This window comes from Phyllobates terribilis, unplaced genomic scaffold, assembly GCF_046119375.1.
Source record: "Phyllobates terribilis strain yellow unplaced genomic scaffold, ASM4611937v1 Scaffold_1__5_contigs__length_1240528914, whole genome shotgun sequence".
In the NCBI taxonomy this organism is placed as follows: domain Eukaryota; kingdom Metazoa; phylum Chordata; class Amphibia; order Anura; family Dendrobatidae; genus Phyllobates; species Phyllobates terribilis.
Window position 1 is genome coordinate 6,615,697 of NW_027362761.1, and position 72,089 is coordinate 6,687,785.

Here is a 72,089-nt window from a genome sequence, read left to right on the forward strand (position 1 = left end):
CTATACTGTGTGATACTGTCTGCTGAGCTGTGTATCTAATCCTATCCTGTGTGATACTGTTTGCTGAGCTGTGTATCTAATCCTATCCTGTGTGATACTGTCTGCTGAGCCGTGTATCTAATCCTGTGTGATACTGACTACTGAGCCGTGTATCTAATCCTGTGTGATACTGACTGCTGAGCCGTGTATCTAATCCTGTGATACTGTTTGCTGAGCTGTGTATCTAATCCTATCCTGTGTGATACTGTCTGCTGAGCCGTATATCTAATCCTGTGTGATACTGACTGCTGAGTTGTGTATCTAATCCTGTGTGATACTGACTGCTGAGCCGTGTATCCAATCCTGTGTGATACTGTCTGCTGAGCCATATATATAATCCTGGGTGATACTGAGTGCTGAGCCGTGTATCTAATCCTGGGTGATACTGTCTGCTGAGCCGTGTATCTAATCATGTGTGACACTGTCTGCTGAGCCGTGTATCTAATCTTGTGTGATACCATCTGCTGAGCTGTGTATCTAATCCTGGGTGATACTGACTGCTGATCCGTGTATCTAATCCTGGGTGATACTGTCTGCTAAGCCGTGTATCTAATCCTGTGTGATACCATCTGCTGAGCCGTGTATCTAATCCTGGGTGATACTGACAGCTGAGCCGTGTATCTAATCCTGTGTGATACCGACTGCTGAGCCGTGTATCTAATCCTGTGTGATACCGTCTGCTGAGCCGTGTATCTAATCCTGGGTGATACCGTCTGCTGAGCCGTGTATCTAACCCTGGGTGATACCGTCTGCTGAGCCGTGTATCTAACCCTGGGTGATACCGTCTGCTGAGCCGTGTATCTAATCCTGGGTGATACCGTCTGCTGAGCCGTGTATCTAATCCTGGGTGATGCCGTCTGCTGAGCTGTGTATCTCATCCTGGGTGATGCCGTCTGCTGAGCTGTGTATCTAATCCTGGATGATACCGTCTGCTGAGCCCTGCATCTAATCCTGTGTGATACTGACTGCTGAGCTGTGTATCTAATCCTGTGTGATACCATCTGCTGAGCTGTGTATCTAATCCTGTGTGATACCGTCTGCTGAACTGTGTATCTAATCCTGTGTGATACTGACTGCTGAGCCGTGCATCTAATCCTGTGTGATACTGACTGCTGAGCCGTGTATCTAATCCTGTGTGATACTGACTACTGAGCCGTGTATCTAATCCTGTGTGATACTGACTACTGAGCCGTGTATCTAATCCTGTGATACTGTTTGCTGAGCTGTGTATCTAATCCTATCCTGTGTGATACTGTTTGCTGAGCTGTGTATCTAATCCTGTGTGATACTGACTGCTGAGCCATGTATCTAATCCTATCCTGTGTGATACTGACTGCTGAGCCGTGTATCTAATCCTGTCTGCTGAGCTGTGTATCTAATCCTGGGTGATACCGTCTGCTGAGTCGTGTATCTAATCCTGGGTGATACCGTCTGCTGCGCCGTGTATCTAATCCTGTGTGATACTGTCTGCTGAGCTGTATATCTAATCCTGTGTGATACCGTCTGCTGAGCTGTGTATCTAATCCTGTGTGATACTGTCTGCTGAGCTGTATATCTAATCCTGTGTGATACTGACTGCTGAGCAGTGTTTCTAATCCTGTGTGATACTGACTGCTGAGCCGTGTTTCTAATCCTGTGTGATACTGACTGCTGAGCCGTGTTTCTAATCCTGTGTGATACTGACTGCTGAACCGTGTATCTAATCCTGGGTGATACTGACTGCTGAGCCGCATATCTAATCCTGTGTGTTACTGTCTGCTGAGCCACGTATCTAATCCTGTGTGATACTGTATGCTGAGGCGTGTATCTAATCCTGGGTGATACTGACTGCTGAGCCGTGTATCTAATCCTGTGATACTGTTTGCTGAGCTGTGTATCTAATCCTATCCTGTGTGATACTGTCTGCTGAGCTGTGTATCTAATCTTATCATGTGTGATACTTTCTGCTGAGCTGTGTATCTAATCCTATCCTGTGTGATACTGACTGCTGAGCCGTGTATCTAATCCTGTGTGATACTGTCTGCTGAGCCTTGTATCTAATCCTGTCATACTGTCTGCTGAGCCGTGTATCTAATCCTGTGATACTGTCGGCTGAGGCGTGTATCTAATCCTATCCTGTGTGATACTGACTGCTGAGCCATGTATCTAATCCTATCCTGTGTGATACTGACTGCTGAGCCGTGTATCTAATCCTGTGTGATACTGTCTGCTGAGCCGTGTTTCTAATCCTGGGTGATAATGACTGCTGAGCCGCGTATCTAATCCTATGTGATACTGTCTGCTGAGGCATGTTTCTAATCCTGGGTGATACTGACTGCTGAGCCGTGTATCTAATCCTCTGTGATACCGTCTGCTGAGCTGTATCTAATCCTATACTGTGTGATACTGTCTGCTGAGCTGTGTATCTAATCCTATCCTGTGTGATACTGTTTGCTGAGCTGTGTATCTAATCCTATCCTGTGTGATACTGTCTGCTGAGCCGTGTATCTAATCCTGTGTGATACTGACTACTGAGCCGTGTATCTAATCCTGTGTGATACTGACTGCTGAGCCGTGTATCTAATCCTGTGATACTGTTTGCTGAGCTGTGTATCTAATCCTATCCTGTGTGATACTGTCTGCTGAGCCGTATATCTAATCCTGTGTGATACTGACTGCTGAGTTGTGTATCTAATCCTGGATGATACCGTCTGCTGAGCCCTGCATCTAATCCTGTGTGATACTGACTGCTGAGCTGTGTATCTAATCCTGTGTGATACCATCTGCTGAGCTGTGTATCTAATCCTGTGTGATACCGTCTGCTGAACTGTGTATCTAATCCTGTGTGATACTGACTGCTGAGCCGTGCATCTAATCCTGTGTGATACTGACTGCTGAGCCGTGTATCTAATCCTGTGTGATACTGACTACTGAGCCGTGTATCTAATCCTGTGTGATACTGACTACTGAGCCGTGTATCTAATCCTGTGATACTGTTTGCTGAGCTGTGTATCTAATCCTATCCTGTGTGATACTGTTTGCTGAGCTGTGTATCTAATCCTGTGTGATACTGACTGCTGAGCCATGTATCTAATCCTATCCTGTGTGATACTGACTGCTGAGCCGTGTATCTAATCCTGTCTGCTGAGCTGTGTATCTAATCCTGGGTGATACCGTCTGCTGAGTCGTGTATCTAATCCTGGGTGATACCGTCTGCTGCGCCGTGTATCTAATCCTGTGTGATACTGTCTGCTGAGCTGTATATCTAATCCTGTGTGATACCGTCTGCTGAGCTGTGTATCTAATCCTGTGTGATACTGTCTGCTGAGCTGTATATCTAATCCTGTGTGATACTGACTGCTGAGCAGTGTTTCTAATCCTGTGTGATACTGACTGCTGAGCCGTGTTTCTAATCCTGTGTGATACTGACTGCTGAGCCGTGTTTCTAATCCTGTGTGATACTGACTGCTGAACCGTGTATCTAATCCTGGGTGATACTGACTGCTGAGCCGCATATCTAATCCTGTGTGTTACTGTCTGCTGAGCCACGTATCTAATCCTGTGTGATACTGTATGCTGAGGCGTGTATCTAATCCTGGGTGATACTGACTGCTGAGCCGTGTATCTAATCCTGTGATACTGTTTGCTGAGCTGTGTATCTAATCCTATCCTGTGTGATACTGTCTGCTGAGCTGTGTATCTAATCTTATCATGTGTGATACTTTCTGCTGAGCTGTGTATCTAATCCTATCCTGTGTGATACTGACTGCTGAGCCGTGTATCTAATCCTGTGTGATACTGTCTGCTGAGCCTTGTATCTAATCCTGTCATACTGTCTGCTGAGCCGTGTATCTAATCCTGTGATACTGTCGGCTGAGGCGTGTATCTAATCCTATCCTGTGTGATACTGACTGCTGAGCCATGTATCTAATCCTATCCTGTGTGATACTGACTGCTGAGCCGTGTATCTAATCCTGTGTGATACTGTCTGCTGAGCCGTGTTTCTAATCCTGGGTGATAATGACTGCTGAGCCGCGTATCTAATCCTATGTGATACTGTCTGCTGAGGCATGTTTCTAATCCTGGGTGATACTGACTGCTGAGCCGTGTATCTAATCCTCTGTGATACCGTCTGCTGAGCTGTATCTAATCCTATACTGTGTGATACTGTCTGCTGAGCTGTGTATCTAATCCTATCCTGTGTGATACTGTTTGCTGAGCTGTGTATCTAATCCTATCCTGTGTGATACTGTCTGCTGAGCCGTGTATCTAATCCTGTGTGATACTGACTACTGAGCCGTGTATCTAATCCTGTGTGATACTGACTGCTGAGCCGTGTATCTAATCCTGTGATACTGTTTGCTGAGCTGTGTATCTAATCCTATCCTGTGTGATACTGTCTGCTGAGCCGTATATCTAATCCTGTGTGATACTGACTGCTGAGTTGTGTATCTAATCCTGTGTGATACTGACTGCTGAGCCGTGTATCTAATCCTGTGTGATACTGTCTGCTGAGCCATATATATAATCCTGGGTGATACTGAGTGCTGAGCCGTGTATCTAATCCTGGGTGATACTGTCTGCTGAGCCGTGTATCTAATCATGTGTGACACTGTCTGCTGAGCCGTGTATCTAGTCTTGTGTGATACCATCTGCTGAGCTGTGTATCTAATCCTGGGTGATACTGACTGCTGATCCATGTATCTAATCCTGGGTGATACTGTCTGCTAAGCCGTGTATCTAATCCTGTGTGATACCATCTGCTGAGCCGTGTATCTAATCCTGTGTGATACCATCTGCTGAGCTGTGTATCTAATCCTGGGTGATACTGACAGCTGAGCCGTGTATCTAATCCTGTGTGATACCGACTGCTGAGCCGTGTATCTAATCCTGTGTGATACCGTCTGCTGAGCCGTGTATCTAATCCTGGGTGATACCGTCTGCTGAGCCGTGTATCTAACCCTGGGTGATACCGTCTGCTGAGCCGTGTATCTAACCCTGGGTGATACCGTCTGCTGAGCCGTGTATCTAATCCTGGGTGATACCGTCTGCTGAGCCGTGTATCTAATCCTGGGTGATGCCGTCTGCTGAGCTGTGTATCTCATCCTGGGTGATGCCGTCTGCTGAGCTGTGTATCTAATCCTGGATGATACCGTCTGCTGAGCCCTGCATCTAATCCTGTGTGATACTGACTGCTGAGCTGTGTATCTAATCCTGTGTGATACCATCTGCTGAGCTGTGTATCTAATCCTGTGTGATATCGTCTGCTGAACTGTGTATCTAATCCTGTGTGATACTGACTGCTGAGCCGTGCATCTAATCCTGTGTGATACTGACTGCTGAGCCGTGTATCTAATCCTGTGTGATACTGACTACTGAGCCGTGTATCTAATCCTGTGTGATACTGACTACTGAGCCGTGTATCTAATCCTGTGATACTGTTTGCTGAGCTGTGTATCTAATCCTATCCTGTGTGATACTGTTTGCTGAGCTGTGTATCTAATCCTGTGTGATACTGACTGCTGAGCCATGTATCTAATCCTATCCTGTGTGATACTGACTGCTGAGCCGTGTATCTAATCCTGTCTGCTGAGCTGTGTATCTAATCCTGGGTGATACCGTCTGCTGAGTCGTGTATCTAATCCTGGGTGATACCGTCTGCTGCGCCGTGTATCTAATCCTGTGTGATACTGTCTGCTGAGCTGTATATCTAATCCTGTGTGATACCGTCTGCTGAGCTGTGTATCTAATCCTGTGTGATACTGTCTGCTGAGCTGTATATCTAATCCTGTGTGATACTGACTGCTGAGCAGTGTTTCTAATCCTGTGTGATACTGACTGCTGAGCCGTGTTTCTAATCCTGTGTGATACTGACTGCTGAGCCGTGTTTCTAATCCTGTGTGATACTGACTGCTGAACCGTGTATCTAATCCTGGGTGATACTGACTGCTGAGCCGCATATCTAATCCTGTGTGTTACTGTCTGCTGAGCCACGTATCTAATCCTGTGTGATACTGTATGCTGAGGCGTGTATCTAATCCTGGGTGATACTGACTGCTGAGCCGTGTATCTAATCCTGTGATACTGTTTGCTGAGCTGTGTATCTAATCCTATCCTGTGTGATACTGTCTGCTGAGCTGTGTATCTAATCTTATCATGTGTGATACTTTCTGCTGAGCTGTGTATCTAATCCTATCCTGTGTGATACTGACTGCTGAGTTGTGTATCTAATCTCATCCTGTGTGATACTGTCTGCTGAGCCGTGTATCTAATCATGTAATACTGTCTGCTGAGCCGTGTATCTAATCCTGTGATACTGTCGGCTGAGGCGTGTATCTAATCCTATCCTGTGTGATACTGACTGCTGAGCCGTGTATCTAATCCTGTGTGATACTGACTGCTGAGCCGTGTATCTAATCCTGGGTGATACTGACTGCTGAGCCGTGTATCTAATCCTGTGTGATACTGACTGCTGAGCCGTGTATCTAATCCTGTGTGATACTGACTGCTGAGCCGTGTATCTAATCCTGTGTGATACTGACTGCTGAGCCGTGTATCTAATCCTGGGTGATACTGACTGCTGAGCCGTGTATCTAATCCTGTGATACTGTTGGCTGAGGCGTGTATCTAATCCTATCCTGTGTGATACTGACTGCTGAGCCATGTATCTAATCCTATCCTGTGTGATACTGACTGCTGAGTCGTATATCTAATCCTGTGTGATACTGACTGCTGAGCCGTGCATCTAATCCTGTGTGATACTGACTGCTGAGCCGTGTATCTAATCCTGTGTGATACTGACTGCTGAGCCGTGTATCTAATCCTGTGTGATACCGTCTGCTGAGCCGTGCATCTAATCCTGTGTGATACCGTCTGCTGAGCCGTGCATCTAATCCTGTGTGATACTGACTGCTGAGCTGTGTATCTAATCCTGTGTGATACCATCTGCTGAGCTGTGTATCTAATCCTGTGTGATACCGTCTGCTGAACTGTGTATCTAATCCTGTGTGATACTGACTGCTGAGCCGTGCATCTAATCCTGTGTGATACTGACTGCTGAGCCGTGTATCTAATCCTGTGTGATACTGACTGCTGAGTCGTGTATCTAATCCTGTGATACTGACTGCTGAGCCGTGTACCTAATCCTGTGTGATACTGACTGCTGAGCCGTGTATCTAATCCTGGGTGATACTGACTGCTGAGCCGTGTATCTAATCCTGTGATACTGACTGCTGAGCCGTGTATCTAATCCTGAGTGATACTGACTGCTGAGCCGTGTATCTAATCCTGGGTGATACTACCTGCTGAGCCGTGTATCTAATCCTGGGTGTTACTGACTGCTGAGCCGTGTATCTAATCCTGGGTGATACTGTCTGCTGAGCCGTGTATCTAATCCTGTGTGACACTGTCTGCTGAGCTGTGTATCTAATCCTGTGTGATACTGTCTGCTGAGCTGTGTATCTAATCCTGTGTGATACTGACTGCTGAGCCGTGTATCTAATCCTGTGTGATACTGACTGCTGAGCCGTGTATCTAATCCTGTGTGATATTGACTGCTGAGCCGTGTATCTAATCCTGTGTGATACTGACTGCTGAGCCGTGTATCTAATCCTGGGTGATACTGACTGCTGAGCCGTGTATCTAATCCTGTGGTACTGTTTGCTGAGCTGTGTATCTAATCCTATCCTGTGTGATACTGACTGCTGAGTCGTATATCTAATCCTGTGTGATACTGACTGCTGAGCCGTGCATCTAATCCTGTGTGATACCGTCTGCTGAGCTGTGTATCTAATCCTGTGTGATACTGACTGAGCCGTGTATCTAATCCTGGGTGATACTGACTGCTGAGCCGTGTATCTAATCCTGTGATACTGTTTGCTGAGCTGTGTATCTAATCCTATTCTGTGTGATACTGTCTGCTGAGCCGTATATCTAATCCTGTGTGATACTGACTGATGAGCCGTGTATCTAATCCTGGGTGATTCTGACTGCTGAACAGTGTATCTAATCCTGGGTGATACTGTCTGCTGAGCCGTGTATCTAATCCTGTATGATACTGTCTGCTGAGGCATGTATCTAATCCTGGGTGATACTGACTGCTGAGCCGTGTATCTAATCCTGTGTGATACTGACTGCTGAGCCGTGTATCTAATCCTGGGTGATACTGACTGCTGAGCCGTGTATCTAATCCTGTGACACTGTTTGCTGAGCTGTGTATCTAATCCTATCCTGTGTGATACTGTCTGCTGAGCTGTGTATCTAATCTTATCATGTGTGATACTTTCTGCTGAGCTGTGTATCTAATCCTATCCTGTGTGATACTGACTGCTGAGTTGTGTATCTAATCTCATCCTGTGTGATACTGTCTGCTGAGCCGTGTATCTAATCATGTAATACTGTCTGCTGAGCCGTGTATCTAATCCTGTGATACGGTCGGCTGAGGCGTGTATCTAATCCTATCCTGTGTGATACTGACTGCTGAGCCATGTATCTAATCCTATCCTGTGTGATACTGACTGCTGAGCCGTGTATCTAATCCTGTGTGATACTGACTGCTGAGCCGTGTATCTAATCCTGGGTGACACAGACTGCTGAGCCGCGTATCTAATCCTGTGTGATACTGTCTGCTGAGGCGTGTTTCTAATCCTGGGTGACACAGACTGCTGAGCCGCGTATCTAATCCTGTGTGATACTGTCTGCTGAGGCGTGTTTCTAATCCTGGGTGATACTGACTGCTTAGCCGTGTATCTAATCCTGTGTGATACTGACTGCTGAGCCATGTATCTAATCCTCTGTGATACCGTCTGCTGAGCTGTATCTAATCCTATCCTGTGTGATACTGTCTGCTGAGCTGTATATCTAATCTTATCATGTGTGATACTTTCTGCTGAGCTGTGTATCTAATCCTATGCTGTGATACTGTCTGCTGAGTTGTGTATCTAATCTCATCCTGTGTGATACTGTCTGCTGAGTCGTGTATCTAATCCTGTGATACTGTCTGCTGAGTCGTGTATCTAATCCTGTGATACTGTCTGGTGAGCCATGTATCTAATCCTATCCTGTGTGATACTGACTGCCGAGCCGTGTATCTAATCCTGTCTGCTGAGCTGTGTATCTAATCCTGGGTGATACCGTCTGCTGAGCCGTGTATCTAATTCTGGGTGATACCGTCTGCTGAGCCGTGTATCTAATCCTGGGTGATACCGTCTGCTGAGCCGTGTATCTAATCCTGGGTGATACCGTCTGCTGAGCCGTGTATCTAATCCTGCGATACCGTCTGCTGAACCATGTATCTAATCCTGGGTGATACCGTCTGCTGAGCCTGTATCTAATCCTGCGATAGCGTCTGCTGAGCCTGTATCTAATCCTGCGATAGCGTCTGCTGAGCCTCGGATCTAATCCTGCGATAGCGTCTGCTGAGCCTGTATCTAATCCTGCGATACCGTCTGCTGATCCGTGTATGTAATCCTGGGTGATACCGTGTGCTGAGCCGTTTATCTAATCCTGTGTGATACTGACTGCTGAGTTGTGTATCTAATCCTGTGTGATACTGTCTGCTGAGCCGTGTATCTAATCATGTGTGACACTGTCTGCTGAGCCCTGTATCTAATCTTGTGTGATACCGTCTGCTGAGCCGTGTATCTAATCCTGGGTTATACCGTCTGCTGAGCCGTGTATCTAATCCTGGGTGATACCGTCTGCTGAGCCTTGTATCTAATCCTGGGTGATACCGTCTGCTGAGCTGTGTATCTAATCCTGGGTGATACCGTCTGCTGAGCCGTGTATCTAATCCTGTGTGATACTGTCTGCTGAGCTGTGTATCTAATCCTGTGTGATACCGTCAGCTGAGCTGTGTATCTAATCCTGTGTGATACTGACTGCTGAGCCTTGTATCTAATCCTGTGTGATACTGACTACTGAGCCGTGTATCTAATCCTGTAATACTGTTTGCTGAGCTGTGTATCTAATCCTATCCTGTGTGATACTGTCTGCTGAGCCGTGTATCTAATCCTGTGTGATACTGACTACTGAGCCGTGTATCTAATCCTGGGTGATACTCACTGCTGAGCCGTGTATCTAATCCTGTGATACTGTTTGCTGAGCTGTGTATCTAATCCTATCCTGTGTGATACTGTCTGCTGAGCCGTATATCTAATCCTGTGTGATACTGACTGCTGAGTTGTGTATCTAATCCTGTGTGATACTGACTGCTGAGCCGTGTATCTAATCCTGTGTGATACTGTCTGCTGAGCCATATATATAATCCTGGGTGATACTGAGTGCTGAGCCGTGTATCTAATCCTGGGTGATACTGTCTGCTGAGCAGTGTATCTAATCATGTGTGACACTGTCTGCTGAGCCGTGTATCTAGTCTTGTGTGATACCATCTGCTGAGCTGTGTATCTAATCCTGGGTGATACTGACTGCTGATCCGTGTATTTAATCCTGGGTGATACTGTCTGCTAAGCCGTGTATCTAATCCTGTGTGATACCATCTGCTGAGCCGTGTATCTAATCCTGTGTGATACCATCTGCTGAGCTGTGTATCTAATCCTGGGTGATACTGACAGCTGAGCCGTGTATCTAATCCTGGGTGATACTGTCTGCTGAGCCGTGTATCTAATCCTGTGTGACACCGTCTGCTGAGCCGTGTATCTAATCCTGGGTGATACCGTCTGCTAAGCCGTGTATCTAACCCTGGGTGATACCGTCTGCTGAGCCGTGTATCTAATCCAGGGTGATACCGTCTGCTGAGCCGTGTATCTAATCCTGGGTGATACCGTCTGCTGAACTGTGTATCTCATCCTGGGTGATGCCGTCTGCTGAGCTGTGTATCTAATCCTGGATGATACTGTCTGCTGAGCTGTGTATCTAATCCTGTGTGATACCGTCTGCTGAGCTGTGTATCTAATCCTGTGTGATACTGACTGCTGAGCCGTGTATCTCATCCTGTGTGATACTGACTGAGCCGTGTATCTAGTCCTGGGTGATACTGACTGATGAGCCGTGTATCTAATCCTGTGATACTGTTTGCTGAGCTGTGTATCTAATCCTATCCTGTGTGATACTGTCTGCTGAGCCGTGTATCTAATCCTGTGTGATACTGACTACTGAGCCGTGTATCTAATCCTGTGTGATACTGACTACTGAGCCGTGTATCTAATCCTGTGATACTGTTTGCTGAGCTGTGTATCTAATCCTATCCTGTGTGATACTGTTTGTTGAGCTGTGTATCTAATCATGTGTGATACTGACTGCTGAGCCATGTATCTAATCCTATCCTGTGTGATACTGACTGCTGAGCCGTGTATCTAATCCTGTCTGCTGAGCTGTGTATCTAATCCTGGGTGATACCGTCTGCTGCGCCGTGTATCTAATCCTGTGTGATACCGTCTGCTGAGCTGTGTATCTAATCCTGTGTGATACTGTCTGCTGAGCTGTATATCTAATCCTGTGTGATGCTGACTGCTGAGCAGTGTTTCTAATCCTGTGATACTGACTGCTGAGCCGTGTTTCTAATCCTGTGTGATACTGACTGCTGAACCGTGTATCTAATCCTGGGTAATACTGACTGCTGAGCCGCGTATCTAATCCTGTGTGTTACTGTCTGCTGAGCCGCGTACCTAATCCTGTGTGATACTGTATGCTGAGGCGTGTATCTAATCCTGGGTGATACTGACTGCTGAGCCGTGTATCTAATCCTGGGTGATAATGACTGCTGAGCCGTGTATCTAATCCTGGGTGATACTGACTGCTGAGCCGTGTATCTAATCCTATGTGATACTGACTGCTGAGCCGTGTATCTAATCCTGTCATACTGTTTGCATAGCTGTGTATCTAATCCTATCCCGTGTGATACTGTCTGCTGAGCCGTATATCTAATCCTGTGTGATACTGACTGCTGAGCCGTGTATCTAATCCTTTGTGATACTGACTGCTGAGCCGTGTATCGAATCCTGTGTGATACTAACTGCTGAGCCGTGTATCTAATCCTGTGTGATACTGACTGCTGAGCCGTGTATCTAATCCTCGGTGATACTGACTGCTGAGCCGTGTATCTAATCCTGGGTGATACTGACTGCTGAGCCGTGTATCTAATCCTGGGTGATATTGACTGCTGAGCCGTGTATCTAATCCTGGGTGATACTGACTGCTGAGCCGTTTATCTAATCCTGTGATACTGTTTGCTGAGCTGTGTATCTAATCCTATCCTGTGTGATACTGTCAGCTGAGCCGTATATCTAATCCTGTGTGATACTGACTGCTGAGCCGTGTATCTAATCCTGTGTGATACCGTCTGCTGAGCCGTGTATCTAATCCTGTGTGATACCGTGTGCTGAGCCGTGTATCTAATCCTGTGTGATACCGTCTGCTGAGCCGTGTATCTAATCCTGTGTGATACCGTCTTCTGAGCCGTGTATCTAATCCTAGGTGATACTGACTGCTGAGCTGTGTTTCTAATTCTGGGTGATACTGACTGCTGAGCCGTCTATCTAATCCTTGGTGATACTGAGTGCTGATCCGTGTATCTAATCCTGGGTGATACTGTCTGCTGAGCCGTGTATCTAATCCTGGGTGATACTGTCTGATGAGCTGTGTATCTAATCCTGCGATACCGTCTGCTGAGCTGTGTATCTAATTCTGTGTGATACCGTATGCTGAGCTGTGTATCTAATCCTGTGTGATACCATCTGCTGAGCTGAGTATCTAATCCTGTGTGATACCGTCTGCTGAGCTGTGTATCTAATCCTGTGTGATACCGTCTGCTGAGCTATGTATCTAATCCTGTGTGATACTGACTGCTGAGCCGTGTATCTAATCCTGTGATACTGACTGCTGAGCCGTGTATCTAATCCTGTGTGATACTGACTGCTGAGCTGTGTATCTAATCCTGTGTGATACTGACTGCTGAGCTGTGTATCTAATCCTGTGTCATACTGACTGCTGAGCGGTGTATCTAATCCTGGGTGATACTGTCTGCTGAGCCGTGTATCCAACCCTGTGTGATACTGTCTGCTGAGCTGTGTATCTAATTCTGTGTGATACTGTCTGCTGAGCTGTGTATCTAATCCTGTGTGATACTGTCTACTGAGCTGTGTATCTAATCCTGTGTGATACTGTCTGCTGAGCCGTGTATCTAATCCTGTGTGATACTGACTGCTGAGCCGTGTATCTAATCCTGTTATACTGTTTGCATAGCTGTGTATCTAATCCTATCCCGTGTGATACTGTCTGCTGAGCCGTATATCTAATCCTGTGTGATACTGACTGCTGAGCCATGTATCTAATCCTTTGTGATACTGACTGCTGAGCCGTGTATCTAATCCTGTGTGATACTGTCTGCTGAGCCGTGTATCTAATCCTGGAGAGGAGGGGGATCAAGAGAGTTGGGGATGAGGAGAGTGGATGAGGAGAAGAGGGGATGAGGAGAAGAGGGGGATGAGAAGAAGAGGGGACAATGAGAAGAGGGGGATGAGGAAAGCAGAAGATGAGGATGAAGAGAGTAAGGGTATGAGGAGAAAAGGGGATAAGGAAAAGAAGAGGGGGATGAGGAGAGGAAGGAGATTAAGAGAGGAGGGGCATGAGAAGATGAGGGGATGAGGCGAAGAAGGGACAATGAGAAGAGGGAGATGAGGAGAGCAGAAGATGAGGATGAAGAGAATAGGGGGAATGAGGAGAGTAGAGGGATGAAGAGAGTAGGGTGATGAGAAGAAGAGAGGGATAAGAAAAAGAAGGGGATGAGAATAAGAGGTGGATGAGGAAAGGAGGGGATTGAGGAGAGGAGGGAAATACACTGACTGCTGAGCCGTGTATCTAATCCTGGGTGATACTGACTGCTGAGCCGTGTATCTAATCCTGTGTGATACTGTCTGCTGCGCCGTGTATCTAATCCTGTGTGATACTGTCTGCTGAGCTGTATATCTAATCCTGTGTGATACCGTCTGCTGAGCTGTGTATCTAATCCTGTGTGATACTGTCTGCTGAGCTGTATATCTAATCCTGTGTGATACTGACTGCTGAGCAGTGTTTCTAATCCTGTGATACTGACTGCTGAGCCGTGTTTCTAATCCTGTGTGATACTGACTGCTGAACCGTGTATCTATTCCTGGGTGATACTGACTGCTGAGCCGCGTATCTAATCCTATGTGTTACTGTCTGCTGAGCTGCGTACCTAATCCTGTGCGATACTGTATGCTGAGGCGTGTATCTAATCCTGGGTGATACTGACTGCTGAGCCGTGTATCTAATCCTGGGTGATACTGACTGCTGAGCCGTGTATCTAATCCTGGGTGATACTGACTGCTGAGCCGTGTATCTAATCCTATGTGATACTGACTGCTGAGCCGTGTATCTAATCCTGTCATACTGTTTGCATAGCTGTGTATCTAATCCTATCCCGTGTGATACTGTCTGCTGAGCCGTATATCTAATCCTGTGTGATACTGACTGCTGAGCCGTGTATCTAATCCTTTGTGATACTGACTGCTGAGCCGTGTATCGAATCCTGTGTGATACTAACTGCTGAGCCGTGTATCTAATCCTGTGTGATACTGACAGCTGAGCCGTGTATCTAATTCTGGGTGATACTGACTGCTGAGCCGTCTATCTAATCCTTGGTGATACTGAGTGCTGAGCCGTGTATCTAATCCTGGGTGATACTGTCTGCTGAGCCGTGTATCTAATCCTGGGTGATACTGTCTGATGAGCTGTGTATCTAATCCTGCGATACCGTCTGCTGAGCTGTGTATCTAATTCTGTGTGATACCGTATGCTGGGCTGTGTATCTAATCCTGTGTGATACCATCTGCTGAGCTGAGTATCTAATCCTGTGTGATACCGTCTGCTGAGCTGTGTATCTAATCCTGTGTGATACCGTCTGCTGAGCTGTGTATCTAATCCTGTGTGATACTGACTGCTGAGCCGTGTATCTAATCCTGTGATACTGACTGCTGAGCCGTGTATCTAATCCTGTGTGATACTGACTGCTGAGCTGTGTTTCTAATCCTGTGTGATACTGACTGCTGAGCTGTGTATCTAATCCTGTGTCATACTGACTGCTGAGCCGTGTATCTAATCCTGGGTGATACTGTCTGCTGAGCCGTGTATCCAACCCTGTGTGATACTGTCTGCTGAGCTGTGTATCTAATTCTGTGTGATACTGTCTGCTGAGCTGTGTATCTAATCCTGTGTGATACTGTCTACTGAGCTGTGTATCTAATCCTGTGTGATACTGACTGCTGAGCCGTGTATCTAATCCTAGGTGATACTGACTGCTGAGCTGTGTATCTAATTCTGGGTGATACTGACTGCTGAGCCGTCTATCTAATCCTTGGTGATACTGAGTGCTGATCCGTGTATCTAATCCTGGGTGATACTGTCTGCTGAGCCGTGTATCTAATCCTGGGTGATACTGTCTGATGAGCTGTGTATCTAATCCTGCGATACCGTCTGCTGAGCTGTGTATCTAATTCTGTGTGATACCGTATGCTGAGCTGTGTATCTAATCCTGTGTGATACCATCTGCTGATCTGAGTATCTAATCCTGTGTGATACCGTCTGCTGAGCTGTGTATCTAATCCTGTGTGATACCGTCTGCTGAGCTGTGTATCTAATCCTGTGTGATACTGACTGCTGAGCCGTGTATCTAATCCTGTGTGATACTGACTGCTGAGCCGTGTATCTAATCCTGGGTGATACTGACTGCTGAGCCGTGTATCTAATCCTGGGTGATACTGTCTGCTGAGCCGTGTATCCAACCCTGTGTGATACTGTCTGCTGAGCTGTGTATCTAATTCTGTGTGATACTGTCTGCTGAGCTGTGTATCTAATCCTGTGTGATACTGTCTACTGAGCTGTGTATCTAATCCTGTGTGATACTGTCTGCTGAGCCGTGTATCTAATCCTGTGTGATACTGACTGCTGAGCCGTGTATCTAATCCTGTTATACTGTTTGCATAGCTGTGTATCTAATCCTATCCCGTGTGATACTGTCTGCTGAGCCGTATATCTAATCCTGTGTGATACTGACTGCTGAGCCATGTATCTAATCCTTTGTGATACTGACTGCTGAGCCATGTATCTAATCCTTTGTGATACTGACTGCTGAGCCGTGTATCTAATCCTGGAGAGGAGGGGGATCAAGAGAGTTGGGGATGAGGAGAGTGGATGAGGAGAAGAGGGGGATGAGAAGAAGAGGGGACAATGAGAAGAGGGGGATGAGGAAAGCAGAAGATGAGGATGAAGAGAGTAAGGGTATGAGGAGAAAAGGGGATAAGGAAAAGAAGAGGGGGATGAGGAGAGGAAGGAGATTAAGAGAGGAGGGGCATGAGAAGATGAGGGGATGAGGCGAAGAAGGGACAATGAGAAGAGGGAGATGAGGAGAGCAGAAGATGAGGATGAAGAGAATAGGGGGGGTAAGGAGAGGAGGGGAATGAGGATAGTAGAGGGATGAAGAGAGTAGGGTGATGAGAAGAAGAGAGGGATAAGAAAAAGAAGGGGATGAGAATAAGAGGTGGATGAGGAAAGGAGGGGATTGAGGAGAGGAGGGAAATACACTGACTGCTGAGCCGTGTATCTAATCCTGGGTGATACTGACTGCTGAGCCGTGTATCTAATCCTGTGTGATACTGTCTGCTGAGCCGTGTATCTAATCCTGTGTGATACCGTCTGCTGAGCAGTGTATCTAATCCTGTGTGATACTGTCTGCTGAGCCGTGTATCTAATCCTGTGTGATACTGACTGCTGAGCCGTGTATCTAATCCTGTGTGACACTGTCTGCTGAGCCGTGTATCTAATCCTGTGTGATACTGACTGCTGAGCCGTGAATCTAATCTTGTGTGATACCATCTGCTGAGCTGTGTATCTAATCCTGCGATACCGTCTGCTGAGCCGTGTATCTAATCCTGGGTGATACCTTCTGCTGAGCCGTGTATCTAATCCTGGGTGATGCTGTCTGCTGAGCCGTGTATCTAATCCTGGGTGAAACTGTCTGCTGAGCCGTGTATCTAATCCTGTGTGATACTGTCTGCTGAGCCGTGTATCTAATCCTGGAGAGGAGGGGGATCAAGAGAGTTGGGGATGAGGAGAAGAGGGGGATGAGAAGAAGAGGGGACTATGAGAAGAGGGGGATGAGGAAAGCAGGAGATAAGGAGGATGAAGAGAGTAAGGGTATGAGGAGAAAAGGGGATAAGGAAAAGAAGAGGGGGATGAGGAGAGGAAGGAGATTAAGAGAGGAGGGGCATGAGAAGAGGAGGGGATGAGTCGAAGAAGGGACAATGAGAAGAGGGAGATGAGGAGAGCAGAAGATGAGGATGAAGAGAATAGGGGGGGGTAAGGAGAGGAGGGGAATGAGGAGAGTAGAGGGATGAAGAGAGTAGGGTGATAAGAAGAAGAGAGGGGTAAGAAAAAGAAGGGGATGAGAATAAGAGGTGGATGAGGAAAGGAGGGGATTGAGGAGAGGAGGGAAATCAGGAGAGTAGGGGAATGAGAAGAAGAGGAGAATGAGATGAGGGGATGAGGAGACGCGAGGGATAAGAAGAGGAGGGGGATGAGGTAGATGAGAAAAGGAAGGGAATGAGGAGAGGTGAAGGATAAGAAGAAGAGGGGATGAGGAAAGGAGGGGAGTAGGGGGATGAGGGGAACGAGAAGAAGAGGAGAAAGAGGAGAGGGATGAGAGAAAGAGGTGGATGAGGAGAGGAGGGGATGAGAAGAGGTAGATGAGGAGATGAAAAGGATGAGGAGAGGAGGGAGATGAAGAGAGTTGGGGGATGAGGAGATGGGAAGGATTAGGAGAGGAGGGGGATGACGAGAAGAGGGAAATGAGAGTTGGGGATGAGGGGAAGAATGGGATGAGGAGTTGAAGAAGATGAAGCGAGGAGGGGGATGAGAAGAGGAGGGGAATGAGAAAATGAGGGGAACAAGGAGAAGAGGGAGATGCTGAAGAGAGTAGAAGGATGAGGAGAAGAAGGGGATCAAGAGAGTTGGGGATGAGGAGAAGAGGGGGATGAGGAGAGGAGCGGATGAGAAGAGGGGATAAGGAGAAGAGGGGGATGAGGAGGAGGGGAATGAGGAGAGGAGGGAGTTGAGAGGAGAAGAGTGAGAAGAAGAGAATAAGGAGAGCGATGAGAGGAGGGTGATTAAAAGAAGAGGGGGATGAGGAAAAGAAGAGAAGGGGATGAAGAGAGTTGGGGATGAGGAGATGGGAAGGATTAGAAGGGGGATGAGAAAGAGGGAGATAAAGAGAGTTGGGGGATGAGAAGAAGAGGAAGATGAGAATTGGGGGACGAGGTGAGGAGAGGGGAAATGAGGAGAGAAGGAATGAGGAGAGGAGGGAGACAAGTAGAGGTGGAGGATGATTAGAGAAGGGATATGAGAAGAGGGGAAAGAGGAGAGGAGTGGGATTAGGAGAGTAGGGGATGAGGAGATGGGAAGGATGAGGAGAGGAGGGAGACAAGTAGAGGTGGAGGATGATTAGAGAAAAGGCCAGCCACTCCGTTCACGGTCTATGGTATTTATGACAATATCCCAGACCTGTCGGCGGCCCGGTCCTGTGCCCTCATCAGTCTGACTTGTGCATTATCTATGACAGAACATTCATCTGGTGGCCAAGTGGCTGAGCACGCTGGAGAAGAAGCTTGAACATCACAGTGAAGGAAGCCACCCAAATTTCCGCGTGTTCATCAGCGCTGAGCCCGCCGGGTCCCCCGAGGGTTACATCATTCCTCAGGGCATCCTCGAAAACTCCATCAAAATCACCAACGAGCCTCCGACTGGCATGCACGCCAACCTGCACAAAGCTCTGGATAACTTTAACCAGGTAACGTCATAACCTCAGAGAGTCCATCTATCAGAGAGGACCAAAAATATGTTCGAGGGGTAAGACGGTGACATCCCATGTTCTTCTCTGCTCTCACATACAGGACACTCTGGAGATGTGTGCTCGCGAAACAGAGTTCAAGAGCATCCTGTTCGCTCTGTGTTACTTCTACGCCGTGGTGGCCGAGAGGAGAAAGTTCGGACCCCAGGGGTGGAACCGCTCCTATCCCTTTAACACCGGAGACCTCACAATTTCAATCAACGTGCTGTACAACTATCTGGAAGCCAATGCCAAGGTAAGAGCCGGGGCTCCACATGGGAAAGCTAAAGGTGATGACACGTCACTGGCAACGTCCGGACCGGCCTATAGATGGCGTCTCGCCACGCTGATTTCATACTTTCAGGCCTTCAGCAAAATAAAATCTCGTTGCTAAATGTAAAGTGACAGCGAGGCAGGTGCACGGAGGACGGGTCGGACTACTGGCCTTATTGGCGGTAGAATAATGTTTTATTCAAGACCCATAATATGTGAATGAGCAGAAGAAGCAACCCCCCTCCCATCACCGCGTGATTTAAAAGGTTAATTCCACCTTTAAACATTACATTAGCTATGGCAGAAGTCCATAAGTGTTATGGCATCTTCTGCCAGGCCGCAGTGTGAGTGGCGTGTAGCTCCCTGACTTTTTATTTGAGCCTCCTCCGCCCGTAGTCTGTCCAGCATCCTTTACGCCCCATTTACTTTGTGTTTCAGGTCCCCTATGACGACCTGCGTTATCTGTTTGGTGAGATCATGTACGGAGGTCACATCACGGATAACTGGGACCGGCGGCTGTGCAGGACGTATCTGGAGGAGTTCATAAAGCCAGAAATGATGGAAGGCGAGCTGTTTCTGGCTCCGGGGTTCCCACTCCCCGGAAACATGGATTACAACGGTTACCACAAGGTATTATGGAGACGGGTGGTGAGAGTAACTGACACCAGTTGTCACTCAGCACGGTTGTCATTACCAGGAACAAAAAAAAGGCCATCGATAACGATTCATGAAATGGGGTCCGCACTGAGTTTGTGGCAGACGATGTCCTCAATCTCCGCCATTACAGCGCTCTCCTGCTTCTCTTCCCAGTATATCGATGACGTCCTTCCAGCCGAGTCTCCGTACCTGTACGGCTTGCACCCCAACGCAGAGATCGGCTTCCTGACTCAGACGTCCTAGAAGTTGTTCCGCACCGTCCTGGAGATGCAGCCCCGGGACAGCAGCATGGGCGAGGGTGACGGTGTCACCCGAGAGGAGAAGGTAAGAATATTGCACATAGGACCGGATGAAGAAGCCAGTCAACAGATTCTGAGGCCCAGACCAAAAATGGCCTCATCTGACACATTTAATATTAGGCCATGACTCACGGAGGGGTAATGATCGAGGCCTGACTCTGCGCACTCCAGTCAGAGCAGTAGTGTTCATACCAAGAGGCGGTGACTGAGCTGCGAGCGTCTCATGTCAGAGATCTGAGCGACCCTGAATCTGTCTTATCCCGGCACACACAATACCGCAGAGCGTATGAGCCATGAAAAGGGTCCCAGTATCCTTCACTACCGCCCTGACTCATTGTTCCAGACCTGGAGCAGTGTGACATGCGGTGCTAATGATCACGTCCTCTCCACTGTGTAGGATCTGTGCTTGGTCAGCTGCTGTAGAGGTGATATGGTAAACTCACACTGCGCTTGTCTGTATTAGTGGATGGCGGATTGATATCCGTAAGCTTAGAAGCCACCAGTGGAAATCTCAGAACATTATTATAAAGGGAGGAGAATATCCTCCCAATGGTGGACGCTTGGAGCCAGTCCGGATATTGAGTCTCTCCGCAGCTAATGTGGGCAGTAATAGGGCGGTGGCACTGGACCAGTCGCCTATCCGTTCCTCCTGGGACCCACAAACTACAGCGTGAACCTTGTGTGTGCTTCCTCAGCAGGGGAAGGCCACGCTGGACGAGATCCTGGAGAAACTCCCTGAAGAGTTTAATATCACAGAACTGATGGTGAAGGCGGAGGAGAGGACGCCGTACATAGTGGTCGCCTTCCAGGAGTTCGAGAGAATGAACATGCTGACTAGAGAGATCAGACGCTCCCTGAAGGAGCTAAATTTAGGGCTGAAGGTAAAAGGCTGGAGCTGCCGCACCGTACGCCAAAATACAACCAAAATGTTACTGCAAATTGTTAAGTTTACATTGTGTAAGAATTAGAGGCTTGTAGCAAACCTGCCCGTCACTCTCGTTCTATTTGTCCTCCAGGGTGAACTCTCCATGACCAGCGACATGGAGAATCTACAGAACGCCATCTTCCTGGACATGGTGCCCGATTCATGGACCAAAAGAGCCTACCCATCCATGGCAGGTCTTGCAGGCTGGTTCGTCGACCTTCTCAGCCGTATCAAGGAGTTAGAGACCTGGACGGGAGACTTGGCTCTGCCCTCCGCCGTCTGGCTGGCCGGGTTCTTTAACCCCCAGTCCTTCCTTACAGCCATTATGCAGTCTATGACCAGGAAGAAAGAATGGCCGCTCGATAAGATGACGCTGCAGTGCGATGTGACCAAGAACAGAGAGGACTTCAGCAGTCCTCCGCGAGAGGGAGCCTACGTCCACGGACTGTTCATGGAGGGGGCACGCTGGGACACACAGGTAATGCTGCGTCTCATCAAGTCAACAGCACAAAATATATACTTGGCCGGCGCTCCAGTCACATTCAAAGCAGCAATTATTTGGCTTCTACTCTCAGCAGCCAAAATGGTTACTCAGGATCCCATAAAGCGCTACGGGTGCACGTGCCCTACAGTGAAGGGAGAAAACTGGAAGCCAGAAGAAGTGTGAATGTATCTTTAGACGTGACTGGAGTTCATGGACTTTACATGTCGTGCTGAGGTTGCATTTTTACAGTTATTTCCACAGAATTACCATGAAACTGTGATTGTTAGCAAAGGAATTGTCACGCCCGGTGTGGGGGAAGACTTAGTGCAACACAGAGGGGAAAGGGGGGGGGACATCCTAGTCTGGTCTAGTGTCACCCTGTCTCAACTACCGACCCTATATAGCCTCGCCCTACTCTCCCTGGTGTAAGGCCACGGCTAGGGATGGAAAAAGATGAGCACTAGTCAACCTCCACTAAACTGTATAGACAAGGGTGGACAAAACAGGGGAAATGGCTTAGCTTTAGCTAAACTCCAAGTGTGCACACGGCCTCAAGCTCCAGAGAGGATGAAGTAATGCTCCTGCTAAGCCTCACAAGCAGAAATGGATATAGCCGGCGACTCCCTCTTAGAAACACCAGGTATATATACACCCAGGCCAGAGAGCTAATTACCAGAAGGGAGGTAGCCGCTCGGTCCTAAAGACAGCCTCTTATCTCATTATCTAAGAAGCTGTCTACAATGCCAAAAGTAGAGATCTCCCACTGCAGGGCGACTCATCACCTCTGACACACCAGTGACAGTACCCCCCCCCCTCTTCCTGAGAGTCCGGAGGCTACTCATAAAGAGGTGTGGAATGAGTGAACCAATCTGGGAGCGTTCACCTCTGACGCTGAAACCCACATCCTTTCCTCTGGACCATAGCCTTGACTCAGCCACGGCGACTCGGTCAGGGTCATCATAGATGAGGGCCAGAGCTCCGAAAAACCCCTCCACAGATTGGAGACAGAGTCCTGCGGTTACGAAAACGCCCATGACTTGACTGAGGATCTCCCTGCAGTAGAGAGATCACAATGCCAACCCATTGCTCCTCATTACCGGAGAAGTAAGGACGAAGGTTAACATACAATTTGCATACCTCCTTAAATACAAAAAAAACGGTCTGTCACCTATGACACACCCGGGACAGGAATGCAATATAACTGCACCATGTGAACATACCCTAAGACATGAGAAGAACCTTAATGGAACCCAACTAATGGGTTAAACACAAAGACAGGCCGCAACGTTCACCTCCCAGTTTCATCTGAAAACCATAAAATACAGTAAATAAGGTATTAGGGAGTGTTGCTTCTAATGTAGAGGACCTCCTTAATACTGTGCTGTATGGAGGCAGCAGAGGACACCACAGTATGGCGCCATCGGGTCTCCCCGGGTGCCGCCGTACAAGCTCCGCGCCAGCAGGTCGCCTAAGGGCGATTTCAGAAAGTTTTCTCTAAAAGCGACGACCTTAAAACAACTTTAAAACTCTTCTGGGGAATCGTTGGTCTGACATCAGAGACGGGAGAGGGAGAAGCAGCGGCCGTGCCCTCCTGCCTTCCCCTTTCTTCTGCTGTCGCCAAAGATCTTCAAGAAACTTCATTACAATTTTGAAAGACTGATCAAAGTGGGTCCGTCTGGCACATTATCTGCCGATTAGCGGTGCCGCCCGCCACCGGCTTTTTAGATAGAGTAGCTAGTCTTTGAACGTGGGTGAGAGCGCAGAGCCCGTGCGCCAATTACCAGAAGACAGTCTACAAGGTCAACGGAGATTCAGCATAAAGACAATGGAAGCGGCGACTTCTCCTCCGTACGAGAACAAGGCCTCGATGTCATTCGAGAAGAAGATGAAGCGCAAAATGCAAAAAGACATAATCCGGCTTTGATTTATATGGATTAGAAAAGCAGCTTGAATACCAGAGAAAATGTAAATGTGCGCTTAATTATCAGCGAGTGATCCCTAAACAACACAGCAGACGGATCAATGGAAGGTGCAGCCGTTCTCCATATGCATCAAGTTCTGGAGAAATCTGCTGTGTAATGAAGAGAAGATGGGGAATGGACGGGCTGACTGCTGACAGGCTGCTTTACTGGGACAAGCTGGTAACTAGTGGTGATTAACTGCTTACTAACTGCAGCAATTACCACTAGGGGGAGCTCCCTGTATACAGAGATACATAAGATCCTGTCTGCGGCCACCACTAGGGGGAGCTCCCTGTATACAGAGATACATGATAAGATCCTGTCTGCAGCCACCACTAGGGGGAGCTCCCTGTATAAAGAGATACATAAGATTCTGTCTGCAGCCACCACTAGGGGGAGCTCCCAGTATACAGAGATACATGATAAGATTCTGTCTGCAGCCACCACTAGGGGGAGCTCTCTGTATACAGAGATACATGATAAGATCCTGTCTGCAGCCACCACTAGGGGGAGCTCTCTGTATACAGAGATACATGATAAGATTCTGTCTGCAGCCACCACTAGGGGGAGCTCCCAGTATACAGAGATACATAAGATTCTGTCAGCAGCCACCACTAGAGGGAGATCCCTGTATACAGAGATATATGATAAGATCCCGTCTGCAGCCACCATTAGGGGGCGCTCCCTGTATGCACAGATACATGATAAGATTGTCTGCGGCCACCACTAGGGGGAGCTCCCTGTATACAGAGATACATAAGATTCTGTCTGCAGCCACCACTAGGGGGAGCTCCCTGTATACAGAGATACATAAGATTCTGTCTGCAGCCACCACTAGGGGGAGCTCCCTGTATACAGAGATACATAAGATCCTGTCTGCGGCCACCACTAGGGGAAGCTCTCTGTATACAGAGATACATGATAAGATTCTGTCTGCAGCCACCACTAGGGGGAGCTCCCAGTATACAGAGATACATAAGATTCTGTCTGCAGCCACCACTAGGGGGAGCTCTCTGTATACAGAGATACATGATAAGATTCTGTCTGCAGCCTCCACTAGAGGGAGATCCCTGTATACAGAGATATATCATAAGATCCCGTCTGCAGCCACCATTAGGGGGCGCTCCCTGTATACAGATATATAAGATTCTGACTGCGGCCACCACTAGGGGGAGCTCCCTGTATACACAGATACATAAGATTCTGTCTGCGGCCACCACTAGGGGGAGCTCCCTGTATACAGAGATACATGATAAGATTCTGTCTGCAGCCACCACTAGGGGGAGCTCCCTGTATACAGAGATACATAAGATTCTGTCTGCAGCCACCACTAGGGGGAGCTCCCTGTATACAGAGATACATAAGATCCTGTCTGCGGCCACCACTAGGGGGGGCTCCCTGTATACAGAGATACATAAGATTCTGTCTGCAGCCACCACTAGGGGGAGCTCCCTGTATACAGAGATACATGATAATATCCTGTCTGCAGTCACCACTAGGGGGAGCACCCTGTATAGAGATAAATGATAAGATCCTGTCTGCAGCCACCACTAGGGGGAGGTCTCTGTATACAGAGATACATGATAAGATCCTGTCTGCGGCCACCACTAGGGGGCGCTCCCTGTATACAGAGATACATAAGATCCTGTCTGCAGCCACCACTAGGGGGAGCTCCCTGTATACAGAGATACAAGTACTTCTATACCCTCTCCAGCAGCAAATTGGTAGAAATTGTTTGAGAGAGACTATTAGGAACTTGTTCATTTTCTTTCTAAATGCAAAAATTAAGCAATAAAAATTCAGAAGGTGAAGAACCGGTGCCCAGGACTCCGATGTGGATGGACTGAGCCTTACTTACTGTACATAAAAGCCCATAATATCGCATTCGTCTTACAATCCGCGGACGGAGGGTGATCCGCGGGCAAATCCAGACAATTCACTGCTCCAACTATTTATAACAATCTGACAGATTTCCCAAGAAGAAATAAAACCCGACTATTTAAAGATCCATCGGCTGGTAACACATTAACGAAGCGCACCCGGCGGCGTCTGAACACCATCATTTATCATTACAATATCTGTTGTGCTTAAGAGCCAGAAATCGGCGTCTCCGCACATCCGTCTCGGCCTTATCACATCATTTATCTCGGAGTGGGACCCGCTTGTTTTGGGTGTCGGAGCTGAATATATAAAGTCGCGTTCTCTGGATATTGTTTCCATGGTGATTTATAAATCAGATGTGATTTTTTTTTTTCCTCCTCTTCCTTAAAAAGAATGATAAATCTTTATGTGCATTTTATTCGCTACTTAATGAAAAAACGATCTAATAAAAACTGAAATAGTCCACCCCTAGAAGGGTCACAGCTCATTTCTCTGCCTTTCTGCAGACTTGTTCCCTTGAATGGTCCTGAGCTGCAGTACCACACACAGCCACACAGGCGGATGGCGCTGTTTTTTCCGTAAAGCAGCAGCTTAGTTTTAACAGGATACTTCCAGTGCACCATTAATACACTCATACAATTTGTGCCATCTTCCCCCCTTACAGACCAGCATCATCACAAACGCGCGGCTAAAAGACTTGACTCCAGCGATGCCGGTCATCTTCATCAAGGCAATCCCTGTGGATAAACAGGACACCCGCAACGTCTACGCCTGTCCTGTGTACAAGACGCGGCAGAGAGGACCTACATACGTGTGGACATTCAACCTCAAGACCAAGGAGAACCCCTCGAAATGGGTCCTGGCCGGGGTGGCGCTGCTGTTGCAGATTTAGATGCCTTTCTGGTTAATTGGTTCTCACGTGGACTGAACTGTTTTCTGTTGCACGAAGAGGATTCTGCACCTTGTGAAAAATAGAAAATCCAGTATTAAGAGTAATATATAATCGGAGGAGCCGCGCGTCCTCAGAAGTTACCTGTAAATCTGTTCTAATAAAGCATTTGCTTCTCTTACATTTGTAAGAACCATCAGTGGGGACGGTCATCGCTTCTACAGACATTACGTCATTATCCAGGACTTAGATGTACCTCCATTTACTGAGCGAAAGCAAGTCCAAAAGGGCAGAGGTTTGATCTCTTTTCTGGTAAAGGGAACTCCGTGTCCGAACGTGCAGACTGCGCTCTCCATTTGTCTCAAGAGTCAAATTTGTGGTGCATTGAAGGTTCAGTTCACATTTTTTTTTACAGAGATCCATGCTGAATGCTCTGACCTAGCAATTTACTATTTGCTCAAAAATACCATACATGTCTTATGCAGAATCCAGGGCAAAAATTCAGTTTGGCGCCATCCCTCCCCCATATAAACAGCTTAAGCGCTTTGAGTAGTCATGTAACCGCTCATAAGTGATTTGCACACTTACAATCACATGCAGTGAAATACTTCAGCCCCAGCTTCATTAAAGAGAAGCTACTTGGCATAACCAGAAGTATGAAAATCACATAGGAGTGGTCACGTACTGATAACTGGAACCGAATCCTGACAATGAGGATATTACAAGCCGTTAGGATTTGGCTAATTTTATAATGAATACTCCTAAAAAATTGAGATGTAGTAATCTTTAACTTGTCAGACAGCACCATACTTTTATCAAAAATGGCTATGTATCATGTTATCGAACAAGATATGAATTGCTACTTGTGCACAGAATCAGAAGCAATAATAGCACAGAAATACAGCACCAGAACCACCGTCAGTACATGAATACTTCACTAAAACCAATAGTACATGAATACAGAACCACCGACAGTACAAAAACAGCAACAATATCGTAACACCAACAGTACAGAAATTCAGCATCATAACCACTATCAGTACATGATTACATCATGAGAACCAGCATCAGTACAGAAATACCTCACCAAAACCACTGCTGTGCCCCTGCACAAAATATGACCACAAACTACCTCTTCGGGTACATGGCCTCCACACAGTCCTTTCCATATTGGATTCCCTCTTCACGCGGTCTCACATTGCGCCCCTTATTCACAAATCTCCCCTCAGTATACTGTCCGCTCCATATGGTGTCCTCACACTATCCAGTTTCTATATTGTATTCTCAAAATCTTTTCAACCCCATACTGTCCCATAGTCTCATACTAATTCCCCTCACATTTCTCCCCCTTACTGTTCCCTTAACACTTTCTCCCCCTACTGTCAGCACACTATTCCCTCATACTGATCCGAATAACTCCTCCCCATACTGTCACCATAAACTTTTCTCCCATCCATACGGTCACCTCACGCTTTTCACCATTCAGCCTGTCCCTGCCTATAATGCCCCTCACATTTTTCAACCCCAGCGCTGTCCCCTCACACTTTTCAATCCCCATACTGGCCCCACACACATCCCCAACCCATATTGTCTGCTTACACTATTCCCCCCATATTGTTCCCTCACGCCTGAAGGACCGTACAATTGAATGAAGGGAGCCAGCCTTATGTGGCCCAATTTATTCGTTTTTTTTAACCAGCTTTTGATTTGCACCAAATTCTTCTTTACATTTTATGTTTGTTTTAAGTTTGCCAATGCGAGTGTTTATTTTCCATGTTTGTGGTCTATTCATGAATTGTGACTTTAAAGTCACAAACTATTTGTGCAAATACATACACTTCAGTCCCTCTCCGTAATTTAAGTCTGAAATTTTTTCCAATTCAACTATACAGCGGCACATGCAACGTTTTGCTCTAAAAAAGGCAGAAAAATGGGCTAAAAGATTAAGGTAAAAGAGCATTTTTTTTTTATTTTGTGCAAAATTCATGACCCATGTGCTCTATTTTGAAGAATTGGGTGCAAGAAAATATCAATGAATACTACAAAACAAAAGGGACTTCACGATATGCAAAATAAATGGTGTTTTATCACCAACGTACATAACGCCAAGGAAGAGGGGTCATTAGGAAAAAGTGTCCAGGAATATGCACTAAAATGTACCAAAAAAAGTGTCGCGGTTAGTGATGGCTGCATTTCAGCATTTTTTTCATGATTTTGTATCACGACAGTAAGTCAATCGCATCCCCTTCCAGGTGCTGGGGATATGTAACCCTCATTATTACACATCCTCATATTATATTCATGTTTTATGCCATCCCAGCGCTTCCCGGCTGCCAAGAGCTTGCAGGTTCTGTGTATTCGCCCCAGATCGGGGAGAGGAGTTCTCGGCAGGTTTTCCCTCTAATTGCTCCACACTTTCATTTCCGCGGCGAGAGAGGAGAATCTGTCTTGTAAGGAATAATAGTAACAACTAGTGTGGGATATATAAATTCAAACAACCACAAAGAGTAACTAAGGTTTAAAATATATTATATTTATTGATATTCTTTAAAATTAAAGATATAAAAACACTGGATAACCCACTGTTTACCATGCTTTCATTCATACAAACATTGGCTTAAGGTAATGTTGGCTCTTATCTATTATGCATGTGTATATCTTTTTGATGTGGATTGATCTGTTCACCTGTTAAATAGGATATTTCTCTATGCACATTAGGGCCCTATTCAGTATCATTTCCCTCCCAAATATATTGCCAAGCAGTAGCATGTATTTATACCTTTTGTAATGATTCATGGTTTAACACCCTACATCTGTGGTATGGGTTATCCACTGTTTTTATATCTTTAATTTTAAAGAATATCAATAAATATATTTTAAACCTTAGTTACTCTTTGTGGTGGTTTGGATTTATATATCCCACACTAGTTGTTACTATATTGATTGAGTTTGGTGGTGGAGGTTAATTTCCTCCGTTCGGATACTATCCGGAACCTGTTTAGATTGTAAGGAATAATCCAGATAAATTTGCTTCTTGCCGCTGATTAATTAAGCATGGCTGAACACTTGATTCTGCAGCAGAGCTCTCCGTCCTGGCTGTAAGGAACCGAGACAGAAAAGGACAAACCGAGAGGGTGAAAGACAAAACTTTTCCGCAGCGGGATTCCTGGGCTTTGTATGGCCGGGTGCTTCTAGTTCCGGTCCGCCCACAATTATCGAGACTAGATGTCTTATGAATGGGCTCCTTTTATTAAGGAGGACACACAATTTACTACTGACCGCCATTGTATATGCATACAGTATTTGATACACTGCAAGTTTTCCCACCTACAAAGAATGGAGAAATCTAATTGTTATCGTAGGTACATTTCACCTGCGAGAGACAAAATCAAAAAATAAAATACCAGAAAAGTCACATTGTATGATTTTTTTCATAATTAATTTGCATTTTATTGCATGAAATAAGTATTTGATCACCGACCAACCATCAAGAATTCTGGCGCTCTAAGACCTGTTAGGTTTACTTTAAGAAGCCTTCCTACTCTGCACTCATTACCTGTCCACACACTCCAACCCCTCCACCATGGCCAAGACCAAAGAGCTGTCTAAGGACACCAGGGACAAAATTGTAGACCTGCACAAGGCTTGGATGGGCTACAGGACAATAGTCAAGCAGCTTGGTGAGAAAGCAACAAGTGTTGGCACAATTATTTGAAAATGGAACAAACACAAGATGACGGTCAATCTTCCTCGGTCTGGGACTCCATGCAAGATCTCGCCTCGTGGGGTAAAGATGATTCTGAGAAAGGTCAGGAATCAGCCCAGAACTACATCGGAGGACCTGGTCAATGACCTAAAGAGAGCTGGCACCACAGTCTCAAACATTACCGTTAGTAACAAACTACACTGTCATGGATTATAATCCTGCAGGGCACGCAAGGTCCCCCTGCTCACGCCAGCACATATCCAGGTCCGTTTGAAGTTCACCATTGACCATCTGAATGATCCAGAGGAGGCATGGGAGAAGGTCTTGTAGTCAAGATGAGACCAAAATAGAACTTTTTAGTATCAACTCTACTTGCAGTGTTTCGAAGAGTGAGTACAACCCCAAGAAAACCGTCCCAACCGTGAAGCATGGTGGGGGAAACATATTTTGGGGGTGCCTGCCTGCAAAGGGGACAGGACAACTGCACCATATTAAAAGGGAGGATGGATGGGGTCATGTATCACGAGATTTAGGCCAGCAACCTTCTTCCCTCAGTAAGAGCATTGAAGAGCTCAGTAAGAGGATCTTCCAGCATGACAATAACCCGAAACACACAGTCAGGGCAACTAAGTAGTGGCTCCATAAGAAGCACTGGAGTGGCCTAGCTAGTCTCCAGCCCTAAACCCAATAGAAAATCTTTGGAGGGAGCTGAAACTCAATATTGCCCAGCAACAGCCCCAAAACCTGAAAGATCTGGAGAAGATCCGTATGGAGGAAAGAGACAAAATCCCTTCTGCAATGTGTGCAAACTTGGTCAAGAACTACAGAAAATCACATTGCAAGATTCGTCTCTCACAGGTGAAGTGACCTATAATAAAAATTACAGACCTCTCCCTTCTTTGTAGGTGGGAAAACTTGCAAAATCAGCAGCGTATCAAATACTTATTTTCCTCACTGTATTTGAGGCTGTCGAGTTCAGGTCAGGAGAAATGCAACCAATCCGGGCGTTAGTCTGCCCCTAAGACAGATGAAGCATTTGGTTTCCGCGTCATCAGAACTACATTTGTAAAACACAGTACAGCTGAAAGGGATACAAGACCACGAAACTCAACACAGGCCGTCAGATAGGGACCCTCAGCATAAAACAAGATCACAAGACGGGAGACATCAGCCTTATACCCAACACCATTTATTACTACAATCCGCAGTACAGAATTTATCCATCTATGGACTGTGAAATAACAGGATTCTCGGGCATTAACCTCTCATTGCCTATAGTTTAATGGTGTTAAACGAGTCCAACTTTCTGTGCCAATTATTGGCCTATAGGGGTACTCCCAACTTGTATCACGTGCAGTCGTATGCACTAATCATCCACGAGAAATCTCCTTCCTTGTTATCACATCTTAAACAAACAGAACAATAACTTTAACCAGAAACATGACATAAGTGCAGAGAACTGTACGGCAAGTTTTCTTCTAGGATGGGGGTCATTTAGTGCAGAGAACTGTACGGAAACATACTGTACAGAAACATGACATAAGTGCAGAGAACTGTACGGCAAGTTTTCTTCTAGGATGGGGGTCATTTAGTGGTTTTCTAACAGCATTACTGAACGTAGGAGTCCTCCGCTCAGAAATCCCAGCGACGTCCCCCCCCCCCCTACAAGAAACATTTGGAGAGTATGGATACAAGAAACCAATTCTATTCATACAATTTTGTTGCCAAACTAATCTGCGAAAACCTCTAGTGAGCGTGTCGTTCATCCAATTCTCAACCATCCACGACCTCCTAAATAAAAGACGGCATGGACAGGTCCAGAGAAAGTGGTGGTGAAGGTGTAGAGCTGCTCGATGGGATCACCGAGCTCATAGAAGGAGAGTGTCCCAGCCTGACTGTCCAGGTAAACTCCTAGTCTCAGGGCTGAGACCTTCTTAGACAGTATGATTTTCCTTTGGTCGTGTCTTGCAGAATACTCGTGCAGATAGCGACACAAGCACCAGGATTTCTCGTCGTCTCCGATCCTAGACGTTGGCTTTTTCTTGCCTATACTGGGATAGGCCACTCCTATCCTCCAAATCCAGTTTCCACAAATCTCGACTTCCCAGTAATATTTTCCCGAGAAGCTCTGAGTGCTGAGCACCTGATAAACTCCAAGATTTTTGCTTCGTTTTTTCATGGAGGTCCAAGATGCCGTTTTCTGGTCTTTGGACACTGTGATGCTGCGCCCGGCTGTGCCCACATCCAGTAAGATGTCTATGGCCCTTGACCCTGCGTAGATGGGTTTGGTATTAGTCATAATATTACGCAATTCTCTCCGTAAAGTCTCTGAAATTAGGACCGGGTTAAAATGGCCCACGTGAAAGTTCTCTTGGAGGATTGGATATTCCCTGTCTGTTCCTTCATTTTCAATGTGACCTTGGCCATCGATCTCAGGCTTTGGTATTGGAAAATTGCCGATCTTCTTGACAAATGTGATCTGCTTGGACACTTTGTTCTTTCTTACTTCCAGCTGTTTGACAATGCTGTCGATGGAGATGGAAACTCTCTCATCCTGCCCCCAGATCTCTTTTAGGACGCGAATCTCCAGAGTAGAGAGATCTCTTTTAAGATTTGCAAACAAAACCTTCGTCTTGAGAGCGTAGCTATCTGATGTGCTCTGCACCTTTTGTCTGTGGAGCAGAAGGTCCTCAACGTGGTTTGCGATCATCTTTCTTTCTAAGGTCAGCTTCTCCAGCACTTCTTTCAGTTTCAGGCTCTCGCTGGGCCCGGTGTGTCGCTGGGTCTGATGATTTCCGTGCGCCGTGCAGTAAACACAAGTTGCATCTTCAGGATCGAAATAATCCAGGAATGTACTATGGACAATGCAATTTCTATTCCGGGCAAACGTTGTGGGGGCAACAAGCACGTGTTCAGGAGACTTGTTGTGGACGGCGATGTGATCGTTACACAGAGAGGCCTCACACAAGAGGCAGGACATGACAGCAGACACCGGCGCGGTGATACAATAGGTGCAGAAGATGCCGTCTTTGGATGGACCCGGTGAGGACTGAAGGCGCTTCACTATGTTACACAGAGTGATGTTCGGGTGAGGATTGGGTCTCAGCGTAAACCTTTTCCTACAATATGGACAGAAGTGCCAGTGTTGGCTCCCGGACGACACTTGGCTGTCCAGGGCTTGGCGAATACACGAGTTGCAGAAGTTGTGTCCACACCTCAGAGTCACCGGCTCCGTGTACACACAGAGGCAGATGGGGCAGTTCAGCTCGTCCTTCAGGTCAGAGAACGACGACATCTTTACACATGAAGAGTCTCTAAAAAAAGAAAAAAGGGAAAATGTAAAATCTATAGATATGAATGTAAGACACATGAGAAAACAAAGACAGTAAAAACTACTGCAAGCAATTCAATGCACCCAGATAGTGACAGAACAGGGGCCAAACTGCAGGTCTGAACAGACGGCAACCAGATCTAGGGGCAGCAGGGAAATCTCTCCAGGGTCTTCCCCAGCAATTGGTCCCATCCATGTCTATGGGAGAAGTGAGGTGATCTCTGCTCCATTCACATTTGTGTCGCCTCCCACCACAGACGTGGGCTGAGTCGAGGTCACCTCCCCCATAGGGGTGAATGGAGCGGGGGCAGACATACAAGTAATGTGTGGACACCTGAAGCTTTACAGCGGCCCGGCCTGCACCATTCCCACCTGTAAAGCCCCGTACTATGCTTTGTGAGGCTTTATCTCACAGGAGAGCCGACACATCCTCTATATACTGCACCACCCAGGAGACACGACACATCCTCTATATACTGCACCGCACAGGAGACACATCCTCTATATACTGCACCGCACAGGAGACACATCCTCTATATACTGCACCGCACAGGAGACACATCCTCTATATACTGCACCGCACAGGAGACACATCCTCTATATACTGCACCGCACAGGAGACACATCCTCTATATACAGCACCGCACAGGAGACACATCCTCTATATACTGCACCGCACAGGAGACACATCCTCTATATACTGCACCACACAGAGATGCTGACACATCATCTAATATATATAATCGTCTTATCAGGTCTGTCTGTCCTTCTGTCCAGGAAATCCCGCGTCACTGATTGGCCGTGGCCGGACCAATCAGCGACGCGGGATTTCAGAAAAAGATGGCGGCCATTAGCGGCTCATCTGCCGCACGGCGGTCAGCGGCAATGCAGCCGGAAGATGACCGGGGGTAGCCGGTCATCTCCCAGCTGCTCACAGCTTCAGTACCTCGACCGGCGGCGCCGCTGACCTCCATGCGGCTACCGTTGGGAGATAAGCGGCTAGGGCCACTGATCTCCCGACGGCAAGTGTGAAGGGAGAACCGGGGAGCGGCACCGCCGGTTGGTATACTTCTGCTGCAAACAGCCGGTCATCTCCCGGCAGAAGTAGCCGCACAGGAAGCGCCGCTCCCTGGTCCTCACTAAAACGGTTCGCTGATTGGTCGCGGCCAATCAGCGATTTAGGCACCAAATGTAAACACGGCTCTGCTGATTGCGCCCGGTCGGCTGCATACATATTCTAGAATACCCGATGCGTTAGAATCGGGCCACCATCTAGTTTAAAATAACACTCCAGGTTATTTTTTTATTTACCCACCATATTCTACTGCAACGAAGAGGACCGAAGCAACGACACAGCGGCAGAAGACGGCGACTGCTACGTATTTTATTTCACACAGGGAACTTACATTGCTGATACCACTCCGGTGGTGAAATATAGCAGAAATCACAGTCACCTTTGAAGCCCGACCACATGCCGGGATTACTCGTAGTGACAGGCACAGGGGCCATCAGCTGACACCCAGCGGCAACCCGCAATCACGTCACGGGCACACCGATGTGCAAGGTACCCAGCTCCCAGGAGCCTTCCCCTTTCCCTCTTCCCCCACCTTACCTACTAATTGGGACGCTCTCCCTACTCCAGTCCTCCACACTATATGAATAGCAGTACAGGGAAAAGGCCACACCACTCTTCTCTACTACATGAAACAGCCACAACAGGGACCCCAGCACTGTATCAAGACGTAGAGACATCACATCGCACCAGTAAGAAAGTCACCTATAGGCTGTGAAACAAGAGACATAAGAGGTAGTGATCCTGCCCTTTTAAAAAAAAAACCCTGCCTGATTTTCTATGCGCTTAACATGCATCTCTTACCATTACAGCACCATTTAAAGATTTCTATTTTCTCTCTTATGGCATATACCTTCATCTGAACCCACTTAAGGTAACCCTACAGCATACTCTATGTTACTTGATGATTCCACTGTATATAATGTACATATGTATAACTGTGATTTTATTCTGCCTCCCTTTGCTTCTATTTCTCTCTCCCCCCTCCCCCTCATTCCTTCTTTTCCCCTCTCACATCCATCAATATTGTATTATATGGACTTTTTGTTTAACCAATGTGATTTCTAATATTCCTACCCTTAACACCGTATTTCCTCTCTTTTAGTAGTGCGACTCAATGAATAAGGCCTGGATAAGGCCGAAACGTCTTCTGTCGCCAATCACGTTTAATCGGTTTGATGTTATGCCATTGTGAATAAATGAACACTGCATTACAACTTATGAGTGTGCGATGATATAATTTATTATATGAAGTGCCCTGAGGCAGTTAGGGGAGGGGGCCCCTCATGCAATCCTGTGGGCCCCATTCCCCACTGTGTCACCTGTAACTTCCTGTGGGCCCCCACTGTGTCACCTGTAGCTTCCTGTGGGCCCCCCCACTGTGTCACCTGTAACTTCCTGTGGGCCCCCCACTGTGTCACCTGTAACTTCCTGTGGGCCCCCCTCCCCCCACTGTGTCACCTGTAACTTCCTGTGGGCCCCCCACTGTGTCACCTGTAACTTCCTGTGGGCCCCCCTCCCCCCACTGTGTCACCTGTAACTTCCTGTGGGCCCCCCCACTGTCACCTGTAACTTCCTGTGGATCCCCTTCCCCCACTGTCACCTGTAACTTCCTGTGGACCCCCCTCCCCCCACTATGTCACCTGTAACTTCCTGTGGGCCCCCCCACTGTCACCTGTAACTTCCTGTGGATCCCCTTCCCCCACTGTGTCACCTGTAACTTCCTGTGGGCCCCCCTCCCCCCACTGTGTCACCTGTAACTTCCTGTGGGCCCCCCCACTGTCACCTGTAACTTCCTGTGGATCCCCTTCCCCCACTATGTCACCTGTAACTTCCTGTGGACCCCCCTCCCCCCACTATGTCACCTGTAACTTCCTGTGGACCCCCCTCCCCCCACTATGTCACCTGTAACTTCCTGTGGAGTCCCCTCCCCCACTGTCACCCTGTAGCTTCCTGTGGACCCCCACTGTGTAATGTGTAATTTCCTGTGGGTCCCCTCCCCCACTGTGTCACCTGTAACTTGCTGTGGGCCCCCCACTGTGTCACCTGTAACTTGCTGTGGGCCCCCCACTGTGTCACCTGTAACTTGCTGTGGGCCCCCCACTGTGTCACCTGTAACTTGCTGTGGGCCCCCCACTGTGTCACCTGTAACTTGCTGTGGGCCCCCCACTGTGTCACCTGTAACTTGCTGTGGGCCCCCCACTGTGTCACCTGTAACTTGCTGTGGGCCCCCCACTGTGTCACCTATAACTTGCTGTGGGCCCCCCACTGTGTCACCTGTAACTTGCTGTGGGCCCCCCACTGTGTCACCTGTAACTTCCTGTGGATCCCCTTCCCCCACTATGTCACCTGTAACTTCCTGTGGATCCCCTTCCCCCACTATGTCACCTGTAACTTCCTGTGGACCCCCCTCCCCCCACTGTGTCAATCTGACAGCGGCATGTAACACGCACCGACATGAGTGCGTATCATTCTCTTGCACATCGGTGTGCCCGTGACATGTTTGACGCGCCAGGGACGACACACAAGCACAATTAAAGGTGCAGTGCCATCGATCCTGCCGTGCCATTACTAGCAGACACAGCACACTGTGCGCGGCCATGTCTGAAGTGCTGGCAATCAAGCAGCGCCTGCGTCACTAAACAGGTGCCGAGGAAGCGGCCAGGGCCCCGACAGTGAGTGGGCGCTGGGCCCCGACAGTGAGTGGGCGCTGGGCCCCTCTGATTTTCCAGGGCCCTGCAGCAGCCCCTCATATTACACATAATTTACCTCACGGAGAGCAAACCGTCTGCTGAGAGACTGCGCGTTATCTGCCCGGCACACTGACCCGAGAGACAGGGCGCTTCTAATCGGCTGGCTGCTCACAGAAAAGCGCGCCAACGACGTGGCGACACTCCTGATTGGCTACCTGTATCCAATGTCGAAATGACGTTTCTGATTGGTCTTTCTTCCCTCACACTTGCGCGCCAACAACTAATAATCAGCTGATTGGTTGAAGCGTCCTCCTCGGGGAGTCGCGCAACGCAAGTGCGGGTCTGGGAGTTGTAGTTCAAGAAGGCTTCGCCGTTACTTTGCTTATTGTTTTAAAAACTCCATCTCCCATGAATCTGCGCGGTTATTGCCACTGAGGGGCATAGCCTCAGACAGTTTCCATTTATATAAGTACAGCTGGAAGCCACCATGTAGAACTAGACTGAGCGCCCTCACATACAGGGGCAGCCACAGGTACCTGTACATAAGCTGAGCCCCCAAACACAGCTCCTCCACATACAGCACCAGACAGAGGTCCCCCATATGTACAGAGAACTCCTCATTGCTGCCGACCTCATGCTGCACCTGTGGTCACACATGGACAGGTTTGCTGCAGACTTTTCACTAAAGTGAGGGCTGCAGCACGTATGCCTACAGCACACTTATATGGCTTGGGTTATATATTATATATACGCCACATTTATAGGATCATACCTGGTTCAGTATTTTTCCTTCGTTAGTCTCTAGATCATGGTGAACATAAACATCTCTTATAGTTCACAATACGGGTTTTCCTCTCTCTCTCCAGTATGAAATGACACTGTCGTTTGCGTTTTGTAACTATCTTTTTGTGTATAACTTTCAATGAACAACATCCAGTTATCTATGATTTATCAATGTTTTTTCCTGTGCACTCTTACACGTATGTGGTCGTATTTTGACTTTATATAATTATTTTTCTGTATCATCTAGTGTCTGATGAAGACCCAGGGCTCAGGGCCAAAACCTTATTGACTATATAGATTGCCTAAAGATTAGTTACATTACTTGGAGCGCCAAGTATCTCTTATCTATTTCAGAGACTGATCAGAGCCGTCCACCACTGAAATATCAAATTGAACCTGGTCTTCATACATCACTCACCTAAATCTGTCGGGCTGCACCAGGGTGCAAGGTACGGTCACAAGGGAAAAAAAGTTTCATTGTCAGTTGTTTCATACTATGCATGTGTATCTGCCCAACCGTAACCTCAAGTATCCTCTGGAAACAGCGCTAGTCCTCAGTGATCAGAGTCATCTACATACTGATCACCCACGCCTTGTCCATGGGACTTTAATAACACTGAACAGAGGACTCTGATGACTGACCCCGAGTTCTCTGGAACCAGCATCAGTCACCAGTGATCAGAGTCTTCTGGACGCGGCCTCAGTCAGCAGAGTTCTCAAGGCATAAGAAATACTATTGCTGTGGAAAATGGAAAATATAAATACGGAGTGACAAGAGAATGGAACAGTAACATCAAGAAATATTATTATTGACAATCCCACACAATAACTTTATTCCTATGATGATTTGAGGGAACGATCAACTAAGAAAGCACCAAGAAAAGTGTGTAGAAAAATTATTTTCAGATACAGAATCAATAGAACAGTATAAAATTGATTAAATAATCAAAAGGAAAAGTAAATGAAGCCCAATGATCATTAGACTCCTCCGGACACGACGCCAGCCACCCAGTGATCAGAGTCCTCTGGATGCAGCATGTCCTCTGGACGCCGCGTCAGGCACCAGAGTCCTCTGGACGCCGCGTCAGGCACCAGAGTCCTCTGGACGCCGCCTCAGGCACCAGAGTCCTCTGGACGCCGCCTCAGGCACCAGAGTCCTCTGGACGCCGCCTCAGGCACCAGAGTCCTCTGGACGCCGCCTCAGGCACCAGAGTCCTCTGGACGCCGCCTCAGGCACCAGAGTCCTCTGGACGCCGCCTCAGGCACCAGAGTCCTCTGGACGCCGCCTCAGGCACCAGAGTCCTCTGGACGCCGCCTCAGGCAACAGAGTCCTCTGGACGCCGCCTCAGGCACCAGTGATCAGGCTCCTTTGACACAGTGTCCAGAAGAGCCTGATGACTGACACCACGTTCAAAGGAGCTTTATCACTTGTGACTGTCAGTGTCCAGAGGAACCTGAACACTGATGACTGACACCACATCCAGGGGGGGCTGACATCATATTCAGTCACCAGTGATCAGGCTCCTCTGGACACAGCCTGAGTCTTCAGAGTCCCCTGCCAATTATTACCAACAAACTTTCTTTGAAGACGGTACAAGTTGGATTAGTATTGTTTCCATATGGTACTAGTTGTGCCACTAAGCCAAGGCTGAGAATACCAGGAACATTGCACCGAGCCATCAATGGCCAGTATTCCTATAGAATGACATCATTTGTCAATAACCATCGTAATCAAATCCCAGTTAAAAGGTGAACAGAGTCCTCTCAAAAAGGCACCAGTTAATAATAAAATGAGAACATGACAGCGGTCAGAGCCCTGGGAACACCGTTTCTGTTACAACAGAGTCATCAACAGTCAGAGTCCACAGACAAAGGCACCAGCTAGAGTCATCAGAGCACTACGCCAGGTATCACCCAGTGACACTATCCACACACCCAGTGATGCCATCCAGAGACGTCATACCATCCAGAGACCCAGTGACGCCATCCAGAGACGTCATACCATCCAGACTCCCAGTGACGCCATCCAGAGACCCAGTGACGCCATCCAGAGACCCAGTGACGTCATACCATCCAGACACCCAGTGACGCCATCCAGAGACCCAGTGACGACATACCATCCAGACACCCAGTGACGCCATCCAGAGACCCAGTGACGTCATACCATCTATACACCCAGTGACGCCATCCATAGACGTCATACCATCCACACACCGAGTGATGCCATACCATCCATACACCCAGTGATGTCATACCATCCACACACCCAGCGACGTCATACCATCCACACCCAGTGACGCCATCCAGAGACCCAATGACGTCATACCATCCACACACCCAGTGACGTCATCCAGAGTCCCAGTGACGTCATACCATCCACACACCCAGTGACTCCATCCAGAGACCCAGTGACGTCATACCATCCACACAACCAGTGACTCCATCCAGAGACCCAGTGACGTCATACCATCCACACCCCCACTGACTCCATCCAGAGACCCAGTGACGTCATACCATCCACACCCAGTGACTCCATCCAGAGACCCAGTGACGTCATACCATCCACACACCGTGACTCCATCCAGAGACCCAGTGACGTCATACCATCCACACAACCAGTGACTCCATCCAGAGACCCAGTGACGTCATACCATCCACACCCCCACTGACTCCATCCAGAGACCCAGTGACGTCATACCATCCACACCCAGTGACTCCATCCAGAGACCCAGTGACGTCATACCATCCACACACCGTGACTCCATCCAGAGACCCAGTGACGTCATACCATCCACACACCCAGTGACGTCATATCATCCACACACCCAGTGACGCCATCCAGAGACCCAGTGACGCCATACCATCCACAACCCCAGTGACGCCATCCCATCCACACACCCAGTGACGTCATAACATCCACAGACCCAGTGACTCCATCAAGAGACTCAGTGACGTCATACCATCCACACACCCAGTGATGCCATCCAGAGACCCAGTGACGTCATGCCATCCACACACCCAGTGACGCCATCCACACACCCAGTGACGTCATAACATCCACACACCCAGTGACTCCATCCAGAGACCCAGTGACGTCATACCATCCAGAGACCCAGTGACGTCATACCATCCAGACGCCCAGTGACGCCATACCATCCAGACGCCCAGTGACGCCATCCAGAGACCCAGTGACGTCATACCATCCATACACCCCGTGACGCCATCCATAGACGTCATACCATCCACACACCCAGTGACGCCATACCATCCAGACACGCAGTGACGCCATCTTGAGACCCACTGACGCCATACCATCCAGACACGCAGTGACTCCATCCAAATACGCAGTGACGCCTTACCATCCAGACACGCAGTGACGCCATCCAGACACGCAGTGACGCCGTACCATCCAGACACGCAGTGACACTATCCAGAGACCCAGTGACGCCATCCAGACACCCAGTGACGCCATACCATCCAGACACGCAGTGACGCCATACCATCCACAAACCCAGTGACGCCATCCCATCCACACACCCAGTGACGCCATCCAGAGACCCAGTGACGTCATAACATCCACACACCCAGTGACTCCATCCAGAGACTCAGTGACGTTATACCATCCACACACCCAGTGATGCCATTCAGAGACCCAGTGACGTCATGCCATCCACACACCCAGTGATGCCATCCACACACCCAGTGACGTCATAACATCCACACACCCAGTGACTCCATCCAGAGACCCAGTGACGTCATACCATCCAGACACCCAGTGACTTCATACCATCCAGACGCCCAGTGACGCCATCCAGAGACCCAGTGACGTCATACCATCCATACACCCCGTGACGTCATACCATTCATACACCCAGTGAAGCCAGAGACCCAGTGACGTCATACCATCCACACACCCAGTGACGCCATACCATCCAGACACGCAGTGATGCCATCCTGAGACCCAGTGACGCCATACCATCCAGACACGCAGTGACGCCATCCAGACACGCAGTGATGCCATACCATCCAGACACGCAGTGACGCCATCCAGACACGCAGTGATGCCATACCATCCAGACACTCAGTGACGCCATCCAGAGACCAAGTGACGCCATACCATCCAGACACGCAGTGACGCCATACCATCCAGACACGCAGTGACGCCATCCATAGACCCAGTGACGCCATCCAGACACCCAGTGATGCCATACCATCCATACACCCAGTGACGCCATCCAGAGACCCAGTGACGCCATACCATCCATACTCCCAGTGACGCCATCCAGAGACCCAGTGACGCCATCCAGACACCCAGTGACGCCATACCATCCAGACACGCAGTGACGCCATCCAGAGACCAAGTGACGCCATACCATCCAGACACGCAGTGACGCTATACCATCCAGACACGCAGTGACGCCATCCAGACACCCAGTGACGCCATCCAGACACCCAGTGACGCCATACCATCCATACACCCAGTGACGCCATCCATACACCCAGTGACGCCATACCATCCATACACCCAGTGACGCCAACCAGAGACCCAGTGACGCCATCCAGACACCCAGTGACGCCATACCATCCAGACACGCAGTGACGCCATCCAGAGACCAAGTGACGCCATACCATCCAGACACGCAGTGACGCCATACCATCCAGACACGCAGTGACGCCATCCATAGACCCAGTGACGCCATCCAGACACCCAGTGACGCCATACCATCCAGACACCCAGTGACGCTATACCATCCATACACCCAGTGACGCCATCCAGAGACCCAGTGACGCCATACCATCCATACACCCAGTGACGCCATCCAGAGACCCAGTGATGACACATGAAGACGACGGTTACAAACCCGGCACTTTTATTAATACTGCAACAAAGTGTACGACAAGACACAATATTTAAAGGCACATCACACAATTACAATTATCGATAAATTCCCTTTTATACGAGCGATTCCTTAGAGGGTTTTTTGTGCGTTATCTATGATACTTTCTAGGTTTTAATGAGGCAGGTCTGTAAACACATCGTACGCGACTACAAGGAGTGGACGGAAGACGTTTCCTGATGAGATGTCGGAGACTTTTCTCAGCTCCCGGGATCTCATGTATTAAAAGTCAGTAGAAAAACTAATTAGCTTATTACATTCCACCAGATAAAGGTTTTCCTTTGGTAATTCACATTCACTATGGATTCAAGGCAAACAAATAAGACCCCCGCTCCCCCCAACGCATTCTCTGCACTGGTATTAACCCTACAAGTTCCCCACTGCTTCATGGGGCAAATATTACTACTAGTCCTAAAAGTTCAGTGTATCACTAGACCGGCAGGAGGTTTACAATGGAGGACGCCTCCATTTAGTGCCTCTTGCTACAAGTCAAACTTTTCTGATCGCCTCCTCTCCATTTACTTGGGGCAAGTATTTTGCACCAAAATTTTGATGCATTTTTTGATTCCCCCAAGAAACTTTACAGCAAGGCATAAAAAGGCTCCAAATAATAAATCTGTCACGAGATGTGTATGCCAGATTTTTTGGCAAATTTAGTTTATATGGTTTGTACCACAGAATAGGGGATAACTTTCCGATCGCTGGCAGTCCATTCGCTGGGACCCCCACATCTCGAGAATAGAGCTCTGAAAAGCCCCTTCTGAACAAAGTTGAGGTTGAGAGTGCGCACCGCCCCACTCCATTCTTAACCCCTTCCACACAGGGCGATTTTACGGACAGACCCCCACCAATCAGGAAGTTATTGACTGTCCTAGAGTTTGAAGAGTTTGTAGTGCTGTTGTAATTCAGGTGACCACAGCACTACAGGGTCCCTCATTCTGGAAAACCACCCCCCTTTTTTGGGGGGGTTGGGGTTCTGTCTTTAGCTATATGAGGATCACAGGAGGCCAGACAGCACCCACCTGTCCGTACTTGTACAAGAATGGACATGCCGGGGCCTGTAATCTAGAGAACATCTAAAAGCAGATAGCCTAGTGCCTGGCTTGGGCACAGGTTATGCTTCATCTACAGGATGTCACACATTATGTCATACTGGACATGAAAAATAAGACTACATGTCGGTCGGTCAGTCAGTCAACGAGGTCCGTCATGTGGCCGTGGTCTCCACCATGGGACAGACCAGACACTAACTTGTGACCGGTGAGGAATTGGGCAGTGTCGCGACATGAGTGTGTGAGCTGCAAAGATCAGTGGGAAGGGTGATGGCTTCTCCGAATGAAAAAATGATTCCCAGTACAATTGGTCGAGATCCTTTCTGGATCCCTGATAAAGTTTTGTCTGATGTGGCAGTCACTTTAGGCTCTCGTAAACAGTGTCCTACCTTTGGGCTAAGAATCACAAAAAGCTGCATGTGTTTACAACCGAATCCTCGAGCCCAATTCACCTTTTGGCGATGTGAACCTCCGTCCGGCTAAAAGAGATAAGAGTTATACTGTACAGGAAAGTGCAGCAGATACAGCCTCACTGCAAAGGGCACCACAAAAACGGCTACACACCGGTAAGTGGCGGAAAATCCTCAAGACGTAGTCTGCCAACATAAAACTCGTGTAAGGATTGCAGACAACCTGTGGATGCTTATCTGAGCCTCGCGGCTGTAAGGATGTTATGGCGGAGTTCCTCTATAAGCTATGACTGTATACCCATACATCATGCTCAAACGAGGAGACTCTTATCTCCTGCACAAATCTATTTGGCACAAAGAATGTAAAATTCCGGAAATTCCAGAGAGGTTCAATCTCCGAACGACGAGTCGCACATAGAAAACTTCCCACCATAGAAAAATAAAAATCTCAGCTACCTTTTACTGCGGCACCCTGTGACCTCACAATTCTCCATCCCCACGACCTCTTATGAAGCCAACCCCGTGACCTCACAACCTCTTATGGAGCAATCCCTGTGTCCCCTCAACCTCTTACTGAGTCAACACCGTGTCCCCTCAACTCTCTATCCCCACAACCTCTTACTGAGCCAACACTGTGTTCTCAGAACTCTCCATCCCCACAACCTCTTACTGAGCCAACACCGTGTCCTCACAACTCTCCATCCCCACAACCTCTTACTGAGCCAACACCGTGTCCTCACAACTCTCCATCCCCACAACCTCTTACTGAGCCAACACCGTGTCCTCACAACTCTCCATCCCCACAACCTCTTACTGAGCCAACACCGTGTCCTCACAACTCTCCATCCCCACAACCTCTTACTGAGCCAACAGTGTCCTCACAACTCTCCATCCCCACGACCTCTTATGAAGCCAACCCCGTGACCTCACAACCTCTTATGGAGCAAACCCTGTGTCCCCTCAACCTCTTACTGAGTCAACACCGTGTCCCCTCAACTCTCCATCCCCACAACCTCTTACTGAGCCAACACCGTGTCCTCACAACTCTCCATCCCCACAACCTCTTACTGAGCCAACACCGTGTCCCCTCAACTCTCCATCCCCACAACCTCTTACTGAGCCAACACCGTGTCCCCTCAACTCTCCATCCCCACAACCTCTTACTGAGACAACACCGTGTCCTCACAACTCTCCATCCCCACAACCTCTTACTGAGCCAACAGTGTCCTCACAACTCTCCATCCCCACGACCTCTTACTGAGCCAGCACAGTGTTCTCACAACTCTCCATCCCCACGACCTCTTACTGAGTCAACAGTGTCCTCACAACTCTCCATCCCCACGACCTCTTACTGAGCCAACAGGGTCCTCACAATTCTCCATCCCCACAATCTCTTACTGAGCCAACACCGTGTCCTCACAACTCTCCATCCCCACAACCTCTTACTGAGCCAAGGCAGTGTCCTCGCAACTCTCCATCCCCACAACCTCTTACTGAGCCAACAGTGTCCTCACAACTCTCCATCCCCACAACCTCTTACTGAGCCAACACAGTGTCCTCACAACTCTCCATCCCCACGACCTCTTACTGAGCCAACCCTGTGATTTCACAGCATGCTCCCCCGCAATTCCTTACTGTGCCTTCCCCAGGACCTCACAATGAGCGCCCCCTTTACTCAAGGAACTTCAGGATTTTCCCCATACTTCCATCAACTCAGCTGAACCGCCAAAGCCGGCGAACCTCGTGCAACCAAATCACCCCCTACATGTACCGGAGAGCTGAAGTCTGGTGCCCAGAGGAAGGCCTCCATCTTTAAGCTGCACCATTCCTATGCATGAGGGGCACAACTACACAACTGGAAGAGGAAGATTTGCAGAACATGCAGAGAGCAGGAGGTTGCAAATATCAGCAAGAAGGCACTTAGACAGCAAGCAGCAGAAGCACAGACAAGGGAGACCGCAACAGACAACTTATGGAAATCTGAAATCAGGGCAATCACGGTTGGTGAGATCAATTGACTTCGCCTTATGTTACATAGATATCACGTCTGTGCTCTTAGACTACAGTTTATATCTGGGGCTTTTCTACCTCCGGAGCGTATGGGCACAAGCACCGTCTGCACCCGGCCGTCGATCACGTAAGTCAAAAGATCAAACGACATCGGTGCAGTTCCCCTCTTCCACCACCGGGGGAACAGCTGCACTGTTGCGCCCTGACACGTTTCACCCCTTTCTTTATTTTGGGCAATACAGAATGGGGAAGCACGGACCATCTCCCACCGATAATGACTAAGCCATGACAGACAGAAAGGTCCAATTACCATCCTGCCTCAAATTAAAAAAAAAAAGGGCGTCAATCTGCTGAGCTGAGTATCTAATCCTGTGTGATACCGTCTGCTGAGCTGTGTATCTAATCCTGTGTGATACCGGCTGCTGAACTGTGTATCTAATCCTGGGTGATACTGACTGCTCAGCTGTGTATCTAATCCCGTGATACTGACTGCTGAGCTGTGTATATAATCCTGTGTGATACTGACTGCTGAGCCGTGTTTCTAATCCTGGGTGATACTGACTGCTGAGCCGTGTATCTAATCCTGTGATACTGACTGCTGAGCCGTGTATCTAATCCTGGGTGATACTGACTGCTGATCCGTGTATCTAATCCTGGGTGATACTGACTGCTGAGCCGTGTATCTAATCCTGTGTGATACTGTCTGCTGAGCCGTGTTTCTAATCCTGTGTGACACTGTCTGCTGAGCCGTGTATCTAATCCTGTGTGACACTGTCTGCTGAGCTGTGTATCTAATCCTGTGTGATACTGTCTGCTGAGCTGTGTATCTAATCCTGTGTGATACTGACTGCTGAGCCGTGTATCTAATCCTGTGTGATACTGTCTGCTGAGCCGTGTATCTAATCCTGTGTGATACTGTCTGCTGAGGCGTGTTTCTAATCCTGGGTGATACTGACTGCTGAGCCAAGTATCTAATCCTGTGTGATACTGACTGCTGAGCCGTGTATCTAATCCAGGGTGATATTGACTGCTGAGCCATGTATCTACTCATCTGTGATACCGTCTGCTGAGCTGTATCTAATCCTATCCTGTGTGATACTGTCTGCTGAGCTGTATATCTAATCTTATCCTGTGTGATACTTTCTGCTGAGCTGTGTATCTAATGCTATGCTGTGATACTGTCTGCTGAGTTGTGTATCTAATCTTATCCTGTGTGATACTGTCTGCTGAGTCGTGTATCTAATCCTGTGATACTGTCTGCTGAGCCGTGTATCTAATCCTGTGATACTGTCGGCTGAGGCATGTATCTAAACCTATCCTGTGTGATACTGACTGGTGAGCCATGTATCTAATCCTATCCTGTGTGATACTGACTGCTGAGCCGTGTATCTAATCCTGTCTGCTGAGCTGTGTATCTAATCCTGGGTGATACCGTCTGCTGAGCCGTGTATCTAATCCTGGGTGATAACGTCTGCTGAGCCGTGAATCTAATCCTGGGTGATACCGTCTGCTGAGCCGTGTATCTAATCCTGTGTGATACTGTCTGCTGAGGCGTGTTTCTAATCCTGGGTGATACTGACTGCTGAGCCAAGTATCTAATCCTGTGTGATACTGACTGCTGAGCCGTGTATCTAATCCAGGGTGATATTGACTGCTGAGCCATGTATCTAATCATCTGTGATACCGTCTGCTGAGCTGTATCTAATCCTATCCTGTGTGATACTGTCTGCTGAGCTGTATATCTAATCTTATCCTGTGTGATACTTTCTGCTGAGCTGTGTATCTAATCCTATGCTGTGATACTGTCTGCTGAGTTGTGTATCTAATCTTATCCTGTGTGATACTGTCTGCTGAGCCGTGTATCTAATCCTGTGATACTGTCTGCTGAGCCGTGTATCTAATCCTGTGATACTGTCGGCTGAGGCATGTATCTAAACCTATCCTGTGTGATACTGACTGGTGAGCCATGTATCTAATCCTATCCTGTGTGATACTGACTGATGAGCCGTGTATCTAATCCTGTCTGCTGAGCTGTGTATCTAATCCTGGGTGATACCGTCTGCTGAGCCGTGTATCTAATCCTGGGTGATACCGTCTGCTGAGCCGTGTATCTAATCCTGGGTGATACCGTCTGCTGAGCCGTGTATCTAATCCTGTGATACTGACTGCTGAGCCGTGTATCTAATCCTGGGTGATACTGACTGCTGATCCGTGTATCTAATCCTGGGTGATACTGACTGCTGAGCCGTGTATCTAATCCTGTGTGATACTGTCTGCTGAGCCGTGTTTCTAAGCCTGTGTGACACTGTCTGCTGAGCCGTGTATCTAATCCTGTGTGACACTGTCTGCTGAGCTGTGTATCTAATCCTGTGTGATACTGTCTGCTGAGCTGTGTATCTAATCCTGTGTGATACTGACTGCTGAGCCGTGTATCTAATCCTGTGTGATACTGACTGCTGAGCAGTGTATCTAATCCTTTGTGATACTGACTGCTGAGCTGTGTATCTAATACTGGGTGATACTGACTGCTGAGCCGTGTATCTAATCCTGTGATACTGTTTGTTGAGCCGTGTATCTAATCCTGTGATACTGTTTGCTGAGCTGTGTATCTAATCCTATCCGGTGTGATACTGACTGCTGAGTCTTATATCTAATCCTGTGTGATACTGACTGCTGAGCCGTGTATCTAATCCTATGTGATACCGTTTGCTGATCCGTGCATCTAATCCTGTGTGATACCATCTGCTGAGCTGTGTATCTAATCCTGGGTGATACTGACTGCTGAGCCGTGTATCTATTCCTTGGTGATACTGTCTGCTGAGCCGTGTATCTAATCCTGTGTGATACTGTCTGCTGAGCCGTGTATCTAATCCTGTGTGATACCGTCTGCTGAGCAGTGTATCTAATCCTGGGTGATACCGTCTACTGAGCCGTGTATCTAATCCAGGGTGATGCCGTCTGCTGAGCTGTGTATCTAATCCTGGGTGATACCGTCTGCTGATGCGTGTATCTAATCCTGTGTGATACTGTCTGCTGAGCTGTATATCTAATCCTGTGTGATACTGTCTGCTGAGCTGTGTATCTAATCCTGTGTGATACTGTCTGCTGAGCTGTATATCTAATCCTGTGTGATACTGTCTGCTGGGCTGTGTATCTAATCCTGTGTGATACTGTCTGCTGAGCTGTGTATCTAATCCTGTGTGATACTGACTGCTGAGCCTTATATATAATCCTGGGTGATACTGACTGCTGAGCCGTGTATCTAGTCCTGGGTGATACTGTTTGCTGAGCTGTGTATCTAATCCTATTCTGTGGGATACTGTCTGCTGAGCCGTATATCTAATCCTATGTGATACTGACTGATGAGCCGTGTATCTAATCCTGTGTGATACCGTCTGCTGAGCCGTGTATCTAATCCACTCCTGTGTGATACTGTCTGCTGAGCCGTGTATCTAATCCTGTGTGATACTGTCTGCTAAGCTGTGTTTCTAATCCTGGGTGATACTGACTGCTGAGCAGTGTATATAATCCTGGGTGTTACTGTCTGCTGAGCCGTGTATCTAATCCTGTATGATACTGTCTGCTGAGGCGTGTATCTAATCCTGGGTGATACTGACTGCTGAGCCGTGTATCTAATCCTGTATGATACTGACTGCTGAGCCGTGTATCTAATCCTGGGTGATACTGACTGCTGAGCCGTGTATCTAATACTGTGATACTGTCGGCTGAGGCGTGTATCTAATCCTATCCTGTGTGATACTGACTGCTGAGCCATGTATCTAATCCCATCCTGTGTGATACTGACTGCTGAGCCGTGTATCTAATCCTGTCTGCTGAGCTGTGTATCTAATCCTGTGTGATACCGTCTGCTGAGCCGTGTATCTAATTCTGGGTGATGCCGTCTGCTGAGCTGTGTATCTAATCCTATCCTGTGTGATACTGTCTGCTGAGCTGTGTATCTAATCTTAACCTGTGTGATACTTTCTGCTGAGCGTTGTACCAAATCCTTTTCTGTGTGATACCGTCTGCTGAGCTGTATCTAATCCTATCCTGTGTGATACTGTCTGCTGAGCTGTGTATCTAATCTTATCCTGTGTGATACTTTCTGCTGAGCTGTGTATCTAATCCTTTCCTGTGTGATACTGCCTGCTGGGTTGTGTATCTAATCTCATCCTGTGTGATACTGTCTGCTGAGCCGTGTATCTAATCCTGTAATACTGTCTGCTGAGCCGTGTATCTAATCCTGTGATACTGTCGGCTGAGGCATGTATCTAATCCTATCCTGTGTGATACTGACTGCTGAGCCATGTATCTAATCCTATCCTGTGTGATACTGACTGCTGAGCCATGTATCTAATCCTATCCTGTGTGATACTGACTGCTGAGCCGTGTATCTAATCCTGTCTGCTGAGCTGTGTATCTAATCCTGTGTGATACCGTCTGCTGAGCCGTGTGTCTAATCCTGGGTGATACCGTCTGCTGAGCTGTGTATCTAATCCTATCCTGTGTGATACCGTCTGCTGAGCTGTGTATCTAATCCTGTGTGATACTGTCTGCTGAGCTGTGTATCTAATCCTGTGTGATACCGTCAGCTGAGCTGTGTATCTAATCCTGTGTGATACTGACTGCTGAGCCTTGTATCTAATCCTGTGTGATACTGACTACTGAGCCGTGTATCTAATACTGTGATACTGTTTGCTGAGCTGTGTATCTAATCCTGTGATACTGTTTGCTGAGCTGTGTATCTAATCCTATCCTGTGTGATACTGTCTGCTGAGCCGTGTATCTAATCCTGTGTGATACTGACTACTGACCGTGTATCTAATCCTGGGTGATACTGACTGCTGAGCCGTGTATCTAATCCTGTGATACTGTTTGCTGAGCTGTGTATCTAATCCTACCCTGTGTGATACTGTCTGCTGAACCGTATATCTAATCCTGTGTGATACTGACTGCTGAGCCTTATATATAATCCTGGGTGATACTGACTGCTGAGCCGTGTATCTAATCCTGGGTGATACTGTCTGCTGAGCCGTGTATCTAATCATGTGTGACACTGTCTGCTGAGCCGTGTATCTAATCTTGTGTGATACCATCTGCTGAGCTGTGTATCTAATCCAGGGTGATACTGACTGCTGAGCTGAGTATCTAATCCAGGGTGATACCATCTGCTGAGCTGTGTATCTAATCCTGTGTGATACTGACTGCTGAGCCGTGTATCTAATCCTGTGTGATACCATCTGCTGAGCTGTGTATCTAATCCAGGGTGATACTGACTGCTGAGCTGAGTATCTAATCCTGGGTGATACTGTCTGCTAAGCCGTGTATCTAATCCTGTGTGATACTGACTGTTGATCCGTATATATAATCCTGGGTGATACTGACTGCTGAGCAGTGTATATAATCCTGGGTGTTACTGTCTGCTGAGCCGTGTATCTAATCCTGGGTGATACCGTCTGCTGAGGCATGTATCTAATCCTAGGTGATACTGACTGCTGAGCCGTGTATCTAATCCTGTATGATACTGACTGCTGAGCCGTGTATCTAATCCTGGGTAATACTGACTGCTGAGCCGTGTATCTAATACTGTGATACTGTCGGCTGAGGCGTGTATCTAATCCTATCCTGTGTGATACTGACTGCTGAGCCATGTATCTAATCTCATCCTGTGTGATACTGACTGCTGAGCCGTGTATCTAATCCTGTCTGCTGAGCTGTGTATCTAATCCTGTGTGATACCGTCTGCTGAGCCGTGTATCTAATCCTGGGTGATGCCGTCTGCTGAGCTGTGTATCTAATCCTATCCTGTGTGATACTGTCTGCTGAGCTGTGTATCTAATTTTAACCTGTGTGATACTTTCTGCTGAGCGTTGTACCAAATCCTTTTCTGTGTGATACCGTCTGCTGAACTGTATCTAATCCTATCCTGTGTGATACTGTCTGCTGAGCTGTGTATCTAATCTTATCCTGTGTGATACTTTCTGCTGAGCTGTGTATCTAATCCTTTCCTGTGTGATACTGTCTGCTGAGTTGTGTATCTAATCTCATCCTGTGTGATACTGTCTGCTGAGCCGTGTATCTAATCCTGTAATACTGTCTGCTGAGCCGTGTATCTAATCCTGTGATACTGTCAGCTGAGGCGTATATCTAATCCTATCCTGTGTGATACTGACTGCTGAGCCATGTATCTAATCCTATCCTGTGTGATACTGACTGCTGAGCCGTGTATCTAATCCTGTCTGCTGAGCTGTGTTTCTAATCCTGTGTGATACCGTCTGCTGAGCCGTGTGTCTAATCCTGGGTGATACCGTCTGCTGAGCTGTGTATCTAATCCTATCCTGTGTGATACCGTCTGCTGAGCTGTGTATCTAATCCTGTGTGATACTGTCTGCTGAGCTGTGTATCTAATCCTGTGTGATACCGTCAGCTGAGCTGTGTATCTAATCCTGTGTGATACTGACTGCTGAGCCTTGTATCTAATCCTGTGTGATACTGACTACTGAGCCGTGTATCTAATCCTGTGATACTGTTTGCTGAGCTGTGTATCTAATCCTGTGATACTGTTTGCTGAGCTGTGTATCTAATCATATCCTGTGTGATACTGTCTGCTGAGCCGTGTATCTAATCCTGTGTGATACTGACTACTGAGCCGTGTATCTAATCCTGGGTGATACTGACTGCTGAGCCGTGTATCTAATCCTGTGATACTGTTTGCTGAGCTGTGTATCTAATCCTATCCTGTGTGATACTGTCTGCTGAACCGTATATCTAATCCTGTGTGATACTGACTGCTGAGCCTTATATATACTCCTGGGTGATACTGACTGCTGAGCCGTGTATCTAATCCTGGGTGATACTGTCTGCTGAGCCGTGTATCTAATCATGTGTGACACTGTCTGCTGAGCCGTGTATCTAATCTTGTGTGATACCATCTGCTGAGCTGTGTATCTAATCCAGGGTAATACTGACTGCTGAGCTGAGTATCTAATCCAGGGTGATACCATCTGCTGAGCTGTGTATCTAATCCTGTGTGATACTGACTGCTGAGCCGTGTATCTAATCCTGTGTGATACCATCTGTTAAGCTGTGTATCTAATCCAGGGTGATACTGACTGCTGAGCTGAGTATCTAATCCTGGGTGATACTGTCTGCTAAGCCGTGTATCTAATCCTGTGTGATACCATCTGCTGAGCCGTGTATCTAATTCTGTGTGATACCATCTGCTGAGCTGTGTATCTAATCCTGGGTGATACTGACTGCTGAGCCGTGTATCTAACCCTGGGTGATACCGTCTGCTGAGCTGTGTATCTAATCCAGGATGATACCGTCTGCTGAGCCGTGTATCTAATCCTTGGTGATACCGTCTGCTGAGCTGTGTATCTCATCCTGGGTGATACCGTCTGCTGAGCTGTGTATCTAATCCTGGGTGATACTGTCTGCTGAGCTGTGTATCTAATCCTGTGTGATACCGTCTGCTGAGCCGTGTATCTAATCCTGTGTGATACTGTCTGCTGAGCCGTGTATCTAATCCTGGGTGATACCGTCTGCTGAGCCGTGTATCTAATCCTGAGTGATACCGTCAGCTGAGCCGTGTATCTAATCCTGGGTGATACCGTCTGCTGAGCCGTGTATCTAATCCTGGGTGATACCGTCTGCTGAGCCGTGTATCTAATCCTGCCATACCGTCTGCTGAACCATGTATCTAATCCTGGGTGATACCGTCTGCTGAGCCTGTATCTAATCCTGCGATACCGTCTGCTGAGCCTCGGATCTAATCCTGCGATAGCGTCTGCTGAACCGCGCATCTAATCCTGCGATACCGTCTGCTGAGCCTGTATCTAATACTGCTATACCGTCTGCTGAGCCTGTATCTAAACCTGCGATACCGTCGGCTGAGCCTGTATCTCATCCTGCGATACCGTCTGCTGAGCCTGTATCTAATCCTGTAATACCATCTGCTGAGCCGTGTATCTAATCCTGGGTGATACCGTCTGCTGAGCCATGTATCTAACCCTGGGTGATTCCGTCTGCTGAGCCGTGTATCTAATCCTGGGTGATACCGTCTGCTGAGCTGTGTATCTAATCCTGGGTGATACCGTCTGCTGAGCCGTGTATCTAATCCTGGGTGATACCGTCTGCTGAGCCGTGTATCTAATCCTGGGTGATACCGTCTGCTGATCCGTGTATCTAATCCTGGGTGATACCGTCTGCTGAGCCGTGTATCTAGTCCTGGGTGATACCCTGTGCTGAGCTGTGTATCTAATCCTGTGTGATACCGTCTGATGAGCCGTGTATCTAATCCTGTGTGATACCGTCTGCTGAGCCGTGTATCTAATCCTGGTTGATACCGTCTGCTGAGCCGTGTATCTAATCCTGGGTGATACCGTCTGCTGAGCTGTGTATCTAATCCTGTGTGATACCGTCTGCTGAGCCGTGTATCTAATCCTGTGTGATACCGTCTGCTGAGCTGTGTATCTAATCCTGTGTTATACTGTCTTCTGAGCTGTGTTTCTAATACTCTGTGATACCGTCAGCTGAGATGTGTATCTAATCCTGTGTGATACTGACTGCTGAGCCTTGTATATAATCCTGTGTGATACTGACTACTGAGCCGTGTATCTAATACTGGGTGATACTTACTGCTGAGCCGTGTATCTAATCCTGTGATACTGTTTGCTGAGCTGTGTATCTAATCGTATCCTGTGTGATACTGTCTGCTGAGCCGTATATCTAATCCTGTGTGATACTGACTGCTGAGCTGTGTATCTAATCCTGTGTGATACTGACTGCTGAGCCGTATATATAATCCTGGGTGATACTGACTGCTGAGCCGTGTATCTAATCCTGGGTGATACTGTCTGCTGAGCCGTGTATCTAATCATGTGTGAAACTGTCTGCTGAGCCGTGTATCTAATCTTGTGTGATACCATCTGCTGAGCTGTGTTTCTAATCAAGGGTGATACTGTCTGCTGAGCTGTGTATCTAATCCTGGGTGATACCGTCTGCTGAGCCGTGTATATAATCCTGGGTGATACCGTCTGCTGAGCTGTGTATCTAATCCTGGGTGATACCGTCTGCTGAGCCGTGTATCTAATCCTGTGTGATACTGTCTGCTGAGCTGTGTATCTAATCCTGTGTGATACTGTCTGCTGAGCTGTGTATCTCATCCTGTGTGATACCATCTGTTGAGCTGTGTATCTAATCCTGGGTGATACTGACTGCTGAGCCGTGTATCTAATCCTGGGTGATACTGACTGCTGAGCCGTGTATCTAATCCTGTGTGATACTGACTGCTAAGCCGTATATAAAATCCTGGGTGATAATGACTGCTGAGCAGTGTATCTAATCCTGGGTGATACTGTCTGCTGAGCCGTGTATCTAATCCTGCATGATACTGTCTGCTGAGGCGCGTATCTAATCCTGGGTGATACTGACTGCTGAGCCGTGTATCTAATCCTGTGTGATACTGACTGCTGAGCCGTGTATCTAATCCTGTGTGATACTGACTGCTGAGCCGTGTATCTAATCCGGTCATACTGTTTGCATAGCTGTGTATCTAATCCTATCCCGTGTTATACTGTCTTCTGAGCCGTAATTCGAATCCTGTGTGATGCTGACTGCTGAGCCGTGTATCTAATCCTTTGTGATACTGACTGCTGAGCCGTGTATCTAATCCTGTGTGATACTGACTGCTGAGACGTGTTTCTAATCCTGTATGATACTGTCTGCTGAGGCGTGTATGTAATCCTGGGTGATACTGACTGCTGAGCCGTGTATCTAATCCTGTGTGATACTGACTGCTGAGCCGTGTATCTAATCCTGGGTGATACTGACTGCTGAGCCGTGTATCTAATCCTGTGTGATACCATCTGCTGAGCCGTGTATCTAATTCTGTGTGATACCATCTGCTGAGCTGTGTATCTAATCCTGGGTGATACTGACTGCTGAGCCGTGTATCTAACCCTGGGTGATACCGTCTGCTGAGCTGTGTATCTAATCCAGGATGATACCGTCTGCTGAGCCGTGTATCTAATCCTTGGTGATACCGTCTGCTGAGCTGTGTATCTCATCCTGGGTGATACCGTCTGCTGAGCTGTGTATCTAATCCTGGGTGATACTGTCTGCTGAGCTGTGTATCTAATCCTGTGTGATACCGTCTGCTGAGCCGTGTATCTAATCCTGTGTGATACTGTCTGCTGAGCCGTGTATCTAATCCTGGGTGATACCGTCTGCTGAGCCGTGTATCTAATCCTGAGTGATACCGTCAGCTGAGCAGTGTATCTAATCCTGGGTGATACCGTCTGCTGAGCCGTGTATCTAATCCTGGGTGATACCGTCTGCTGAGCCGTGTATCTAATCCTGCGATACCGTCTGCTGAACCATGTATCTAATCCTGGGTGATACCGTCTGCTGAGCCTGTATCTAATCCTGCGATACCGTCTGCTGAGCCTCGGATCTAATCCTGCGATAGCGTCTGCTGAACCGCGCATCTAATCCTGCGATACCGTCTGCTGAGCCTGTATCTAATACTGCTATACCGTCTGCTGAGCCTGTATCTAAACCTGCGATACCGTCGGCTGAGCCTGTATCTCATCCTGCGATACCGTCTGCTGAGCCTGTATCTAATCCTGTAATACCATCTGCTGAGCCGTGTATCTAATCCTGGGTGATACCGTCTGCTGAGCCATGTATCTAACCCTGGGTGATTCCGTCTGCTGAGCCGTGTATCTAATCCTGGGTGATACCGTCTGCTGAGCTGTGTATCTAATCCTGTGTGATACCGTCTGCTGAGCCGTGTATCTAATCCTGTGTGATACGGTCTGCTGAGCCGTGTATCTAATCCTGGGTGATACCGTCTGCTGAGCCGTGTATCTAATCCTGAGTGATACCGTCAGCTGAGCCGTGTATCTAATCCTGGGTGATACCGTCTGCTGAGCCGTGTATCTAATCCTGGGTGATACTGACTGCTGAGCCGTGTATCTAATCCTGCGATACCGTCTGCTGAACCATGTATCTAATCCTGGGTGATACCGTCTGCTGAGCCTGTATCTAATCCTGCGATACCGTCTGCTGAGCCTCGGATCTAATCCTGCGATAGCGTCTGCTGAACCGCGCATCTAATCCTGCGATACCGTCTGCTGAGCCTGTATCTAATACTGCTATACCGTCTGCTGAGCCTGTATCTAAACCTGCGATACCGTCGGCTGAGCCTGTATCTCATCCTGCGATACCGTCTGCTGAGCCTGTATCTAATCCTGTAATACCATCTGCTGAGCCGTGTATCTAATCCTGGGTGATACCGTCTGCTGAGCCATGTATCTAACCCTGGGTGATTCCGTCTGCTGAGCCGTGTATCTAATCCTGGGTGATACCGTCTGCTGAGCTGTGTATCTAATCCTGGGTGATACCGTCTGCTGAGCCGTGTATCTAATCCTGGGTGATACCGTCTGCTGAGCCGTGTATCTAATCCTGGGTGATACCGTCTGCTGATCCGTGTATCTAATCCTGGGTGATACCGTCTGCTGAGCCGTGTATCTAGTCCTGGGTGATACCCTGTGCTGAGCTGTGTATCTAATCCTGTGTGATACCGTCTGATGAGCCGTGTATCTAATCCTGTGTGATACCGTCTGCTGAGCCGTGTATCTAATCCTGGTTGATACCGTCTGCTGAGCCGTGTATCTAATCCTGGGTGATACCGTCTGCTGAGCTGTGTATCTAATCCTGTGTGATACCGTCTGCTGAGCCGTGTATCTAATCCTGTGTGATACCGTCTGCTGAGCTGTGTATCTAATCCTGTGTTATACTGTCTTCTGAGCTGTGTTTCTAATACTCTGTGATAACGTCAGCTGAGATGTGTATCTAATCCTGTGTGATACTGACTGCTGAGCCTTGTATATAATCCTGTGTGATACTGACTACTGAGCCGTGTATCTAATACTGTGATACTTACTGCTGAGCCGTGTATCTAATCCTGTGATACTGTTTGCTGAGCTGTGTATCTAATCGTATCCTGTGTGATACTGTCTGCTGAGCCGTATATCTAATCCTGTGTGATACTGACTGCTGAGCTGTGTATCTAATCCTGTGTGATACTGACTGCTGAGCCGTATATATAATTCTGGGTGATACTGACTGCTGAGCCGTGTATCTAATCCTGGGTGATACTGTCTGCTGAGCCGTGTATCTAATCATGTGTGACACTGTCTGCTGAGCCGTGTATCTAATCTTGTGTGATACCATCTGCTGAGCTGTGTTTCTAATCCAGGGTGATACTGTCTGCTGAGCTGTGTATCTAATCCTGGGTGATACCGTCTGCTGAGCCGTGTATATAATCCTGGGTGATACCGTCTGCTGAGCTGTGTATCTAATCCTGGGTGATACCGTCTGCTGAGCCGTGTATCTAATCCTGTGTGATACTGTCTGCTGAGCTGTGTATCTAATCCTGTGTGATACTGTCTGCTGAGCTGTGTATCTCATCCTGTGTGATACCATCTGTTGAGCTGTGTATCTAATCCTGGGTGATACTGACTGCTGAGCCGTGTATCTAATTCTGGGTGATACTGACTGCTGAGCCGTGTATCTAATCCTGTGTGATATTGACTGCTAAGCCGTATATAAAATCCTGGGTGATACTGACTGCTGAGCAGTGTATCTAATCCTGGGTGATACTGTCTGCTGAGCCGTGTATCTAATCCTGCATGATACTGTCTGCTGAGGCGCGTATCTAATCCTGGGTGATACTGACTGCTGAGCCGTGTATCTAATCCTGTGTGATACTGACTGCTGAGCCGTGTATCTAATCCTGTGTGATACTGACTGCTGAGCCGTGTATCTAATCCGGTCATACTGTTTGCATAGCTGTGTATCTAATCCTATCCCGTGTTATACTGTCTTCTGAGCCGTAATTCGAATCCTGTGTGATGCTGACTGCTGAGCCGAGTATCTAATCCTTTGTGATACTGACTGCTGAGCCGTGTATCTAATCCTGTGTGATACTGACTGCTGAGACGTGTTTCTAATCCTGTGTGATACTGTCTGCTGAGGCGTGTATGTAATCCTGGGTGATACTGACTGCTGAGCCGTGTATCTAATCCTGTGTGATACTGACTGCTGAGCCGTGTATCTAATCCTGGGTGATACTGACTGCTGAGCCGTGTATCTAATCCTGTGATACTGTTTGCTGAGCTGTGTATCTAATCCTATCCTGTGTGATACTGTCTGCTGAGCTGTGTATCTAATCTTATCCTGTGTGATACTTTCTGCTGAGCCGTGTATCTAATCCTTTTCTGTGTGATACCGTCTGCTGAGCTGTATCTAATCCTATCCTGTGTGATACTGTCTGCTGAGCTGTGTATCTAATCTTTTCCTGTGTGATACTTTTTGCTGAGCTGTGTATCTAATCCTATCCTGTGTGATACTGTCTGCTGAGTTGTGTATCTAATCTCATCCTGTGTGATACTCTCTGCTGAGCCGTGTATCTGATCCTGTGATACTGTCTGCTGAGCCGTGTATCTAATCCTGTGATACTGTCGGCTGAGGCGTGTATCTAATCCTATCCTGTGTGATACTCACTGCTGAGCCATGTATCTAATCCTATCCTGTGTGATACTGACTGCTGAGCCGTGTATCTAATCCTGTCTGCTGAGCTGTGTATGTAATCCTGTGTGATACCGTCTGCTGAGCCGTCAATCTAATCCTGGGTGATACCGTCTGCTGAGCTGTGTATCTAATCCTATCCTGTGTGATACTGTCTGCTGAGCTGTGTATCTAATCTTATCCTGTGTGATACTTTCTGCTGAGCTGTGTATCTTATTCTATCCTGTGTGATACTGTCTGCTGAGTTGTGTATCTAATCTCATCCTGTGTGATACTGTCTGCTGAGCCTTGTATCTAATCCTGTCATACTGTCTGCTGAGCCCTGTATCTAATCGTGTGATACTGTCGGCTGAGGCGTGTATCTAATCCTATCCTGTGTGATACTGACTGCTGAGCCATGTATCTAATCCTATCCTGTGTGATACTGACTGCTGAGCCGTGTATCTAATCCTGTATGCTGAGCTGTGTATCTAATACTGCGATACCGTCTGCTGAGCCGCTTATCTAATCCTGTGATACCATCTGCTGAGCCTGTATCTAATCCTGCGATACCGTCTGCTGAGCCTGTATCTAATCCTGTGATACCGTCTGCTGAGCAGTGTATCTAATCCTGGGTGATACCGTCTGCTGAGCTGTGTATCTAATCCTGGGTGATACCGTCTGCTGAGCCTTTATCTAATCCTGTGATACCGTCTGCTGAGCCGTGTATCTAATCCTGCGATACCGTCTGCTGAGCCGTGTATCTAAGCCTGTGATACCGTCTGCTGAGCCTGTATCTAATCATGTGATACCGTCTCCTGAGTCGTGTATCTAATCCTGCGATACCGTCTGCTGAGCCGTGTATCTAATCCTGCGGTACCGTCTGCTGAGCAGTGTATCTAATCCTATGATACCATCTGCTGAGTCTGTATCTAATCCTGCGATACCATCTGCTGAGCCTGTATCTAATCCTGCGATACCTTCTCCTAAGCGTGTATCTAATCCTGGGTGATACCGTCTGCTGAGCCGTGTATCTAATCCTGGGTGATACTGACTGCTGAGCCGTGTATCTAATCCTGGATGATACCGACTGCTGAGCCATATATCTAATCCTGGGTGATACTGACTGCTGAGCCGTGTATCTAATCCTGTGTGATACTGACTGCTGAGCCGTGTATCTAATCCTGTGTGACACTGTCTGCTGAGCCGTGAATCTAATCTTGTGTGATACCGTCTGCTGAGCCGTGTATCTAATCCTGCGTTACCGTCTGCTGAGCCGTGTATCTAATCCTGGGTGATACCGTCTGCTGAGCTGTGTATCTAATCCTGTGTGATACTGTCTACTGAGCCGTGTATCTAATCCTGTGTGATACTGACTGCTGAGCCGTGTATCTAATCCTGTGTGATACTGACTACTGAGCCATGTATCTAATCCTGTGTGACACTGTCTGCTGAGCCGTGAATCTAATCTTCTGTGATACTGTCTGCTGAGCTGTGTATCTAATCCTGCGATACTGTCTGCTGAGCCGTGTATCTAGTCCTGGGTGATATCGTCTGCTGAGCTATGTATCTAATCCTGGGTGATACCGTCTGCTGAGCCGTGTATCTAATACTGGGTGATACTGTCTGCTGAGCCGTGAATCTAATCCTGGGTGATACTGACTGCTGAACCGTGTATCTAATACTGGGTGATACTGACTGCTGAGCCGTGTATCTAATCCTGTGTGACACTGTCTGCTGAGCCGTGAATCTAATCTTGTGTGATACCGTCTGCTGAGCTGTGTATCTAATCCTGGGTTTTACCGTCTGCTGAACTGTGTATCTAATGCTGTGTGATACTGTCTACTGAGCTGTGTATCTAATCCTGTGTGACACTGTCTGCTGAGCCGTGTATCTAATCTTGTGTGATACTGACTGCTGAGCCGTGTATCTAATCCTGTGTGACACTGTCTGCTGAGCCGTGAATCTACTCCTGTGTGACACTGTCTGCTGAGCCGTGAATCTAATCTTGTGTGATACCGTCTGCTGAGCTGTGTATCTAATCCTGCGATACCGTCTGCTGAGCCGTTTATCTAATCCTGGGTGATACCGTCTGCTGAGCTATGTATCTAATCCTGCGTGATACCGTCTGCTGAGCCGTGTATCTAATCCTGGGTGATACTGTCTGCTGAGCCGTGTATCTAATCCTGTGTAATACTGTCTGCTGATCCGTGTATCTAATCTTGTGTGACACTGTCTGCTGAGCCGTGTATCTAATTTTGTGGGATACTGTCTGCTGAGCTGAGTATCTAATCCTGTGTGATACGTCTGCTGAGCTGTGTATCTAATCCTGTGTGATACCGTCTGCTGAGCTGTGTTTCTAATCCTGTGTGATTCCGTCTGCTGAGCTGTGTATCTAATCCTGGGTGATACTGACTGCTGAGCCGTGTATCTAATTCTGTGATACTGACTGCTGAGCCGTGTATCTAATCCTGTGTGATACTGACTGCTGAGCCGTGTATCTAATCCTGGGTGATACTGACTGCTGAGCTTTGTATCTAACCTGTGTGATACAGTCTGCTGAGCCGTGTATCTAATCCTGGGTGATACTGACTGCTGAGCCGTGTATCTAATCCTGTGTGATTCCGTCTGCTGAGCTGTGTATCTAATCCTGGGTGATACTGACTGCTGAGCCTTGTATCTAATTCTGTGATACTGACTGCTGAGCCGTGTATCTAATCCTGTGTTATACTGACTGCTGAGCCGTGTATCTAATTCTGGGTGATACTGACTGCTGAGCAGTGTATCTAATCCTGGGTGATACTGTCTGCTGAGCCGTGAATCTAATCCTGTGTGATACTGTCTGCTGAGCTGTGTATCTAATCCTGTGTGATACTGTCTGCTGAGCTGTGTATTTAATCCTGTGTGACACTGTCTGCTGAGCCGTGTATCTAATCTTGTGTGATACCATTTGCTGAGCTGTGTATCTAATCCAGGGTGATACTGACTACTGAGCTGAGTATCTAATCCAGGGTGATACTGACTGCTGAGCCGTGTATCTAATCCTGGGTGATACTGTCTGCTGAGCTGTGTATCTAACCCTGGGTGATACAGTCTGCTGATCCGTGTATCTAATCCAGGGTGATACCGTCTGCTGAGCCGTGTATCTAATCCTGGATGATACCGTCCGCTGAGCCGTGTATCTAATCCTTGGGTGATACCGTCTGCTGAGCCGTGTATCTAATACTGTGATACTGTTTGCTGAGCTGTGTATCTAATCCTATCCTGTGTGATACTGTCTGCTGAGCCGTATATCTAATCCTGTGTGATACTGACTGCTGAGTTGTGTAATCCTGTGTGATACTGACTGCTGAGCCGTATATATAATCCTGGGTGATACTGACTGCTGAGCCGTGTATTTAATCCTGGGTGATACTGTCTGCTGAACCGTGTATCTAATCATGTGTTACACTGTCTGCTGAGCCGTGTATCTAGTCCTGGGTGATATCGTCTGCTGAGCTATGTATCTAATCCTGGGTGATACCGTCTGCTGAGCCGTGTATCTAATACTGGGTGATACTGTCTGCTGAGCCGTGAATCTAATCCTGGGTGATACTGACTGCTGAGCCATGTATCTAATCCTGGGTGATACTGACTGCTGAACCGTGTATCTAATCCTGTGTGATACTGTCTGCTGAGCCGTGTATCTAATCCTGGGTGATACTGTCTGCTGAGCCGTGTATCTAATCCTGTGTAATACTGTCTGCTGATCCGTGTATCTAATATTGTGTGACACTGTCTGCTGAGCCGTGTATCTAATCCTGGGTGATATCGTCTGCTGAGCTATGTATCTAATCCTGGGTGATACCGTCTGCTGAGCCGTGAATCTAATCCTGGGTGATACTGACTGCTGAGCCGTGTATCTAATCCTGGGTGATACTGACTGCTGTTCCGTGTATCTAATCCTGTGTGACACTGTCTGCTGAGCCGTGAATCTAATCCTGGGTGATGCTGACTGCTGAACCGTGTATCTAATCCTGTGTGATACTGACTGCTGAGCCGTGTATCTAATCCTGTGTGACACTGTCTGCTGAGCCGTGAATCTAATCTTGTGTGATACCGTCTGCTGAGCTGTGTATCTAATCCTGCGATACCGTCTGCTGAGCCGTGTATCTAATCCTGGGTGATACCGTCTGCTGAACTGTGTATCTAATCCTGTGTGATACTGTCTACTGAGCTGTGTATCTAATCCTGTGTGACACTGTCTGCTGAGCCGTGTTTCTAATCTTGTGTGATACTGACTGCTGAGCCGTGTATCTAATCCTGTGTGGCACTGTCTGCTGAGCCGTGAATCTAATCTTGTGTGATGCCGTCTGCTGAGCTGTGTATCTAATCCTGCGATACCGTCTGCTGAGCCGTGTATCTAATCCTGGGTGATACCGTCTGCTGAGCTATGTATCTAATCCTGGGTGATACCGTCTGCTGAGCCGTGTATCTAATCCTGGATGATACTGTCTGCTGAGCCGTGTATCTAATCCTGTGTAATACTGTCTGCTGATCCGTGTATCTAATCTTGTGTGACACTGTCTGCTGAGCCGTGTATCTAATTTTGTGGGATACTGTCTGCTGAGCTGAGTATCTAATCCTGTGTGATACCGTCTGCTGAGCTGTGTATCTAACCCTGTGTGATACCATCTGCTGAGCTGTGTTTCTAATCTTCGGTGATTCCGCCTGCTGAGCTGTGTATCTAATCCTGGGTGATACTGACTGCTGAGCCGTGTATCTAATTCTGTGATACTGACTGCTGAGCCGTGTATCTAATCCTGTGTGATACTGACTGCTGAGCCGTGTATCTAATCCTGGGTGATACTGACTGCTGAGCTGTGTATCTAACCTGTGTGATACAGTCTGCTGAGCCGTGTATCTAATCCTGGGTGATACTGACTGCTGAGCCGTGTATCTAATCCTGGGTGATACTGACTGCTGAGCTGTGTATCTAATCCTGTGTGATACTGACTGCTGAGCTTTGTATCTAATTCTGTGATACTGACTGCTGAGCCGTGTATCTAATTCTGGGTGATACTGACTGCTGAGTCGTGTATCTAATCCTTTGTGATACTGACTGCTGAGCCTTGTATCTAATCCTGTGTAATACTGACTGCTGAGATGTGTATCTAATCCTGTGTGATACTGTCTGCTGAGGCATGTATGTAATCCTGGGTGATACTGACTGCTGAGCCGTGTATCTAATCCTGTGTGATACTGACTGCTGAGCCGTGTATCTAATCCTGGGTGATACTGACTGCTGAGCCGTGTATCTAATCATGTGATACTGTTTGTTGAGTTGTGTATCTAATCCTATCCTGTGTGATACTGTCTGCTGAGCTGTGTATCTAATCTTATCCTGTGTGATACTTTCTGCTGAGCCGTGTATCTAATCCTTTTCTGTGTGATACCGTCTGCTGAGCTGTATCTAATCCTATCCTGTGTGATACTGTCTGCTGAGCTGTGTATCTAATCTTTTCCTGTGTGATACTTTTTGCTGAGCTGTGTATCTAATCCTATCCTGTGTGATACTGTCTGCTGAGTTGTGTATCTTATCTCATCCTGTGTGATACTGTCTGCTGAGCCGTGTATCTAATCCTGTGATACTGTCTGCTGAGCCGTGTATCTAATCCTGTGATACTGTCGGCTGAGGCGTGTATCTAATCCTATCCTGTGTGATACTGACTGCTGAGCCATGTATCTAATCCTATCCTGTGTGATACTGACTGCTGAGCCGTGTATCTAATCCTGTCTGCTGAGCTGTGTATGTAATCCTGTGTGATACCGTCTGCTGAGCCGTCAATCTAATCCTGGGTGATACCGTCTGCTGAGCTGTGTATCTAATCCTATCCTGTGTGATACTGTCTGCTGAGCTGTGTATCTAATCTTATCCTGTGTGATACTTTCTGCTGAGCTGTGTATCTTATTCTATCCTGTGTGATACTGTCTGCTGAGTTGTGTATCTAATCTCATCCTGTGTGATACTGTCTGCTGAGCCTTGTATCTAATCCTGTCATACTGTCTGCTGAGCCGTGTATCTAATCCTGTGATACTGTCGGCTGAGGCGTGTATCTAATCCTATCCTGTGTGATACTGACTGCTGAGCCATGTATCTAATCCTATCCTGTGTGATACTGACTGTTGAGCCGTGTATCTAATCCTGGGTGATACTGACTGCTGAGCCGTGTATCTAATCCTGTGATACTGTTTGTTGAGCTGTGTATCTAATCCTATCCTGTGTGATACTGTCTGCTGAGCTGTGTATCTAATCTTATCCTGTGTGATACTTTCTGCTGAGCCGTGTATCTAATCCTTTTCTGTGTGATACCGTCTGCTGAGCTGTATCTAATCCTATCCTGTGTGATACTGTCTGCTGAGCTGTGTATCTAATCTTTTCCTGTGTGATACTTTTTGCTGAGCTGTGTATCTAATCCTATCCTGTGTGATACTGTCTGCTGAGCCGTGTATCTAATCCTGTGATACTGTCTGCTGAGCCGTGTATCTAATCCTGTGATACTGTCGGCTGAGGCGTGTATCTAATCCTGTCCTGTGTGATACTGACTGCTGAGCCATGTATCTAATCCTATCCTGTGTGATACTGACTGCTGAGCCATGTATCTAATCCTGTCTGCTGAGCTGTGTATGTAATCCTGTGTGATACCGTCTGCTGAGCCGTCAATCTAATCCTGGGTGATACCGTCTGCTGAGCTGTGTATCTAATCCTATCCTGTGTGATACTGTCTGTTGAGCTGTGTATCTAATCTTATCCTGTGTGATACTTTCTGCTGAGCTGTGTATCTTATTCTATCCTGTGTGATACTGTCTGCTGAGTTGTGTATCTAATCTCATCCTGTGTGATACTGTCTGCTGAGCCTTGTATCTAATCCTGTCATACTGTCTGCTGAGCCGTGTATCTAATCCTGTGATACTGTCGGCTGAGGCGTGTATCTAATCCTATCCTGTGTGATACTGACTGCTGAGCCATGTATCTAATCCTATCCTGTGTGATACTGACTGCTGAGCCGTGTATCTAATCCTGGGTGATACTGACTGCTGAGCCGTGTATCTAATCCTGTGATACTGTTTGTTGAGCTGTGTATCTAATCCTATCCTGTGTGATACTGTCTGCTGAGCTGTGTATCTAATCTTATCCTGTGTGATACTTTCTGCTGAGCCGTGTATCTAATCCTTTTCTGTGTGATACCGTCTGCTGAGCTGTATCTAATCCTATCCTGTGTGATACTGTCTGCTGAGCTGTGTATCTAATCTTTTCCTGTGTGATACTTTTTGCTGAGCTGTGTATCTAATCCTATCCTGTGTGATACTGTCTGCTGAGCCGTGTATCTAATCCTGTGATACTGTCTGCTGAGCCGTGTATCTAATCCTGTGATACTGTCGGCTGAGGCGTGTATCTAATCCTATCCTGTGTGATACTGACTGCTGAGCCATGTATCTAATCCTATCCTGTGTGATACTGACTGCTGAGCCGTGTATCTAATCCTGTCTGCTGAGCTGTGTATGTAATCCTGTGTGATACCGTCTGCTGAGCCGTCAATCTAATCCTGGGTGATACCGTCTGCTGAGCTGTGTATCTAATCCTATCCTGTGTGATACTGTCTGCTGAGCTGTGTATCTAATCTTATCCTGTGTGATACTTTCTGCTGAGCTGTGTATCTTATTCTATCCTGTGTGATACTGTCTGCTGAGTTGTGTATCTAATCTCATCCTGTGTGATACTGTCTGCTGAGCCTTGTATCTAATCCTGTCATACTGTCTGCTGAGCCGTGTATCTAATCCTGTGATACTGTCGGCTGAGGCGTGTATCTAATCCTATCCTGTGTGATACTGACTGCTGAGCCATGTATCTAATCCTATCCTGTGTGATACTGACTGTTGAGCCGTGTATCTAATCCTGGGTGATACTGACTGCTGAGCCGTGTATCTAATCCTGTGATACTGTTTGTTGAGCTGTGTATCTAATCCTATCCTGTGTGATACTGTCTGCTGAGCTGTGTATCTAATCTTATCCTGTGTGATACTTTCTGCTGAGCCGTGTATCTAATCCTTTTCTGTGTGATACCGTCTGCTGAGCTGTATCTAATCCTATCCTGTGTGATACTGTCTGCTGAGCTGTGTATCTAATCTTTTCCTGTGTGATACTTTTTGCTGAGCTGTGTATCTAATCCTATCCTGTGTGATACTGTCTGCTGAGCCGTGTATCTAATCCTGTGATACTGTCTGCTGAGCCGTGTATCTAATCCTGTGATACTGTCGGCTGAGGCGTGTATCTAATCCTGTCCTGTGTGATACTGACTGCTGAGCCATGTATCTAATCCTATCCTGTGTGATACTGACTGCTGAGCCATGTATCTAATCCTGTCTGCTGAGCTGTGTATGTAATCCTGTGTGATACCGTCTGCTGAGCCGTCAATCTAATCCTGGGTGATACCGTCTGCTGAGCTGTGTATCTAATCCTATCCTGTGTGATACTGTCTGTTGAGCTGTGTATCTAATCTTATCCTGTGTGATACTTTCTGCTGAGCTGTGTATCTTATTCTATCCTGTGTGATACTGTCTGCTGAGTTGTGTATCTAATCTCATCCTGTGTGATACTGTCTGCTGAGCCTTGTATCTAATCCTGTCATACTGTCTGCTGAGCCGTGTATCTAATCCTGTGATACTGTCGGCTGAGGCGTGTATCTAATCCTATCCTGTGTGATACTGACTGCTGAGCCATGTATCTAATCCTATCCTGTGTGATACTGACTGCTGAGCCGTGTATCTAATCCTGTCTGCTGAGCTGTGTATGTAATCCTGTGTGATACCGTCTGCTGAGCCGTCAATCTAATCCTGGGTGATACCGTCTGCTGAGCTGTGTATCTAATCCTATCCTGTGTGATACTGTCTGCTGAGCTGTGTATCTAATCTTATCCTGTGTGATACTTTCTGCTGAGCTGTGTATCTTATTCTATCCTGTGTGATACTGTCTGCTGAGTTGTGTATCTAATCTCATCCTGTGTGATACTGTCTGCTGAGCCTTGTATCTAATCCTGTCATACTGTCTGCTGAGCCGTGTATCTAATCCTGTGATACTGTCGGCTGAGGCGTGTATCTAATCCTATCCTGTGTGATACTGACTGCTGAGCCATGTATCTAATCCTATCCTGTGTGATACTGACTGTTGAGCCGTGTATCTAATCCTGGGTGATACTGACTGCTGAGCCGTGTATCTAATCCTGTGATACTGTTTGTTGAGCTGTGTATCTAATCCTATCCTGTGTGATACTGTCTGCTGAGCTGTGTATCTAATCTTATCCTGTGTGATACTTTCTGCTGAGCCGTGTATCTAATCCTTTTCTGTGTGATACCGTCTGCTGAGCTGTATCTAATCCTATCCTGTGTGATACTGTCTGCTGAGCTGTGTATCTAATCTTTTCCTGTGTGATACTTTTTGCTGAGCTGTGTATCTAATCCTATCCTGTGTGATACTGTCTGCTGAGCCGTGTATCTAATCCTGTGATACTGTCTGCTGAGCCGTGTATCTAATCCTGTGATACTGTCGGCTGAGGCGTGTATCTAATCCTGTCCTGTGTGATACTGACTGCTGAGCCATGTATCTAATCCTATCCTGTGTGATACTGACTGCTGAGCCATGTATCTAATCCTGTCTGCTGAGCTGTGTATGTAATCCTGTGTGATACCGTCTGCTGAGCCGTCAATCTAATCCTGGGTGATACCGTCTGCTGAGCTGTGTATCTAATCCTATCCTGTGTGATACTGTCTGTTGAGCTGTGTATCTAATCTTATCCTGTGTGATACTTTCTGCTGAGCTGTGTATCTTATTCTATCCTGTGTGATACTGTCTGCTGAGTTGTGTATCTAATCTCATCCTGTGTGATACTGTCTGCTGAGCCTTGTATCTAATCCTGTCATACTGTCTGCTGAGCCGTGTATCTAATCCTGTGATACTGTCGGCTGAGGCGTGTATCTAATCCTATCCTGTGTGATACTGACTGCTGAGCCATGTATCTAATCCTATCCTGTGTGATACTGACTGCTGAGCCGTGTATCTAATCCTGGGTGATACTGACTGCTGAGCCGTGTATCTAATCCTGTGATACTGTTTGTTGAGCTGTGTATCTAATCCTATCCTGTGTGATACTGTCTGCTGAGCTGTGTATCTAATCTTATCCTGTGTGATACTTTCTGCTGAGCCGTGTATCTAATCCTTTTCTGTGTGATACCGTCTGCTGAGCTGTATCTAATCCTATCCTGTGTGATACTGTCTGCTGAGCTGTGTATCTAATCTTTTCCTGTGTGATACTTTTTGCTGAGCTGTGTATCTAATCCTATCCTGTGTGATACTGTCTGCTGAGCCGTGTATCTAATCCTGTGATACTGTCTGCTGAGCCGTGTATCTAATCCTGTGATACTGTCGGCTGAGGCGTGTATCTAATCCTATCCTGTGTGATACTGACTGCTGAGCCATGTATCTAATCCTATCCTGTGTGATACTGACTGCTGAGCCGTGTATCTAATCCTGTCTGCTGAGCTGTGTATGTAATCCTGTGTGATACCGTCTGCTGAGCCGTCAATCTAATCCTGGGTGATACCGTCTGCTGAGCTGTGTATCTAATCCTATCCTGTGTGATACTGTCTGCTGAGCTGTGTATCTAATCTTATCCTGTGTGATACTTTCTGCTGAGCTGTGTATCTTATTCTATCCTGTGTGATACTGTCTGCTGAGTTGTGTATCTAATCTCATCCTGTGTGATACTGTCTGCTGAGCCTTGTATCTAATCCTGTCATACTGTCTGCTGAGCCGTGTATCTAATCCTGTGATACTGTCGGCTGAGGCGTGTATCTAATCCTATCCTGTGTGATACTGACTGCTGAGCCATGTATCTAATCCTATCCTGTGTGATACTGACTGTTGAGCCGTGTATCTAATCCTGGGTGATACTGACTGCTGAGCCGTGTATCTAATCCTGTGATACAGTTTGTTGAGCTGTGTATCTAATCCTATCCTGTGTGATACTGTCTGCTGAGCTGTGTATCTAATCTTATCCTGTGTGATACTTTCTGCTGAGCCGTGTATCTAATCCTTTTCTGTGTGATACCGTCTGCTGAGCTGTATCTAATCCTATCCTGTGTGATACTGTCTGCTGAGCTGTGTATCTAATCTTTTCCTGTGTGATACTTTTTGCTGAGCTGTGTATCTAATCCTATCCTGTGTGATACTGTCTGCTGAGCCGTGTATCTAATCCTGTGATACTGTCTGCTGAGCCGTGTATCTAATCCTGTGATACTGTCGGCTGAGGCGTGTATCTAATCCTGTCCTGTGTGATACTGACTGCTGAGCCATGTATCTAATCCTATCCTGTGTGATACTGACTGCTGAGCCATGTATCTAATCCTGTCTGCTGAGCTGTGTATGTAATCCTGTGTGATACCGTCTGCTGAGCCGTCAATCTAATCCTGGGTGATACCGTCTGCTGAGCTGTGTATCTAATCCTATCCTGTGTGATACTGTCTGTTGAGCTGTGTATCTAATCTTATCCTGTGTGATACTTTCTGCTGAGCTGTGTATCTTATTCTATCCTGTGTGATACTGTCTGCTGAGTTGTGTATCTAATCTCATCCTGTGTGATACTGTCTGCTGAGCCTTGTATCTAATCCTGTCATACTGTCTGCTGAGCCGTGTATCTAATCCTGTGATACTGTCGGCTGAGGCGTGTATCTAATCCTATCCTGTGTGATACTGACTGCTGAGCCATGTATCTAATCCTATCCTGTGTGATACTGACTGCTGAGCCGTGTATCTAATCCTGGGTGATACTGACTGCTGAGCCGTGTATCTAATCCTGTGATACTGTTTGTTGAGCTGTGTATCTAATCCTATCCTGTGTGATACTGTCTGCTGAGCTGTGTATCTAATCTTATCCTGTGTGATACTTTCTGCTGAGCTGTGTATCTAATCCTATCCTGTGTGATACTGTCTGCTGAGCCGTGTATCTAATCCTGTGATACTGTCTGCTGAGCCGTGTATCTAATCCTGTGATACTGTCGGCTGAGGCGTGTATCTAATCCTATCCTGTGTGATACTGACTGCTGAGCCATGTATCTAATCCTATCCTGTGTGATACTGACTGCTGAGCCGTGTATCTAATCCTGTCTGCTGAGCTGTGTATCTAATAGTGCGATACCGTCTACTGAGCCGCTTATCTAATCCTGTGATACCGTCTGCTGAGCCTGTATCTAATCCTGCGATACCGTCTGCTGAGCCTGTATC

General features: G+C 47.5%; 1 protein-coding gene and 1 pseudogene across 2 annotated transcripts; one reads left to right on the forward strand and one right to left on the reverse strand.

Annotated features, from left to right (window-relative positions):
- The first annotated feature begins 16,251 nt into the window (after nucleotides 1-16,251).
- On the forward strand, nucleotides 16,252-26,302 carry LOC141173729 (dynein axonemal heavy chain 9-like; annotated as a pseudogene).
- A 3,401-nt stretch (nucleotides 26,303-29,703) lies between these two features.
- Nucleotides 29,704-37,238, reverse strand: LOC141165492 (E3 ubiquitin/ISG15 ligase TRIM25-like). Of its 2 annotated transcripts, XM_073651118.1 has the most exons (3): nucleotides 37,122-37,198; nucleotides 34,893-35,064; nucleotides 29,704-33,263 (listed from the first exon to the last, which is right to left on the reverse strand). In XM_073651118.1, exons 2-3 carry the CDS (start codon nucleotides 35,030-35,032, stop codon nucleotides 31,712-31,714), a joined length of 1,692 nt encoding a protein of 563 aa, XP_073507219.1. In that variant the 5' UTR covers nucleotides 35,033-35,064; nucleotides 37,122-37,198; the 3' UTR covers nucleotides 29,704-31,711. The 2 variants fall into 2 exon arrangements, with proteins under 2 accessions (XP_073507219.1, XP_073507225.1); XM_073651124.1 differs by lacking the exon at nucleotides 34,893-35,064 and having other exon boundaries at nucleotides 29,705-33,263; nucleotides 37,122-37,238.
- Between the last annotated feature and the right edge of the window lie 34,851 nt (nucleotides 37,239-72,089).

What these genes read in the sequence shown, in the direction of transcription:
- LOC141165492 (XM_073651118.1), bottom strand. Translation starts at nt 35,032, where the DNA reads ATGTCTCTACGTCTTGATACAGTGCTGGGGTCCCTGTTGTGGCTGTTT. An exon ending in GAGAGCGTCCCAATTAGTAG is followed by an intron (nt 33,264 to 34,892) that starts GTAAGGTGGGGG and finishes TTCTTTTTTTAG; the next exon opens with AGACTCTTCATGTGTAAAGA.